Genomic DNA, 72,089 nt, shown 5'->3' on the forward strand with positions numbered 1-72,089 from the left:
TAGGTAGAAGCCACGACGATAGGACTTACAGCTACCGGTTTGTAGGTAGAAGCCATCAAAATTCCGCTGAGGATAAGATGAATGAGTGCCGGTTTAGTGAGCAACTATTCATTTATGCCCCAGGGAAGTACAAGCAACAGCCGACAGGGAGCCAATTCAGGATCAATCCCAAAAAGCAGACTGAAACAAGACTCATCCCAATGAGGAAAGAACTCAATAGGGAAACCCGTCCCGTGAGGGAAGGAACGGAAACAACCGTCATCCACGAGGATCTAACTCGATGGGGAGCGCAGAAAGAAATGGTAGACACTTTCTGCTTAAAGGGTCAACTCTACATGGAGAGATCAGACACCCCCACATCTGCTAAGGAAAAAGATCCAAGCTGGCAAGATGCTACCAATTGGGGAGTAACAATGATGGGGATACCCCCTCACTTGCGGGGTCACTTGTTGGGAAAACACCTCTCTCAACCCTGCTGGGGAACCCAATTCTGAAATCGATCCAAGCGATGCTAAACTCTTTCCAACAACCCATTCTTGGTCAATTCACCACGGCCTCGGGCTAATGGATATGCTTGCAATGCAGATGCATGAGTTTTTTTTTAGCGTAATGCCCCATGATCATGGAAATGCTATGCACTAATGATGCAGTATGTTATGCTTATCTACATGATGAATGCATAAAAACACGTCTCCTCCAGAGACAACATCGGGGAGCTCCAAGAACTGCGCTGAAGATTCCACTACCACGTCAGTTTCCACCCTGCTAGGGAAAGACAAACCTTGCTGGGGATGATCTCCATCGAACCCGGACTGCATGGGATTACTCTGCTAGAGGAGGCAACCAATGCTTGTCTCTACTAGGGATGATTTCACCGGACTCGATCCGCTTGGGGACCTTGCTGGGGGAGAACCATCAACACAAACTCTGCTGGGAAGACAGCTTCAGAATCACAATTCCGCTGGGGATATGGTAACCTTTAGGCTTGCTAAGGAGGCACTGATCTCGAATCTGCTAGGGAGATGACACTCTCAAACCCATTGGGGAACTACGGCCTATCGGACACGGGCCGCCCTTTGATTCGTCGAACACTGGTGTTCACCATCCTACCACAACGTTGACTTTCCACTTTTGAGAACTCCCAGACTCATCTGGACTTTTCTGATCCATCACCTTGTATTCCCGACTCCTCCGTACTCCACGGGGATCGCACTCCTGGGATTATACAAACTTCCCAGTCCTCAGACTTTGAAGAGTTTTCTTGATTAAACCTTCCAGGATCGTCGTCCTTCTTTCGTCGTCCTTTCACCGTTCGTCTATCCCTTGCCCCTGGTTGGACTCTGTGGGGATCTTTTGTCAAAATGCCCCATATCACTACTTGCCAGCGAATGAAGATACCTAACAGCACCTGCACAAGAGATTGTTAGATAAAATCGTGCCCCAGGTGTGCCAACACTTCAACATCTTGGTCACTCAAACTTCCGAATAAGATTTCCAGATTTCAATCTTATAAGCATGCATCGGAAGGGACCTCTATGTTTCAAAAATTGCAAATATTCTTATCAAAATAAACGGATGTTTTCGTAATCAAAGCGGTAATGAAAACAAAAACAAAACTATTTGACTGAACACACACTTTATTGACTGAAACAAAAAATGGCTCAGAATTGAGCAACACACCGGAAGCAAACCCTGGAAAGAGGTGATTGCACACAAAGGAAAAAATCTATCCTATCGGCAATGCGGAACCGTGATCTCATCGGGTTCCAACTCGGTTACACCCCATATGTCCTCAAGACTTCCCGCACCTTCTGTCTTCTGAATAAGACGCTTCCAATCGATCTCTGTCGGAGACTAGCTGTGATGTCTTAACCAAAGCACAAACGATCATGCTGGACGCAGTTGTTCGTTCCAATCCCTCTTTTGGCTGGACCGCCCTTTCGGGTTTCGGTCCACCGGGATACCCCTTTTTGCCCAAGTCGCCCTTGTGGGGTTTTCGACTTGCCGGGTGTACAGTTCTTTTCTTTTATTATCCCTAACTTTTGCCCGAACCTTTTCTGTTTTTTTTCTTGGTTCGCCGGGATGCCCCTTTTTTGCCTGGACTCTTTTATTCTTTTTGTCCAGCGGGTCTCTTTCACGAAGTATTTTCTAACTGCGTCCGCATTCACAGGGGATGGAAAATCATCGTCATCCGTGGTCATCATCAACAAGGCTCAATCAGAGGAAACCTTCTTGACCACGAATGGACCCTCATAATTGTTCATCCATTTGTCCCACGATCGTTGAGGAGGAAGGATCCTTTTCAACACCATATCTCTCATGATACCCACGAGGTCGCACTTCTCGGTTAACAACGCGCTTCATTTACTGGGTACAACTGCCCCATGGCAAGCAACTGTCAGCCCTCTTCCTCAGTCAGTCTCAACGCGTCATACCGAGTCCTAATCCACTCGCCCTTTTCGAGTCTACGTCCAACGGGACTTCATGACGAAACCTGAGTCTCAAATGGTAGTACCACCTTCATCCCATATCTGAGTGAGAAAGGTGCTGCCCCAGTAGATGCACGCACTGCGGTTCGGTACCCAGGATACCAACTTCGTACTCAGCCACCCTCGTTGGTGCGTTCAACTGTTATCAGGGAAGCACTAGCTCATTCATTTTAAACTCTCCCCATCAGACATCAGAATCCGTTCGGATTCAGGGTCAGGCCCCTCCTCCGGGATCGGTCACTCTCAATCTTTCGATTTGAGTACCTCGAGATGTCCTCATCAGGGACTTCAAACTTCCTTGGTTGAGAATCATCGATGGGTTGTTGGGCGAGATAACCATGCAATACCTCCTCTTGATTGCTTTCTGGGAGGTATACCGAATATCGTATTCAGTCGACATCATTTGCCCTCTCGCAACTCGTCCGGTCCATTGCTGACTTCTCAAGCACATACTTGATCATATCCATTTTGGACATCCACCAGGTGGTATGAACCAGCATACTGTCTCAGTCGGCGAGCAGCCTATGCCAAAGTACATCAAGTTTTCTCGAGCAGTGAGTGTATTGTTTCACAGTCGATAAACTTTTTGCTTAGGTAAATTGCATGCTCTTTTCGACAAGACTAGTCATGCTGACCCAATACGCCTCATAGACCCCTTGAGGGCTGTCAAGTACCAGATTAACAATTGTTCCTTCCACGGGAGGCATTAGAATTAGAGGTTCCTGCAACTTATTCTTTTTTCATTTTTCCATGCCCCTTGGCAGTCATCATTCCACCTGACCATTGATTTCTTTCTCTCTTTTTTTTCGGTTCAGGCGTCTCTAGTATTGTTTTTTTTTTCTTTTTTTTTTTGCAGGAAAAACCTCGATTCCTCTTTCATTCACAACATGCCTCGGCAGCTTGCTGGACAGCACTCCATAAGTGCACTGACTTAGACTCAACAGTATGAGTTATCTCCACCGGTCAAACAACTTGATCAAGTCCACCGGGTGCTCCTCTTCTGCTTGGGACTTTGTCATCATGTCATCAACATGGCATTAGCTTTCACGATGAGTCATATCATGAAACAAAGTCACCGTAGCCCTTTGATCCGTGGCACCGACCTTCTTCTTCACTAGAGGATAGTCTTCTCTCGATGGTAGCTCGTGCCCCACAACATGGGTATTCCACCCTGGTGTACCTTGATGCAACCAGGTGAAGATATCAACCTGCTCTTTCAACAGGGCTACCATTCTGTTCTTGACTTGCCTCTGAAGCGGCCTCAACTTTCATTTCCCTTCTGGCCTCGGCGGTACTCGGGATTACCATCTTGATTCGCTCCTCGTGCGGTTGAATCACCTTCTCCTCTTGTTTCAACAACCTAGCTAATTCCAGCAGATCACAATCTTCTTCGCCTTTTTCTTCGCCATGATAGCTTGGATTGTCGAAGTCATATAGAGGGGTAACCAAATTGTTATCGATGAGATCAGGAGGGTAATCACTTTTGTGGTTGGAACAAGACAAGTTCAAAAGAAAAACGAAAAACATTGCCATTTTTATTTTTATTTTTTAAACTGCAAAAAGTGAAAAACAGGGAGCACCGCTTTTGATCACAAAAACATCCATTTATTACTGATGCAAAATGTTGCAAAATGAGACACATGAGATGGCCCTTACAATGGACCATTACGTTTCGGGCAAAACGTATGGCTTTCATGCAAACAAAATTAACACAGGAAAACTACTCTTCCGGACGAGCGACAATGATGCTTTTGGAGGCTTTCCAATTGCCTGGTACGCACGACTTTATCCACAGCTCTAGCTCGCGGTCGCGGTCGATCTCTTCACTCACTGAACAAGCCTGATCAGAATTCAGCATTCCCGCACTGACAAAGATGTACGGTGGACGACGTCCTCTGTTTGGTCTAGACGACTCTTGATCCGGATAACCAATCCCAAACATGTCTGCCTTTACCGGTGTTGAGTGGATCCATCAGTTTGGATTTGTTGTCCCTAGCAGGAAATTTGAACAGACGGGCTGTGCGCACCGGATGACACCTACAAAACAGCAAAAGGGTTAGTATGACTCACACATGCAATGTCTATCCGTACCAGGAATATTCCTTCCCTTGATTCTAGCATCACCGAGACAGATAATTTTTCATTAATAACAATCCGACATCTGGATGTATCTCAACCAGAATCTCTGTTAAAAATAATGGACTCTGAGTACGGATAGACATGGGTTGAATGCAGATGAATGCGATGCAAATGCATGAATGCAAGTTACTGTGCCACCAATTCCTCTGAAGACCCATCACTTCTCTGAACCAGTCCCATCATCGGGACTAAGTCACCATAAATCCGACTTGGGGAGTTCCGAAATAAACGGAACCGGAGATTACATCCCTATCTTCGCAGGAACATCCACTGAACGGATGACAAACGGATCCTCTGAACAAGTACTCTCAACTCAACCCGGGGCTCCGAAATAAACGGAACCCGCTGATAAACCACGGACAGAACTCTGGCGTCCCAGAAACAAATATCCGCAATTCATGGTCGCCATCAGTACCAAGAGTCACCAACAAGTCACCAGCAAATCAGCAACTGTACCTGTAACGATCAAACCCCTCCCCACTCACGGGTGTCATCTAGGCCAGGGTAAGGTCAAGAGAAACGCAGGATAAACAACCCTTTCAAGAATATCATCCTGTGCACACCAGATGTATGCACCGATAATACCCCATCAGAGTCTGAACTGCTCGTGATATCAATGTTCCGCTAAGTGGCGTACACCACCCGCTTCCCATGAATCACTCTATTCCTAGGTTTCCTAGATTTCACTCATAGCCTGGGTATTGGGCCTTTTACCTCGAGTAACTCCCATCCCCAAACAGAGAAACACAGCCAGCACAGCATATGAATAAGAATGAATGCAAACATAAATGCAAACAATAAATGCAAACAGTAAATGAATGAATGCAATAAATAACAGCAGATAGCAACCAAAACCCTAACCTAGAGAGCGCTAGGAGAGACTCGCTCAGGGAAGAAGGACCAGCACAGGTCAACTTCTCTAGAATCCCCAGCAGAGTCGCCAGCTGTCGCATTACGCGAAAAACCGGCGGGAAACAAGGACAACAGAGCCGCCACCGTGCGTTATTTATCCCAAAAGAGGGAAAGGAAACGCTCAGAGTAAACCTGGAAAGAACATGGTCTCGCGACCAAAGAGAATGGGATCGGGAGTCGGTTATGCGAAGGGAAGGTATTAGCACCCCTACGCATCCGTCGTACTCGACGGGATCCACGCACAATAGGAAGGAAAATGGTTGCTAAAAACACTGCTCACACACACACACTGGCTGAAGGAGACACAAGAAAACAGACTGAAACTGACTCGGCAGGATATCGCATCCTGGGCCTACTTAGTCTATCAAGCATAGACATCAGAGTCAAAGTAGTTCGGATCGGGGAAACGACACATGCTCGCTAGGATGTCGCATCCCATGCATACGTATCTTCTTGGACGAAGAAGAATCAGAGCATTCGTAGCTCGGCTAACACGCACACAAACAAACACAGGCAAAGGCAAACGTGGAGCCCGACAACCAAATGATGGAATTATGTCGGCATCCGAACCAAAACACACTCAAAAGGGCAAACATGGAGCCCGACAACCAATTGATGGAATTATGTCGGCATCCGAACCCAAAACACACTCGAAAGGGCAGACATGGAGCCCGACAACCAATTGATGGAATTATGTCGGCATCCGAACCCAAAACACACTCGAAAGGGCAGACATGGAGCCCGACAACCAATTGATGGAATTATGTCGGCATCCGAACCCAAAACACACAACAGCATGTAACAAGACACAGGAAGAAGAAGGGTCTCGATTGCAACTAGGGCAAGAGAAAGGGAAGGTCTCAATCGCAACGAGGGCGAGAGAAAAGAATTAGTGTTAGTGGTTAGTCAAACTCGACAAGACATCGCATCTCGTGCCTACGTATCTCATCTGAACATGAGAATCAGAGTTGCCGTAGTTCGGCTAAACTATTCCTGTTGGTTTGTGTTTTTTAAATGGACAACGTCACTACACAATCTACCTGATGCTCGACCTTTGGAGACTTACTCACCTGTAGTAGAAGGAGTGGACGTATCCTTAAGAGGGGATAATGTTTGTTTGTGTTTTAGGAAAGCTCAAGCAAGAAAGGAAGTCCTATACGAAGGAACCGTGCTACCTTAATTGACATGCAAACGAGACTACGCGGAGTCTAGCAAACCTAGGGGATACAATCACACCACACAAACATATACAGCATGAAATAAACACACCAACAAGGGGCTCAAACATCAAGGCTAGGCTTTAGTCGAGGGGTCATGTCAACCTCAACAAACAAGCCTCTGTATCGGGGTCAGGTTAGCTCTTAACCTTGCCATTGAGGGGCTAAGGTGAAGCTGATGAAAGGTGATGAGGGGTGTGCCTCATTGCTTCTATCTCAAGTCAGAGAGAGCATCAGACAAGGGAGCGTGGGTCCAGAATGGGGGGACCCTTCTACGCTCAGGACATAGACTCGACTGTACAATGTACAAGATCTTGGACTTGGATCTCAATGCTACAACCATGTAATGGGAGAAAGGAGAAGACTCACAGAATAGTGGGGGATAGATTGCTTATCCCTACCTTCCACCAATTGCCTCAGATGAGGACTTTTCCTGCTTGGGACAAATATAAACATACACAAGCATTGCCTCTTAAGGAGGACTTCAGACAATTTGCCCGGCCCGGTAACAGCCGGGTCTCCAGACTACATGAAGAAGAAAGTTCTATACCTCAATGCCAATTGCTTATAAGCAAAGCAATGCAAAGCAAGTTCTTAAGAGAACTGAGCAACTAAGTGTACCTGGAAACAGTCAAACAGAATCAGCATCCCATTCATAATCAAACAACAATATAATGACCAATTAACAATCCCAATCAAACAATGGTGTGCGTAGCACAAGTCCATGTGGACCAACATCCTACAAAACAGCCACATTAGTTTACAAGTATCAAGCAAAACATCCCAAATGTGAAACAATATCCTTAAGCCTTAACTCCTTAACCTGAAAAGCCACAATCACATTCAAATGTAAGTAACATGACCACTAGGACTAGCCTAGGGTCAAAAAGATGGAAAAATCCTAAAACAGCAACCAATTCATGATCAAAGTCAAGCTATTTTAATAACAAAGGGATCCCAATTGGTCCCATATCCAAACTATGTACACATTTTATTCTACACACAATGTAAGGCAAAGTGAACAATGTTAAACCACATATGAGCAATCAGCAAGATCACATCACAAAAAATACCAAAACAGCATGGAAAATTCCACAAAAATTATATCCTAAACAGAGGACATTCAACAAGCTACATGTCAATTTTTAAGCCATTTGGACTAGTGGAACTATGGGAATTAATTCAACATGTCTAAGCATGCAAAAACACAACCAAATGAAGTCACAAAATGTACACTAACTTCAATCAAATGGTAAACAGTGACATTACATGGGAAATTAGTAGGACCGAAGCCAAATGAAAGCTACACATGTCAGGAACTATTCTACCAAATTCCATGGTCATATCATTCATCATGCTCATTCTATGCACAAAATAAGGCAAACTAGTTCAAAGGAAGCACTAAGCATACAAACGGAACTATGGCATCCAAATCCACATCAACACAATCCCAAAAATTCTCAAATAAATTACATCTAAACAGGACCTAATCTAGGTATGGCACACCAAATTTCAGCTTAATTGGGCAAATGGAACCATGTCAATGAAAATCAACAAAAACAGGCACAATTATAGGCTCCAAATCACAACATCAACACATGCTCCCACTTCAAAAATTCATAATTCAATGAAAACAACAAAGAAATGGATGAGACCAAAACAGGGATGTCACATTATGTGTCTATTACAAGCATATCAAATTTCATGATGATACAGTACCATATGAGCATTTCACAATGAATCTACCAACCTATGTCACACAAGCTTGCAAATTCAATCATCAGAAATGAAAAATCATGATCAATTAGAAAACACAATGAACAATTCCACAAAAATTCACAAAGGAACCTAACATGTTAATGAACATCCCTACCAAATTTCAATCAATTCTAACAAGGATAGGTCATGCTAAAAAATCCAACAAGTTGGCATCATGAGGTGTGACACAAATTGTCACACCTAAGTTCAAAATTTGTAACTCAATGACCAGGTATCAAAAACTCAAGAAATTTATGTGGAAATAAGCATCAGCCAGTCAAGATTCATCACAAAAATTTTCAGCCATTTATCATACAATATGAGGATTTCATGATCAAATCATTCAAAGGTGTCAAATTATGCACATGTGGAAGAAACCCTAGGTCAAATGAAAAATATTCCATGCACAACTTTGACCGATAGGTCAAAAATCATCTACACTCCATGACAAAGTCAACAAAATTATTTTCACAATTTTCTGATTTTTTTACATTTTTCTATGATTTTTCTAAGGTGTTTGGTATTTTTTATGATTTTTAAAGAATTAATTGAATTAATTAAATAATTTAAGTCCAGTGGCAAACGGTAATTCTTTGCGCGGGGGCGGTAAACGCCCAAATCAAATATTCAAACGGAAATTTGGATCTGGCACGCGATTTCATCATCTTCATCCGTGAACTTTTCCAGAAAATTCGCAAAAACCTCAAGAACACGCTCCACTCAAATCTTAACTAAAATTAACAAACTTAGATCCGTTGGAATCGCACGAGCACGTAGAACACGAACCTCAACTCCAATCATCCTAACAACTCCTAAATCGAGCGGATCGATCAACATAGGGTTTTAGATCTAAACTTCGAGTTACGATTTCTAAGTCTACAATCAACCATTTGCAATTCTGAAACCAGCACCGTAATCTACGCGACAAGACCTTTCTCACGCACACAATGATTGAATGAAAGCTTGAGATCGAATTTTGAGCTAACCTGTTATGGCAGTATTGAATTCGACGGAATCAAGGCGCGATTTGGCAAAACAGCAACGGTACAAGCTCGTGGCAAGGTGATGTGAAGCTCAGTTTTGCTCGATTGTGCTCCTAGTTCTTGAATCCGCGATTCACCATGGATGGAGCTCCTTTGGACAGTTAGGAATGGCGCGGCTACGGATGTGGAAACTGCAAAACAGATGGAGAGTGTAATGCTACAAGATCAAAGCAACACGAATTTTGCAAATTGATGCAAAATTGAAGAAGTTTGATGAATTTTTGTCTTTGAATGTTCTTGAAGGATCTTGGAGATTTGGATGGTTTTTGATCTGATTTTTTGTGAAATGAATAATTTGTTATGTTTAGGAATAGATTAAGCTTATATACCATGCCCCTAATCCATGATTAACAAGCGATTAACCAAATTGGCATTGTAAGCAAAAATGCATTTTCCTTCAAAATGGCCAAAAATGCCCTTCCTTCAAATCAGTCCAAATTGCAGCCCAATTTTGGTTCCAACAAGTCCAAAATGTCATGTGTAATGTGTAGAAACAAGTTTCATTTCAATTGGATGCCTATTCTTGAATTTCACCATGTGATGGAAAATGTTCAATTTATGCACTTTCATTCTTCAAGCCAAAACTCAAATTATGAGGCCTAGCCATGAAATGAGGATTCAAACACACTCCAAATGCCATTCCTGAGGTGTTGCAAAAGGTCCCATCTCAAAATTCCAAATATTTTGACATTTGGACAATTTTGCCCCTGGTCCAATTCAGCTGTCCAGTTGAAAAGTGACTTTTTGCATTGGCCATTTTTGGAAAAATCCAATGATGCACCCTTGAAGTACATGTCAAATGGAGTTTGTGCATATAAAGAACTTGCAATTTGGACCAAGCATGTGGTAGTTATAGCCTCCTGATTACGGGTCTTTTCTGAAATTCACTGAGCCATATCTTGTCAACCATAAATTGGATTTTTGAGTTCTTGGACTTTTTGGAATGGTGAGAACAAGATCTTCAACTTTCATGTTGGACAAAATCCCATTTGAAGCTTGTATGATGAAGTTATTTTGAGGAGAAAAAGTTTCCATTTTGGGCAGCTGAAATTACAGGTCATCTGCTATTTTTGGAAACTTTCTGTCTGAGCTCAAATCCTTCAACCTTGGTCTTTGGCATGTCAAATGAGACTTATATGGACATGAATGAGGTCTTTCAAACCATTTCCACCTTCCAATCCATAAAATCGGGCACAGTTGACCACAGTTGACTTTCTAGGGTTTCTGGTTGACTGAACAATGACTGGTGACTTCTGAGCATCCAATCTTTGGCCAAACCACTTCAAAATGATCTTTGGACCATATGAGCTTGAAAAATCAACCCTAGGGCTTTGTCTCAATGAAAATGGCACTTGCTTGCTTGATTGACTGATTCTCCTGATAAATTTGACCTGATTCATCAGCTGAGCTTGCACTTGAGCCAATGGACAATGCAATGTTATGCAGTGGACATTATTAATGTTATGACCTAGTATGCAATGAATGTACAAAATGGTATGGTGCAAATTTGAGGTGCTACACACTGTAGCATTGGTCATGACATGCATAAGGTGAATTGCACATTTGCATCAACACTTGGTTTTCACTAATTACTTTGGCATTGCTTAATTGTGATTAACCAACATCATTAGCACACCATATAAAAGCTAAAGCATAACTGTTTTCATGATTAACACATCAGAATTCTCAGATCTAGATCTAATTCACAAATCTCTTCAAACTTTTTCTCTCACTTTTCTCCAATTTTCCTCAAAAGCATTGCATGTTTCTTGATCAAATCATCACCTAGAAGCATTTTTGAGCTGGATTGAAGCAAGATTCCAAGGTTTTCATGCAGAATTGAGGACTGTTGAAGCACACCTTCATCAATGGCAGTTGGATTTTTTGGCTAGATCGTGCAAGCTTAACCTCCAAACCTTCATCCATTCATTCATCCAAGAGTATTGGAGTAACTGTTTGGACTTCTCAAGGCCTGAAAGCTACAATTCCACTTCTGTTTCTCCAATAAGGTCAGAAATCGAGTGCTTTAATTCATGAAATTGATGTATGCATGCTGTAGATCTTTCGTTGGTGATTAATCTGAGATTTGTTCCATGAAATTCCATGAAGAAATGAGATAGTTATGTTGATTTTAAGTTTAGCATGTGGAACTTCTCTTGCTCGATCCATTCATGATATTGATAATTAGGTTAAATTAAGCCTGTCATGTTGATGTGTGTTGAAAGACGAGTCCAATGGTATGATTTTTATGAATTTCTGAGCACATGTGTTCTTGAGCTCAAGAACACGTATGAATGTATGAATATCTTAGGGTTTTGATTTCCAGAATGTGTTTAATCTTCATGAGCGCGTTTTGCATGCATTTTCGTGTTATCCGCCATGCATTGGTCCAACGTGTACCCTGCGTGTCAAAATGATTGGTCCAAATTGCTTCCCGTTGCCACATGTACTTAGTGAAACGGTGCGTTTCACATAAAACGCGCCAAGTTCAAATTCCTCTTCAGTCCGAATCTGGCTGAGGACGGTTTCAATTATTGCTTTGCATATTATTTCATCTTATGCCATGCAATTCATACTAGCCTTGTTCATGTTTTTTTATTTTTCCGTTCACTTAGAAAATTCATAACTCCATGAATAATGATCCAAATGACCTGGAAATTTTTGCATCTTGATCCTCATCATTTCTAGTTTTTTATGAATATTTTTCCAGAAATTGTGCACGCATGAATTTTGTTTTGGCTTAGGGATTGTGTATGTATGTGTTTTCTTGACCTACCTTGCCATTTGATTTGTGAAATGATGAGATTTTACTCAATGCTCTTGAAACTTTGTATGCTTAAACTAGACATCTTTAGGGATCTTTTGGTGTAGAGTTTGCATTTTTCTCATTTCTGGTTGTTGAGTTATGATCTGTTTAATATAGGTGTGACAATGTGTGTCACACCTTTGCTTGCTCAACTTGTGGATTTTCTTTGCCATGCCAAATAAATGCCAATTGATGTGATTTTTTTGCATGATGATTCTTCTAGATGTTAGGATTGATTATGAATTCTTGTAGAATTTTTAGATGCATTTCTAACTTGTTTGGTATTTTCTTTTCTGGTTAGCCATGTGTGGACTTTTGGATAGTCATGAACTTAGATGATTTCTGAAATGCTTGATGTTTATCATATGGACTTGAAATTTTGCATATTGTTTCTAGACACATCGAAGTTTATTGTGGCTTTGGTTGGATGCATTTATCATTTGTCAATTCTGTTTTAGGCTTGTGCTAAGTTGAGGTAGCACATTGTGTCCAATTGAGCTTATTTGTGCATACCTTGACTTAATGAATTTAATTGCCTTTCCTATACTTGTCTAAATGCCTTTATTTTTGGTGTGTTGATCATGTGATGTGTGCTGTCTAGCCATGATTTTTCTTGAGATTTATTAAACCATTTTGGAATTAATGTGGATTTGTTCATTTTGTTGTATCAATGTGGTTCCAACTTGCATGCCTTGCCTTATGTGATTTATGAAATGAATTTGGTGCATAGTATTGGCATGAGACCTTTTGGATGATGTTCCTATTTGGTTTAATTTGATTCATGTCAATTTTCATGTTCTGTTTTGAATTATTTCTTCCCCTTTGACCCTAGGCCTTGTCCTAGTGGTTTGTGCTTATGTTTGAGCTTTGTTTTCAGGACAAGAAGCATATGGCCTTGAGGAATTGATTCATTGGCTTGAGTTGCCTATTTGGTTGATGTTGATTAACATTGAGTTTGTTTTGTAGGTGATTTAGCTCATTTGAGTTGAGCTTGTGCCTTGCACATTGTAGCTTGCACTTGTTGTCTGTTTGACTATGTCTGTTGACTTTTGGATTGTCTGTTTGACTTTGTGAGTTGTGTACTGACTGAGTTAGATTGTTTTCAGGTACATTAGTTGCTAAAGTTCTTTTGAACTTGATTTTGCTGTTGCTTGGTTGTTTAACCATTTGAGGTATAACTCACTGACTTCATGTAGTCTGGAAGACCTGTCCTGTTACTTGGGCAGGCACCTGTCTGAAGCCCTCCTTAAGAGGCAATGCTTGTGTTTGTTTATGTTTGTGCCAAGCAGGAAAAGACCTTTGATAAGGCAATTGGCAGATAAAAGAGATGTGCAATCCATCTCCTGCTATTCATTTGAGTCATCCCTTTGCTCACACACCTTGTGTTGATGCATTGTGGATATTAACCCAAGATCTTTGTTGTGTCAGTCATATGTGGAGAAGAGTTCCAACTTTCTGAACTCCCACTTTCATTTGTCTGAAGCTCTCCCAGGCCAGGGATAAGAGATGTGAGGTCTTACCTTCACTTCCCATTTCATCTGCTTCACCCTAACTCTCAATGTTAGGGTTAAGAGCTAACATCACCCGATTCCAGTTGGCTTGTGTTTCACAGCCTAACCTTGTGTGAGCCCACTTTGTTTGTATATAGTGTGTGCTAATTGTGTGTATGTTTTCTCTGCTTTGCCTGTTTAGGATAGCTTGCTGCCTGTGCAAGTTAGATAGAAAACTCAACCTAGGACCATTGTGGATTGCATGATAACTATTAGGCTCGAGTTAGTCTCCCTTTTAGTTTGTCATTTCCCAGTCTCTGGTTAGGAGAAAGTTTCTCCCCTGTTAAGGGGAACTACGTTGCCCTGATCCTCATACCAGATGAGGTACGTAGGCAGGAGATCGTACGAGATCTCTCCGGGCACCCTTTTTCTTTTTATGTGTGTTTGTTTGACAGTTATTAGGCTCGAGTTCCAGACTCCCTATTAACTTGTCTGTTTGTTATCCTTCTTGTGTGTGTTAGGAGATGGATGTAAGCCCAGTGATCGGCAGTCCGTATCCTATTGTTGTGTGCTTGGAGTCCGATATAAGTCCAGCGATTGGCATTTGGTTTCCAGTGTGGGTTTGTTTTGTTCGGAGTCTGATGTAAGTCCAGCGATTGGCATTCGGATTCCATGTTTGCCTGTTTGTGTGTCTCTTTTAACGCCTCAACGTCTGTGCGTGTGTTTTGTTTCGGCGTGCGTGAGCCGAACTATGGTAGCTCTGATTCTCATTCCAGATGAGATACGTAGGCATAGGATGCGATATCCTAGCGAGGCCGCTCCCCTCTTCTCCCACCTGTGTTGTTTCCAGTGTGTGTGTGTGCATTCTTTTGAGCATCTTCTTTAGCAACCTTTTTCTTTCCTTTCGAGCGTGGATCCCGTCGAGTACGACGGATGTGTAGGGGTGCTAATACCTTCCCTTCGCATAACCGACTCTCGTACCCTGTAATCTCCGGTCGTAAGACCATTTCCTTTCCAGGTTTACTTCGAGCGTTTCCTTTCCCTCTTTGGGATAAATAACGCACGGTGGCGGCTCTGTTTGTTTCTTTTTTCCCGCCGGTTGTTTTTCACGGATGCGACAGGAAGAACCGAGGAACTTGGAACGAGATAATGCGGAATTCCGGTAAGCAAAGGAATGGAAAAACTTCAGCACAGGACGCCTGACACGGCCACCCATGTCACCTGACACGGGCCGTGTCAGGTAGAAGGAGGATGAAAGCTAAAATAGTAGCATGACACGGCCGACCGTGTCAGTTGACATGGCCCGTGTCAGGCCTTTTCCTTAGCCGCGTTGAGCCCCCATGGGCGTGTCAAGTGAGGCAGTGAGCTGACACAGGCCGTGTCAGCCCAGGCCCAAAATTTCCCTTTTTTTGACGGGCTTTGGATCATCGGGCTTGTGAAGATATTTTTGGAGTTGTCCACCTGTTGCTTGGAATTTTCATTATATAAGAGAACCTTCTACCAAAGAAAAGATCATGCTGGAACAAGGCAAACACCAGAATTGTCAAGCAATCAAGTATTACAGAGATCAAGGAATTCAGAGAGCGGAAGCAATTGAATATCCAAGTCATCCAAATACTTGTAATGTGTAATTTTTATCTTGCATTCGTTTTGAACAATATGAGTAGCTAAACCCTCCAATGCTAAGGGGTGTCCCTGATTTAGAATTGTAACGAATTTGAGTTTACATTTGCATTTATAATATTATTCTTACGGTAACCTTTTGATGTGTTTAATGCTTTCTCTTTCAGGCCAATCGAGATTGTTTTGTGGTTATCAATTAGGTTGGACCGCAACTGGTAAGGTTTTCATAAGTTTACTTTGCAGTAGATATCACCTAGGACTAGGGATACCCTGTATGAATCAGAGTATTCTTGATATAATAAAGCTTAACTTCACCCTAATTTCCTATGGACATAGAAATTAGGGTAGAATGATTAAAGGTTTTCTCACCAAGGACTTGGGAGAAAATACCCTTGAGAACTGGTAGTAATTGATATTTGTTGATGCAATAGTGACTCATAGTTGTTACAGGGATAAATCATACACCTTCCCTGGTATTGTTCCTCTTACCTTGCAAACCCTTATTTTTCATTATTATTTGTCTTTGCCTTTATTATAATTTTGAATTAAAAACCCCAATTATAACTTTTGTTTAATTGAATGATAATTTGAACTCGATATTGACGTGCAGTCCTTGAGATCGACATTTGGGGAATTTCCCCTTTATTACTATAACAGACAAAATAGTACACTTGCTATTTTTTTGATCAAGTTTTTGGCGCCGTTGTCGGGGACTTCCTAAATATAGAGTTTAATTTTAAAGTTCAATTAAAATTTTGTTGCTATGCAATAAAATTATTTTTCTATTGTTTATAATTTACTAATTTGTGTATGCGAGGAGAACCCTCAGCTGAATTTCTTTTTGACGCAGAGGTCGAGAGGACCCTTCACCGAAGACGCGGGAACGCAAGAGTGGATTCCAAAGAAGAAAGCACCTTTAATCACTCCGAATTCAAAGAACCAATGGCTGATGTTCCTTCAATTCCACCTCCGGAAAGACTCCTAGGTGACTATGGAGGTGCAAACGCACCGGGTGGTCGACTGACCATTATCAACCAACCGGTAAATGTGACGAATTTTCAACTACATCCTAGCACAATCAATCAATTGGAAAGAAAACCTTTCACTGGAAAGGTTAATGAAGATGCCAACAAACACCTACAAAGATTTCTGACCATGAGCACCACGTTGAAAATTGATGGCCATACTAATGAAGCAAAAAAATTAAGAATGTTCCCATTCCTTTAGCTGAAGATGCGGAAGAATGGTTCTACTTTCTTCCAATCGGCAGTATCACATCATGGGAAGAGATGGAAACTGCATTCTTAAATGAGTACTTTCCAGCATCAGTATTCCTGAGGAAAAGGTATGAAATCCTTAATTTCAAACAGAAGGATGGTGAATCATTAGGAGATGCCTACAAAAGATTCAAAAGGGTCTTAGTGGTGTGTCTAACTCATAATATGGATCAGACTGAACAAATGCAGATGTTCGCTAACAGGCTGAAAATAAAAAAAAATAGTTGATTGATACAGTAGCTGGTGGCTCAACAAATTTCTCAACAACCACCGGTATTAAAAGGATTATTGAAGCAATAACTGCCAATGAGCATCTAGACTTATACGATAGGTGTACTAGTCATCCAGAAGGGGTAATTGATTTAAAATTAGAGACAAATAAAATCCGTCTGGAAGACACAGTTGCTGCCGAAGTAGAAAGGAAATTAAAAGCTATGAATATAGGTACTCAACAAACAACTCAAGTCCAGCCGGCTCAGGCTAGCACTTGTGAAATCTGTAATGGACCTCATCACACGGTTTATTGCTTTGCTACTCCCCAACAAATTGAAGAGATCAAAATCTTGAAGCAGAATAATCCCTACTCCAACACTTACAACCCAGGTTGAAAGAATCATCCGAATTTCTCCTGGAAGGATCAGAGAGGGAATGTTCCGCAACAGGGTACAAGGAAATATCAGAATCAGTATCAACAACAACAGTAACAACAGGCACCTGAAAAGGTTGAACAGGAGATCACCATTGAAAAACTAGCCGCCCACAGCATGCAATTTCAAGAAGAAACTATAACCAATCAGAAAAACACCACTGCTTCCATAAAAAATCTCGAAGTTGAAATGGGTCAAATAGCACAACAATTAGCTTCAAATTCTCAAGCTCCGAGAACCCTACCTAGTGGTACGGTAACAAATCTGCGGGAACATAACAATGTTAACACTGTCATAACCTGAAGTGGGAAGTCAACGGAAGAAAATAGTATGGAGGAAGATGGATTGTTAGAAGTGGATTTAGAAATCAAGGAAACCAAGGACCAAGATGAAGAAGTAGTACGGCCACCTGTCAAGGAGAAGGAAAAAGTTCTGAAACCAGTCATCAAACTCCCTTATCGTCCAAGACTGAAGAAGAAAGATCAACATGAAACAAATTTTGAGAGGTTCCTGGAAATGTTCAAAAAGCTTGAAATAAACATCCCTTTCTCTGAGGCATTAGAGCAAATGCCAATATATGTCAAGTTCATGAAAGACATCATCTCCAAAAAGCGTTCCACTGACATAGACCCGATCATCCTGACTGAAACATGTAGTGCCATTCTTCAAGGTATGAAAATCCCAGTGAAAAAGAAAGATAGGGGATCGATTACTATTCCATGCACTATTGGTGATAGAAAATTCAAGAAGGCTCTAATTGACTTAGGAGCAAGGGTAGGCTTGATGCCACTATCCATCTACAAGAAATTAGGCATTGGCACCGTTCAAGATACTCGGATGACACTTCAGTTTATTGACCACTCTGTTAGGCGACCCTATGGGATTGTGGAAGACATTCTTGTAAAAATTGACAAGTTTGCTTTCCCAATTGACTTCGTCATTCTGGAAATGCCCGAAGATGAGGAGATTCCTCTCATATTGGGCAGACCATTCTTGGAGACAAGACGATGTATGATAGACATAGAGGGAGGAACAATGACCCTCAAAGTCTATGATGAAAAGTTAAAGATAGATGTGCGGAACACGATGCAATACAAAGATGATATTTACACAAGCCATATTGTAGAGATAATAGATCAGGTAATTGCTCAAGAAATTGAAAAGCAAATGCCCTAGTCATCATTAGAACGTGTTTTGAGTCTATCGATTTTTGAAAGTGATGAAGATGAGGGTGACTCTGAGGTGCTCGCTATGATGGGAAAATAACCTGAATGGATTAGATCTAAACCACATCGGTGGGAAGATTTAAGACCACCGCCACCATCAGATATCACTAAAGAACTCAAAACAGGGGTAAATCTAAAGCAGCTACCAGCAAATCTGAAGTATGTATTTCTAGATACTAAGAAAAAAATGCCCAGCTAGTATCAATGTCAGTCTACAAAGTGTCCAAGAAGCAGAACTCATTCAAGTGCTAAAAAAATACAAGGGCGCAACCGGATGGGCAATCGAGGATTTGAAAGGTATAAGCCCAACAGTTTGCATGCACAAGATCTTAATGGAAGATGATCATAAGCCGGTGGTGCAACCACAACGAAGACTTAACCCATCAATGAAAGAAGTGGTACGTAAAGAGGTTATAAAATTGTTGGATGCATGATTAATTTGTCCTATTTCCGACAGTTTATGGGTAAGTCCAGTCCACGTGGTACCAAAAAAAGAGGGCACTACGGTGATTAAAACTGAGAAGAATGAGTTAATTCCAACCAGAACTGTTACAGGTTTGAGAGTGTGCATCGACTACAGGAGACTGAACATGGCAACACGAAAGGACCACTTTCCGTTACCATTCATTGATCAAATGTTGGAAAGGTTAGTCGGTCATGACTATTATTATTTCCTCGATGGGTACTCGGGATACAATCATATTGCGGTTTCCCCTGAAGATCAAGAGAAGATTGCCTTCACATGCCCCTATGGTGTTTTCGCTTACAGAAGAATGTCATTTGGGTTGTGCAACGCACCTGGCACTTTTCAAAGGTGTATGACATCAATCTTTGCTGACATGCTCGAAAAGCATATGGAAGTATTTATGGATGACTCTTTAGTATTCGATTCTTCATTTGATAAATGTTTAACTAACTTGTCACTTGTGTTAGAAAGATGCCAGCAAACAAATTTGATCCTGAATTGGGAAAAGTGTCATTTCATGGTACGTGAAGGGATAGTATTGGGACACAAGATTTGCAACCGAGGCATCAAAGTGGACATAGAAAAAGTGGAGGTAATAGTTAATTTACCACCATCGATGAATGAAAAAGGCATCTGAAGCTTCTTGGGACATGCGGGGTTCTACCGCAGGTTCATAAGAGATTTCTCTAAGATCGCAAAACCACTAACTAGCCTACTGGTGAAAGACACACATTTTCTTTTTGACAAAGAGTGCAGGGAAGCCTTCGAGACCCTGGAGAAGGAACTTGTGTTTGCCCCCATAGTTATTTCCCCTGATTGGTCTCTCCCTTTTGAGATCATGTGCAATGCAAGTGATAATGCAGTAGGGGCAGTATTAGGGCGACGAAAGGCGAAGCTTCTGCATGTGATCTACTATGCAAGTCACTATTGAACCCCGCTCAAATGAATTATGCAACCATATTCAAATTTTCTTTATCCTTTAACACAACATCCATGGCTGCAACTCCCTTCAACGCTTTTAAACAACCCTGTTGAACCAGTAGGGCTTTCATGTTCAAACGCTAGAGATCGTAATCGTTCACTTCAGTGAACTTTTCAATCTCATACTTTGTTGACGATATCTCATCCATGCTCACCGCACAAATTTGTTGTGAAAATGATTCCAGAATTACAAAGTATAATTAGTTTCTTGATTAGTAAGAAACCCACATGGGTAGAAAAGAAGAAAACAATAAGAACACAATGAAATTGGTTATAAACTGTTATTCATTACTTTCTCTATGAAACAAGATTACAAGTGTTACAGAATAGCAAATAACCTCTCTCACCCTAATTAGGATTTGCATTATGCAATAATGAGAGATTAGTATGATATTTATAAGAAAACTAACATACTAAACTAATGGGCTTTTACACACATACTCATTACACAAACTAACTTAGAGAATAACCTAACTTAAACAATTAGGCATAACAAACAGGCTTAATTCGACATGCTAACAATCCTAGCATACTTCGACTACAACATGTGAACAGACTTCGACGACATGCTAAGGTCTTGTCAAATTGTCGAACCAAGAAGCTATCATTCGACCATACTAGAGTTCGATCCAATATCTCACAGTTACTAAATGAGATTTAAGTTTATATAGGCATGAAATGTTGCAGATTGCAGTATCTGTTTTACTCAGATTGAGGAGGGATAAAAGAGGGTGTTATTAAACTTTATTTTCTATTTTAAATTAGAAAATTTATTTGTTGATTTTTTTTTACTTTGTTTTCACTATTATATGGCCAATCTTTACCTGATCATTTTTCCCTTCCCTGCTATACTTCAGCTTTTTTTAAAAAAGAATAATAAAAAAATATTTGTTTTAACCATTAGAAAAGAAAATGTATATGTTAAAAAGTATGTTGTCAAAAATTATTCTTTCAAAATTTGATATGAGGAATGACCTATAGGCAATAGTTTTAGTTGCTGATGTGTTGTAACTTATGATCATTATGCTAATCCATGGTTGTGCTAATTGTACTCAAGTTCAATGTATTGCATATACCAATTTTATTTAGGTTAAGAGGTTTATTAAGAATGAAAAAATGCCAAAATTTATGACTAATGACTATTAAAAATATGAAATTATCATTTCATATACTTGAATATTCATATTTAATCATCTAAAACTCTAATAAGTCAACAACCTAATATAAAATGTTAAATAGTTCACAAATGGACAAATTATGAGAAATTTGAGGATAGATTTTTGAAACTAAAGTGATTATTTTCAACCAACATTCCAAAAATTTAGAAAATAAATTGTGACTTATAAATAAATGTTTAAAAATAGTTTTTCTTTAACTTTATTTTAACCTAACAATACAACTCGCAATGGCCTATCATAATTCAATTTATTTAATAGTTTAGGCGGGACGAGCCAATTAGTAATGAAGGGTTTAAAATCACAACTCACCTTGAAAATAACAACGAGATAAATAGGTCAACATAATGGGTCCAACCCATTTTTCCATCCCTAATTATTATAATGAGGATGTAGGGTACACATGCTTCTTTTTGTAATGATATGCCTCAATTGAAGTTTGTATAAACAACATAATTAAGTGCTTATAATATATATACAACTCGTGTTAGTATAAAGCGGGTGATGGTAGAGCTTTAAAATTTATGTTTATGAACCTTTCATTAGGTCTTAAATAAGAGAAATCGTGAATAATTAAGGTAAAAATAGCAGATAAAAATACAAAAATTTCCTTGTGAAGGATCATTGCAAATGGTCATCAGTTAATGATCGATTGATTACATCTTGTAATGCAGAATCTTTGATCGTCAAAACGGATTGATCATTCATACCACACAAATGGCATTTCCTTTACTTAGTCCACACGAACATAATTTGCAACGAAGAAGTCTTCCATTTATGGTGATAACTCTGAATGATCTGAAGCCTTAAAGAGAATACAAACTCAAAATTCTAGTGTGATTAGGATTTTGAGAATACGTGAATGAGTGAATATCACACTAACATACTAGTGTATTGCAATTCTCTAGTTAAAGCCAGTACATCTTAAGAATGTCATTGACAATAATATTAGATTACTTATTTAATATTATAAATAAAAAGCAACGTCTAACAACACATCAATGTTATCCAAATGTCACTATTATATAGTCAACTATTATACTTCTTGATACCCGAATATACTTAGTAATAATAAATAAGTCAAATATCTCATACTGACTTATTTCAGCATGACAATGTATTTTAGAGGCATACTCGATCAAAGGGACTATAAATATTACACACATATGTAGGAGGGGAAAATTTCAACTAGGCCACTCTGTTGGATCAGTTCATTATGGAATGTATTTTTACCCATATAGAAATCAAAAACATAATCTTAAATTAATCCCAATGAGTCTATATCCTATGAACTCATATCCTATAAACCCCTACCGAATTCAAGATGAGAAAGAAAGTGGAAGCGTACCTGAGTTTTCCATTGGAATCGTTGGAGGTTTGCGAGTATATGATCTTCCTATTTGTAGAGTGCCTTAGGGTTTATTGATTATCTTTCGATGGGGATTGGCATACCCTAAATTTCCCCCCACATGATCATCTGCATTTCATCCATTGATGTGCATTTGTATACAGTCATTTCATTAATCTATATCCCATTATTTGATTTAATTTCTTATGACTACTTCATTTGGCCGTATAGGTTTAAATTAGGTTTAAAAGTGTGGAACTTTTGGTCACTCCGCTTGATTCAATTGCCCTGACTAGCCATTACATTTTCTTTATCCATTGCATGCCCATAATCAGCATTGACTTTGAATTTCACTTAATTGTTTTGGACTGGTGACTTAAGGTCTTAATGCTAATCTTTCATTAATTGACTTTAAGCAATCAAGGCCATATTACTGCATTCATTCATTAGCACTAGGTTAACCTGCATTTCAGTCCCTTCACAACCACCTAATTCATCTGAATTTAGGCATCTGCATCATTCATTAGCATTTCATTTGCATTATTTAAAGTTGCATCCAGTCTTTGATTAATCTTTAATGTATAAAGTCAAAAACTTGTACTTTTCATTTGATTATTTGAATAGTCAGACCATGGCATTCCTTATCCAAGCATGTATTGGCATTCATTTTGAATTTCATTAGGTTATCATTAAGAATGGGTGTTTCCTTTTGAGGATAGTTGGAATTTTAATCAAGCTTAAGCCTACATGAAACTCATTCCATTCATACACCATATTTATTAAAGTTTTCTTTTTATTTAAGACTTACGTGCATTCATTCATTCTCTTGATGGAACAAGTTTTAATTCAGAGATATAGGTGTTTCATTCATCATTTCTTTTTTAAGCGTTCATTTGTCTATTTTGTTATTTGTAAATCAAATATTATTTTGTAAAAAAACATAACTCAAAAAATAAGTCACAAATTTCATTGTTTATCATTACATTACCAAAGAATTTCACAAGGTTATAAGAAAGATTGATATATCACAAGTACATGTTAATGTATGGTTACATAGAATAAGTTTGAAAAAGAAAAATTCTAAGTAGGCCCTAAAAAAAACTAATCTTCAAATGTCCAATTGCTCCATAATTGCTATGCCTCCAAGTTTTCATCCATGAGATCTTAATTTCCATGCCATGACTCTAAGCTTTCATCCATGAGATCTTAATTTCCAAACTCGATCCATTACCATACCTATAACAATATAAACAAACAAAGAAACATTTCACATTAAAAAAAAAGAGAAAGCGAAAACAAATTTGTTTAAGTTATTATATAAAGTTTGTTTAGTTGCCAAGAAAACCATAACCAAATCACATGAAAATTCAAATTCAAAAAGAAATAACAACAAGGAAATTTCAGCATTACAACATAATTTATCACCAAAATGACCTTTGTTTTTTCTGCGGCAAAAAACAATGTTGTTCTTTCCCCTGTTTTGTTAACACGGTAGAGCTTGCACCAATTCAACATTTTTTCTGCATCAAAGATAAAGTCACTCTGACAGCCTTCCATAAACATAAAATAAACCCAAATTTCCCTCAATATATAACAGTAACATAAAGGATGAAAATGGAGAGGGGGTTCGACTTTCATAACACCAACAGAGGGGCAACTTTTTTTCGATTTTCATAACACCAACAGAGGGGGAGTGTCATACCCCAATTTTGTCCCTACCCCGATACAATTTTCATCTGATCCATGACCCTACTGCACATACATACATTCATTATTTCAAACAAAAAAAATTGGGTAATTGGTTACCCTAATCAGGGTAACCGATTACCCAGACCAAAAACTGATTTTTTGGCCATTTTGGGACTGTTTAACCGATTACCCTAATCAAGGTAACCGATTACACCTGCGCAGACAACAGAAATAGCTCTATTTTTTACCCTAAGGACCCTTTGCTTCACCCACTTCAACCCCTTTGCTTCCCCTATAAATAGAGCACTATCCCCACTCATTTTTCAAGCTTGAAAGCCACAAAACCTCTGTCCAAATCAAATTCAAGCTCCCTCTTTTCAACCTAAATCCTAACTCACCCAGACCCTCTTTTCTTCTTTGAACAACCCAACCACCATGTAAAAATCCACAATCTCCACACAACGAAAACAGTAGCAAACTTGTGACCTTCACTCACATAATCATTCACCACCACCATATAAACATACAACTTCCTTCCCTTCTATTTTTCTACCATAATAACCATAACCATCCTTTTCTAAGTTTTTTGCTTCATTCTCAAACCCAAACACATCAATAACCTAGTTTTGACACCACAATCTTGGTAGTATTTTGGACTCAAACTCCTTGACATTTTTGGTTTTGTTTTATGTTTAAAAATGGCTTTTTACTCTTGGGTTGTGTTTTGAGAGAGATTTGAGTCAACTTTGAGACAAGTGGTTTTTTTTGAGTTTACACCCTTTTGGGGATTTTTGCTCTTACTACTTTTTATCCACCATTTTCAATCAAACTTTGTTTCTTGTTATCATTTAATATTTATTGTTTACTTGTTGTTACATTTATTTGGTTGATGAGTTCTATTAGATCATGACATGGTTGTTTAGAGTTGATTAAATCTTCAATGTTTCAAACCTATTAATGGCTGATCAATAGATCATTCATGATACTTTGAGGCATTGATAAATTGCCTCTATTTCACCCATATTTGAGTCATTTGATGCATAGATGAAACCATATTCTCTATATTATCTTGTTAATCCATTTGCTTATTGTTATTCTACTAACTACTAACTACTAACATTTATATTATTGCACTTTAATTCCTTGCAATTTATTTTATTGTTACTAATCATTAACTACTAACTTCTAATATTTATATTATTGCACTCTACTTCCTTGCAATTTATTTTATTGTTCATTTACATTCACTAACCATTATTATTGTGATATTACCATTCTTTATCTTGTGATTTACTTTTATGTCATTACCTTGTAATTTGCATTCAAGTACTCATTATCATCATCATTGTACAAACTCATCATGCATGTTTATTTACTTGTTATTTATTTTATTGTCATCATACATTAAAAATAACAAAAACATGATAAAATGATAAAGACCAAAAATATTCACTCCACTCTTAATCAACTTGGACTTAGAAGATTTCGTCTTAGGACCTTTGCTTGGAAGTCTTCCTTTACTCTTTATGATACTTTGTAAACACTTGGATTTTTATCCGCAACTTACATGCATGTTGTAAGAATGGCATCATGGCACCACCTTAGAGGGACATGTTTGTAAGACCATTATCCTTTGTTTAGCATAGGTCACTTTTGCATACAAAAGGCTTTCTCTTGGGTTACCTTACAATGAGACTCTTTATTTTCTTGTTGGTTACTTTGCATTCACGTTGCATAAGCTAAAATTCATAAGCAATCCCATTTTGAGGCCATTTTCATAATTCAATTCATATGCACATGTAAATACAAACCTCGGTCAATATCGAGTGCGCCTTTTCCAAATCAATTCAAAACGCCCTTGTAAGTCGATCGCTTTTAAAGCATCGCCATCAACCTCACATAACTTACTCTTGGGATTTCTTATAATGAGACATATTCGATTTTTATCGAGTAGAAGAGCAATACACTAAATAAATTCACTTCATCCAAAACACAAATCTAAAACCTCGATCCAACGTCGAGTATTTTCTCTCAAACTCAATTGAAATGCCCCGTTTAAATCAAAACATTTTTTACAATAAGTTGAATGAAAAGGGAGATGACTTTGAGCCTTCAACTTCTCTCCTCATCTATTTGAATACGAGTTCTCTTACTCGGTTACTCGAACAATTGTCAGTTTTCCATAAATTAATAAATCAATCAAAACTAAACGAAAAAGGAGATGGTCTTGAGTTTTCAATTCCTCTTTTCAAATGCTTGGATATGAGTTGTCTTACTTAGTCATTCAAGTACTTGTCGTTCATTCTGAAAATACATCAATCATACGCAAACTTATTTTCATAATCACTCAGATGAAAAAGAAAGCGGTCTAGAGTCTTCTATTCCCTTTCCCGATTATTAGGATACGAGTTATCTTACTCGATTATCCGAGTATTCGTCGTCCATTCAAAACACTTTAATTATTATCAAATCCTTTCAATAATTAAGGATGAAAAAGAAAGTGGTATAGAGTCTTCTACTCCCTTTCCCGACTACTGGGATACGAGCTGTCTTACTCGACTATCCGAGTAATCGTCATCCAACCAAAAACATCTCAACCAAAAATATCTCAACACATCAAACCTATCTTTTCTCGCCCTCGTGCAATCATAACCAATCAAACAAAACACCCAACATATTGAGTCAACTTGTCACCCCCGTGTGACTAAAACTCTTTTCAGAAAGAACAATGTTTAATCCTTTCTAATGCGCACAACAAACCAATGCTTAAGCCTCCGCCGAGAGTAGACAAGCCAGCGTTTAGCCTGTAGAACGCGATCTAAACAGTTGTTCGATAAAAGACACCAACCAACCGTAGTTCCCCGAACTACAAATGCTCTGATTTCCTTATTGCACCATAAGGATACATAGGCAGGAGATTGTTGTATCTTCACGAGCACACTAATAAAAAAACCCTCCCCTTTCCCTTTCTGAGGTTCTCATCCATTTCTATTTTCAATATATTTTATAACCCAAAGATAACAAACAAACATAAATTAACACTCGAAACACAAATTAGAACTAAAAGGTTCCCGTTGAGTACAACGGACGTAAGGGGTGCTAATACCTTCCCCTTACGTAATCCACTCCCAAACCCGAATATGGTTGCGACGACCATTATTCCATTTCCTAAAGGTTTTATCGATATTTTCCTATTCCTTCATTGGGATAAATAAAGTTCGGTGGCGACTCTGTTCGAACATAATTTTTTCTACGACCTTCGCGAGGAATCGTATTTTTCGAGATGCGACAGGGAGTTTTTTCGATTTTTATAACACCAACACATATAGAGTTTTTCGAGTTCATATCAGAATATATATATATATATATATATATATATATATATATATATATATATATATATATATATATATATATATATATATATATAGAGAGAGAGAGAGAGAGAGAGAGAGAGAGAGAGAGAGGGGTTTTCAATTTCATACCAGAAAAAAAGGATAACCATAAACACAAAATTGTTTCAAGAACTACCTATCAAAATTCGGAAAAAAACACATACAAAAAAAAGAAGTGAGTGTAACAGGAAAAGGCTACAGAGTCGAGAAAGGAGGAACCTGAATTTGTCGCTTTGGTTTATCTAAGGTGATATCTTTGTTTATGAGTTGAAAGTTTGTGTCGCTTTTTGCTCTATATTGCGATTGATTTGTTGTTCCAAAATGTTCATGAGATTTTGTTATAACTGAGTTTGGGATGTTTTTACCATAATTTTTTTATTGGTTTTGTGTGGAAGAAACAAATAATAAATATGTAGATTTAGGTAGTAAGAAATTTGGAAGAAATTTTCAATCAAGAGAGTTTTTTTTTGTCCTTGTTTTGTTGGTTTCTGAAGAAATAATCGTGTTCTCTGCTTGGAAGATAAGGGGAACGGTTGGTTTAAGAGGAAAATTAGGGTTCAAGTGGGTGAAATTAAGTTGGCCCCTTCTTATTTGGTTATGCGTGTTTTTTTATGTCATATATTATTAAGTGTTTTAAGTTAACAACTTAAAGGTCACGGTACCGTGACCTGGGTTCGAGACCAAGTGCCCTTCATTTCCTTTGTTTTCGTGATTTATTTTTCTTTTCCCATTTTATGAAGTATTTTTCTTATATATATTTATAAATGTACTTCCCTATCAGCAATAGGACCTTGGGGAAGTGGTTGAAGCTTCATGTCTCCTGTCCCTAAGTCTTGGGTTTGAACCCTTGCTGTCACTTTTCCAAAAAAAAATCTTCTTTTTCTTCATTTTTAACCTTTGTTTTTTAATTTCTTTTGCATTTTTTCTAACTATCCAAAAAAAATTCTTTCTAATTTTTTACACATATTTTTATTTGTGATATTATATTGCCATTTTATTTTTGTTTTTATTTTTTCCATTGATTTTATTCCGATTACGACCATTATGAATACATCATTTTTAACGTTAAAAAACAATGTGATACTTATGGACTTTGCATTATATGACTTTGATTCGCATCCTCACATCACGATTTTAATCTGTGCACACCTTGATTTTGCTTCTTTCGATTTAATTACTATGAAAGTGTGTTTGTACATATGATGTCATATTGCTATCTCTGATTCCGTGGTTTACTCTTGGGCCTCCTTACAATGATCTCTTGATTAACATAAAGTAAATTTTCAAAAACCTAACCTTTCTCATATAATTTATTTGAATCAAACTTTAATCAAAATATCGAGTGATTTTTTCTTAAAATTAAACACAATCTTAAAACTTTTCTTAAACAAATACGAAGGAAGAGGACCGTTGGAATCTAGAGTTCCGGTGGGAACCCTTGAATGAATAGTCCCGAGATATGCATTTTGGGTTAACCATTCATTCTTTTCTTTCGTTCTTAAAACATTCAAAATCCAAAACCCACACAAAATAAGGGTCATTGGGATCAAGCATTCTGGCGTGACTCTTTGAACAGTTGATTATTATCAAACGTTCATTGTACACCAAATATTTTATTAAATAATCTTGAATGAAAAATGACCATTGGAATCTAGAATTCCGATGGAACCCCGATTGATTGATCTCGAGACTTAGGTCTCGTTCTCATTGAGCATTCGTCATTCATTTAAAATACATTCAACCAATCAAACTATTTTCTCTCTGTCGTGCGATTAATCTTCAAAACCTTTTCATAAATGAAAGATATCTTGTCTTAAGATGATGCAAAGAAATGCTTCATCCACAATTGTTGAGTCGAGATAAGTGACGTTTTTCTGAATGTTGATTTGTAAATTCATTCGATATGATGTATACATCCGCTCCTCATTTGTTTTGGGTAAAATAATGTTTCTCGCCGATTAATACAAGATAGTTTTCGCTAAAATCGACAAACAAATAAACATTTTCTACTAAGAACTGCGTAAGCCTTGAGTTCTCTATTGCACATAGAGATTCGTAGGAGTAAGATTGCAAAATCTTGTCAGGCCTATTAATAAAAAAAACAGGTTTAGTTCTTTTCTTCCCCCTAATAATAAAAACCTTTTTAGGTCCTTTCTCATTAACATTCAATTCAAAAACATTTCTCTTCTCTCTTTTTATATCTCAAATAATTAGAAGATCATAAACTAACATAAGCTAACATTTAAATTGAAACTAACTAAACGGTTCTCATTGAGTATAACGAACGTGAGGGGTGCTAATACCTTCTCCTTACGTAACTGACTCCTGAACCCTGATATTGGTTGCGATGACCCTATCTTATCTTTTATTTTAGGGGTTTTATCGATATTTTCCCTTTTCATATTTGGGAATAAATTGCATAACCGACTCCCGAACTCTGATATTGGTTGCGATGACCATAATTTATCCTTTCTTTTATGAGTTTTATCAATATTTTCCCTTTTCCTATTTGGGAATAAATAAAGTTCGGTGGAGACTCTATTCAGTCCATCCCGTGAGCATAGGATTACGCTTTGTGAGCGTCGTGTTCTCATTTTTTCGAGGTACGACAGACGACGACTCTGTTGGGGACATGAATATCTCATAAGCGAGTTAAACCTAGTTTAGTTAGGTTTTCGTATGTGTGTTAGTTTTGTTTGTTTCTTTTTTCTTCTTTGTTATATGTTTTCCTTATCTCTGCTTTATCGCATTTTTTGATATTATGAATAAAGCTCTATATTCAAGCTTTGGAAAATAAGAGAGAACGCATAAGTTAGAATTGGAAGTTGTGTAGTGTTAGTCCCCAAGGGCCACTCCTTGCGTGTCTAGCATGAAGACTCCCATAGAGTATACCTGTTTGTAGATCTCGTTATAAGACAATTAGCTTGTCACATGAAGTTTATTCATGAAGGGTCCATGACTCTAGGAGCCCATCTTAGAACCCGTTTTTGCTTTGGTAGTTACATAATGTTGAACTCCAAGGGCCTCTCTTTGTTGCACTCGACATGAAAACTCTCCTCAGAATAGACCTTTCGTCACTCTTGTCATAAACCGGCTAGCATGTTGCATGACATTGATACGATAATGGTCTGTGACTTTGGGAACCTTATCCAAAAACATATAAATTATCTTGTGAGTGGGTTTATGGGTAACCAACTTAGAACTATCTGTTAAGAGGCCTACCAAATAGTTTGTTTTGAGTTACCTTATGATATCCAAAACCAAATACCATGCATTCATGATCATCTGTATAACATCATGACACTCATACAAAATTTTGTTTTCAAGGAATCTTTAAATATGCAGTTGTTAGCTCAAAATGTTTGTATTGGGTTCAGAAAGAAGGAAAACATTACCATTCAAAGCCAAAATGCCAGACAATGCTAACATATCAATACTTTTGAGTGAACTTACCACATGCTTCAGGGTTACTTTGCAAAGAAAGTTTGGCCAGATTTTGGACCTTCTCTTAGTAAATGTTCAAGCACCAATCATAACCGCTTTGGCTCAGTTCTATGATCCTCCACTTTGAAGTTTCTTATTCCAAGACTTTCAGTTGACTCCAACCTTGGAGGAATTTGGCAAACTTTTGGGATTTTCTATGAAAGGAAAGACACCATACAATAGGATTAGTCAGATGCCTGAGATAGAGAAGTTATCCCTTACACTCCACATCCACATCTCTAATGCATTGGCTAATTATAAGAAAAGGGAGAATCTCTTTGGTTTTTGGAGGGCTTACCTAAAAGAAGAAGCAGAAAGGTTGTTTTTGGTACGTCATTGGGATGCATTGGTAAACATATTAGCTCTCCTCATATATGGGCTAGTGTTGTTTCCAACCCATGCAGGTTTCATAGATTCAGCTGCCATAAGCATTTTTTGGGCTGTTTGGAAAGATAAACAAAGTTTGGTACATTTTAGCTCAACTTTCACTTGTTTTGCTCTGATTCTTCGACTAAATATATACACTAACGGGACGTCATCAACAACATAGAACAAAGTTTGATGATAGAAGCCAAACTATGGTAATGGTTGAATATCATTCAACAGGTACCTACGAGTTGTTATCATCAATTGAGAACAAGGTTGTGATCAACATAGATGTGGAGTTTGATGAAAGAAAAGGTTGGAATTGGATGAAAATTCCAGAAATTCCAGTGCAAGAAGGTTAAATTTCAAGCCACATAAAAACTACTAGGCCTAATGAGGAATATGTTGCACCAACTGAGCCTGCACAAACTCAAGGAGTAAGAAGATCAAGCATAACTAGAGCTCCACCAGTCAGGATGAATGGCTATGATATATTTTCTAATCAAGCAATAAGAGAAAATGGTGAACTAATTAAAGAATTTATTATGGTTAAGGCATACCTAATCAATTATGTGCAAGCTCTACATGATGAAAATTAGAAAGATGCAATAGTTGAGGAACTCAAGGCCATTGGAAAAAACCAGGCATGTGATTTGGTTGAGAACTCAAGCAAGAAAGAAATTGATGTAAGATGGGTTTAGAAGTCGAAATTGAAACCAAATGGTAAGATTGCCAAGTACAAAGTAAGATTTTTTCCAAAAGGCTTTCTCCAAAGACCATGAGTAGATATCAATGAAGTATATGCACATGTGGCCATGCTCGAAAGCATAAGGTTGGTTGTGGCCAAAGAAACATATAAAGGTTGGAAGATGAACCAACTTGATGTGAAGTATGCATTCTTGAATGTACCTCTAAAAGAAGAGTTCTATGTGAAGCAACCACCAGGTTTTGAGGTAAGAGGTCAAGAAGACTTAATGTGAAGATTGAAAAAGTATTTGTATGGATTTAAGCAAGCACATAGAGCTTGAAAGAAGGGGATTTATAGCTTCTTAATTAAGCTAGGTTTCAACAAATGCACATCAGAACATGGAGTTTATGTCAAAGGCTCAAATGAATAAGACCAAGTCATTTTATGTATTTATGTAGATGACTTACTGGTTACAGGTTCAAATGAATAAAAATTTGACAAAGTTCAAAGCAAACATGGAAAGTGAGTTTGAAATGTCTGACATAGGAAAGTTGGCATATTTTCTATGAATGGAAATCATGGAAGCCAAACAAAGAACTTTCTTGCATCAGAAGAAATATCCAGAGGCCATCTTAAATAGATTTAAGATGAGTGGTTGCAACCCTATTATCATAAAAATGGAAACCAACATCAATCTGAAGAAATAATTTGAAGAAGAACTGGTTAATAACATGTTGTATAAGCAGATCATTGGATCTTTGAGATATCTTTGCAACACAAGACCTAAATTTTTTATAATGTTGGATTCTTGAGTAGATTCATGGAGAAACCAAGGATATGTCATCTACTTGCAACAAAAAGAATCATAAGATACATCAAAGGCACATCAGTTTATGGAGTGCTAATGCCTCATTAAACAACCAGAATTGGAGCAAGGATATATGGTTACTTAGACTCGGATTGGAGTAGTGATTAAGATGATAGGAAAAACATAGTTGGCTACCTGTTCATGCTTGGATCAACATCAGTTTCTCGGAGTTCAAAGAAGCAAAGGATTGTTAATTTGTCCTCATGTGAAATAGTATGTTATTTCCTCTTATGCAGCATGTCAAGCACTTTGGTTAGACATATTGCTTGAACAATTGAATATTGGTGACTATGGTAAAGTCAAGCTGCTTGTAGACATTCAATCAACCATAGATCTAGAAAATCATCAAACAAGTCATGGTATAAGTAAGCATATATAAATAAGGTGTCACTTTCTTAAAGATCAAGTTAGAAAATCAAGGTTAACTATTGATCATTGCAAGACCGAGTTACAACTAACATATATCTTAACAAAACCCCTTAAGCAAGCAAGGTTTGAAAGTTTGAAGAAGTTAATGAGAATGAGAAGCATGTCAAATATGAATTAGAAAGGGTATTGTGGTTAACTCAGTTTGCTTTAAGAATGTACCCGAGGGATATATCATATAATCGGCCAGGTGTATCAGTTTTAGTTAGACATATTATTTTAAGGATATACTCGGGTTGATATATCATTTAACTAGGTGGATATATTAGATTGTTTTTAGATAGTTTGTTTTAAATTGATTTGGATAGCTAGTGTGTCTATAAATACCATATCTCATTATAATTGAAATATACACAATAATCAATAAACTCTTTTTCCTCAATCACTCCCTAATATTTTCTCAATTTATCATCATTTGTCAAGTAACTTCTGATACAAGTTACCCAACATGAATGATCGTCATTACCAACCTTTTTTTCATCATCGGAATGATGTGATGCCATCGATAAAATATCTATTTGTTCTTCATTATCTAAATCCAAAGTTGAACTTACTTTATTATCTACCCAAGGAATGGAAGTATTCTTTGCTTTATATCCTTCTCTCCCTTAAATTTGTTCTTTTTTTTAGAGATGGACAATCCATCTTTATGTGCCCTTGTTTGTCACATTCAAAACATGTGAAGTTTTAATTTGATGATGATGTTTCTTTTATTGACCAAATTTTATCGTCTTGTCTAACAAGGTGAACTATTTGTACTAGAGTCTTCTTCTAAAAATGATTTAGTGGAACCCATATTTCCCAGATCTAGGAGTAATTTACTCAATCATTGCTCTGACGTCAATTGTAACTTTTAGATGCAACCTGAGAGTGAGAGAGAGAGAAGGGGGGGGGGGGGGGGGGGGGGTGGAATTAAGTTTGTTGGATTTTTCTCATTTTTGCGCTAAGTTTCTTAACTTGTTAAAATGTTGGAGGCGATAATGATTTATGTTACGCATGAAGAAGATAAGATGCAAAATTTAAAGTACGAAAAATAAATAACACACAAGAATTATACTAGTTCCCCTTACCAACTTAATGGTATGTCTAGTCCTCCAACTCCGTTAAAGAATTTTCCATTATTGTTTATATTCTTGTACAAGTCTCACCATAAGACCTCTTTAGAACCTTCTAACACAATCACAAAGAAAGAACACTACTTTCTTAACCTTATACTTTTCACCACAACCTTGACGAATAAGTACAACACACACTTTGTAAACACTTTTGAAGAAGTTTTTGTTGTTGGCTTAAAATTCCAAATTAACACTTCTAATATTGAACTTCTCTTTCTTGTATTACAATTCAAACTTAATATACCTTGAGTGCTCATAAATTTTATTGAAATTTTTAAGATATGTGAAAGTATGCAATGTTTCAAAAACTTAAAAAACGAATGAACACTTTAAAAGAATGTTTGAATTGTATAGAAATTGAATTGAAAGAGGTAATTTTGTTTTCCGATGTATAATGCCTTATATGCATCCTTAGAAACCTATATGAGAGGATGCATAAGTTTGAAAAGGTTTTATGAAGTTTTGTCATTCAAAACAACCATGTTGTTTGATGAAAAATTGCATTGCTTCAAGTGACAAACGATTACCATATCAGTGTAATCGATTACCATAATCCCAATGCTTGAAAAATTCAAAATTTTAAATTGTTAATCATTCCAATTCTTTTCTTTGATTTCCAATGATCATTCTTCATGCTTTCTTCATCTTTGATTTTTTTAATCTTCAAAACTCTTTATCTTTTTTCTTTGATATATACACGTCTTCATCATTAAAACCAAGCTAAGTAGAAGAGACATTCTTCGCAACATATAATTTCATACGTTAAAAATTAAATTTAAAATTCTAATAAGCAATAAATTTTTAAATACTTATATTATCTTTTAAATAATATAAAAAATATTTTATTTAAATAACTATAACTCAATACATCATAATATTCACTTTTGCATAAAACTCGTAAAATTAGTATATTTTTCAATAAAAGTTATAATTATATCTTAATCAAATTTATAACTAAAAATATAAATATTTAAATCACACTTTTTCTTTTCCTTATTATAAATATAAATTATATTTTTTCAATTCATTGAATATATATATAAATTAAAGAGTTGAAAAATACATATTATTCAATGTATAATAGATGAGATATGTTACTTATTTGATGGATCTAGTAATAAGGACAGAGGAGTAATTATGAATTTTTGAAGATGTCATATAATAAAACTAATATTATTATTACTATTAACCATTTTTGTCAGCACACAGTTCCTCAAAACCTCACTCCAATTTGCTTCCTACTTCATTACCAATAAACCTCACTCCATTTTTCTTCCTCTTTCTCACTTCACCTTCACCCATTCATCATCACCTTCATCTCTTCCAACCTTCATCAATCAACCATTCCCACAAGGTAACACAATAACCTTTGTTTTCTTCTTTTAAATGTAAACTCTCTGTGTTGTTTTATGATTCCATGTACTTGTATTGATCTATCAAGCTTGATTAGAACTTAATAAATTCTTGGGTTTATCTATTTTATGTAAAAATCATTGCTTGATCTCATTTTCATTTTGGGTTTTTGTAAAAATTCATTTTTTTTTTAAATTCCTGAGAGTATATTCGAGATTGCATGACCCTTTTGTCTTTTTCTGCTGAAAATGTCATAACTTTTTATTTTAGGTTTTGAAATGAAGTGGGAAAAGAGGAATTGAAGGTTTTGATAGCTCTTGTTTAAGGTGAAAAAGAGTGGAGTTTGTAATAGGCAGGGACTGATTTTGTGTGAATTTTATAGTTTATAATGGAAGAAGGGTTAGGTCGAAACTCGGTTCCTCCTCCAGGTTCCATTGACAAGTCTAAGATTCTAGATATTAAGCCTATAAGATGTTTGATACCTGTTTTTTCAAAGAGTCCTCAAGCTCCGTCTTCGGGACAGTATCCGTCAGGGTTTTCTCCGTTTTTCCCATTTGGTGGACCTCAGGAGAGTTCAACCACTGGGGTGAAACCAAGAGGTAAAGCTATGCCTGCTCCGATTCGATCGTTTAGGAGTTCTCGAGGAGAGGATGAGAATCTCAATGGCAATGATGGTTATAGTCAGAAAAGAAATGCAGTGTCACATTCGAGCCGGGTCAAGTTACAGAAGATCAAACTATGTCATGATTTCCGTGTTGATTTGAGTGGTTTAGTTGGTATAGGCCCGACACAAAAAAATGATGGTAACCGAGAAGTTGTTAATATTGTGCTCATGTCATTTGATGCACTAAGAAGAAGGCTATGTCAACTTGTTAATGCCAAGGAATTGAACATGGGTAAGATCACGCGTGCCGATTTGAAAGCTGGGAATATTTGTTTGTCCAAAGGAATTCGAACAAATGCGACGAAGAGAATTGGATCGGTACCTGGAGTTGAGATTGGGGACATATTCTTTTTCCGAATGGAAATGTGTGTTGTTGGTTTGCATAATCAATCGATGGGGGGAATTGATGCCATCAAGAGTCACCATGAGGATGAGGCTTTGGCTATTAGCATTGTTTCGTCGGGTGAATACGACGATGAAGCTGAGGATGGTGATGTTATAATTTACACCGGTCAGGGTGGGAATTTCAACAAGAAAGAGAAGCATGTGTCTGATCAGAAGCTTCATAGGGGTAATCTTGCTCTGGATAGAAGTTCAAGACAACACAATGAAGTAAGAGTCATCCGGGGAATCAAAGATACTACGGCTTTGAACTCAAAAATCTACGTCTATGATGGTCTGTATAAAATTCAAGATTCGTGGACTGAAATATCAAAAGAAGGCGACGGCAGCTTGTTTAAGTATAAGTTGATAAGAGTGCCTGGACAGCCTAGTGCCTTTTCCGTTTGGAAATCGATTCAGAAGTGGAAATCTGGATTTCCTGCGAGGACTGGACTTATTCTCCCGGACCTATCCTCAGGAGCTGAGAGTATTCCTGTTTCACTTGTCAATGAAGTCGATAACGTGAAGTCACCTGCCTTTTTCACGTATTTCCACTCTCTTAGACATCCAAAATCATTCAGTTTAACGCAGCCTTCACATGGTTGCAGCTGTAGTGCTAAAAAAACATGTGTCCCAGGTGATTTGGAATGCTCTTGCACTCAGAGAAACGAAGGTGATTTTCCGTATATTATCCAGGGTGTTCTGGTGAGCCGGAAGCCGTTGATTCATGAATGTGGCCCTACATGTAAATGTTTTCCTAACTGCAGAAACCGAGTATCTCAAACCGGTCTAAAGCACCAAATGGAAGTGTTCAAAACAAAGGATAAAGGGTGGGGTCTTCGATCATTGGATCCTATTCGTGCTGGCGCTTTTATTTGCGAGTATGCAGGAGAAGTTATTGATAAAGCTAGGTTAAGTCAGCTTATAAGAGAAGGAGATACTGCTGAGTATGTTTTCGATACAACCCGTGTTTATGAATCTTTCAAGTGGAATTATGAGCCTAAGTTACTGGATGAAGTGAGAGCAAATGAGTCTAGTGAGGATTATGCTATGCCGCATCCTCTTATTATAAATGCTAAGAATGTTGGAAATGTCGCTCGATTCATGAATCATAGTTGCTCACCAAATGTTTTCTGGCAGCCTGTCTTATACGAAGAGAACAACCAGTCCTTTCTCCATGTTGCATTTTTTGCATTGAGACACATTCCTCCAATGCAAGAGTTAACATACGACTACGGAGCTGATCGATCTGATAACGCTGAGGGTAGCAGTGCACACAAAGGTAGAAAGAAATGCTTATGCGGATCATTGAAATGTCGTGGTTCTTTTACTTGACATTTTGTCGCAGTTTTCAGACTTACATGATGCCTGGCAATGCAATCTTGGCTAAAAAGGTTTCGAGTTCTCACCCCTCTTTTTGATTTTTTAAACTGTTGCCGTTGAATGATATATTATAAAGAATGTTTCGCCGCTCAAACTCAAAATCACATATTAGACCCTCTTTAACAACGAGGTCACGGAAAAATCACTTCTTCTACTTTTTGATTTAACAGATGGATGATAGCATTCTGTAGAAGATTCGGATCAAGTTTAGAACTTTCTTGTGATGCAAGCTTCCAAAGATCCTTGTCAATGGTTGGTTGGTGAGTTCGTTTGAACCATAAATAAATCATGTGTGACCTGGCCCTTTTATTCGAGTCCAACTTTATCATAAATATTCGGTGAAGCTGTATAATTTATGTAAATTACGAGCTGGTAATGGCCATGATACACTCACTAGAAAGTACATAACTAGTGATATGATATTTATCTTTGACTTTGTTCTCTCGGCATGGATTTGTACTTTGTAGAAGCCAATTTGTGAACATTGGCATAAATCTTCGGCTAAACTTGTTTTCGATTGTCGTCGTCTTGCTTTGGTTTCAGCAGCAATCATGGCTCGCACGCGATTGAGCTGCGTGAACTCTGTTGTAGTTTATGTTGTTTATTAGTGAGAACTTGTTGTAGTATGTGTAGTGATTTATCAAGTCAATTGTACTTGGAATCTCCTTGTACATTTGTTACAGATAATGTCAAGATGCACTTTCAAATATTATTGGAAATATCCAAGTTGTTATGAAGTTTGAATGAAGTTTATAGTGCGACAATTTTGAGTTATCTGAAACTTAAACTTAAAATTGTGGTATTATTTGGATAAAGAATTTAATTTAGTGCTTATAACATAAATATTTATTAGATATTTTTACAATAACATAAAATAAAGTCAAACTATTTTTATATTAAGTTTTTTTTTTATACTCTGGGGAGTGTTTTAATTGAAATTTTTACAAAAATAACCTACTTTTTTAAGGAAATTTTCAAAATATCCCTGGTTTCAAAAAAATTCACAAACTACCCTACTTTTAGGAGGAGTCGCCAATTGAATTGGCGACTCCTCTTAAAAATTGAATGGAGGCGCCAATTGGATTGGCTAGGGCAGATGCCCTATCCAATTGAATTGGCGCCCTTGTGTAGGGCTTAAGAGGAGGCGCCAATTCAATTGAAGACTCCTCCTAAAATGCAAAATTTGTGTTATAAATAGATGTCTTGTGTAAGTAATTGTTCCACATCTCATACAATCATTTGGCAATCATGTTTAGTGTTCGTCGCCGATACGGTAAGGTGATTTATGCGAGAGACAAATCTCAGATGCTGATGCTGTTCTGGAACATCACTACGTTCGATCAACTGAAGAGGGAGGTGGTTCGTTGGTTAGATGGGAAAATACCAGAAGAGGAAAAATTAGAAGTATTGAGAGACTTGACAGTATCTTTGGTTAGGTGCGAATGAAGACTGATAAGGATGCTAGGGAAATGATGTTCGGTCGAGACGACATCAATTTGATTGTTGTAATCAGCTAGAAATATTTTTGTTTTCAGATAGCTTATTTTGTATTGATGTTTGTTGTGAACCTCATTGTAACAAAAACTTAATGATATATAATGATTGAAGGTTACAGAAATACAATGTTACAAAAAGCTTAAAACCTAGATGATGCTCCTCGATTGGGACAGTTGTTCTTGTTGTGTCCTGGTTGACGACAGATACTACATAATCTTATCATTTTATCTGTGGAATCCATCTCTGTTCTGATACGTGTGTTGTTTGGCATTCCTTTTTTCTTTCTACGCATCTCGTCATTGTGCCAAACAATATCACCTTCAGATGGAGGCCAGTAATCCTCAATTGGTAGTACCGAGAAGCTTTGATTATATACATTCATGACGGTGTCGGCCTTGTACACATCAGATAAATGGTTGTAAGCATCTTGACGAGTATAAATGCATGCTGCAATGACATGGGAGCAAGGTATGCGGAAGGCCTGAAATTTTTCACAATCACACCAACTTCTGTTTAGTCTAACAGCGTAGGTTAAATTTGGTCTCCCCTCGTTGTGGCCCATTGTTTTTTGGACGCTGAAATTTTGCCTATGACGGTCAAAGACTGTTACAGCGTGTGTGCTAGCTTTGATGCTCTCCTCTTTCATGACCTTCATGCAACACTCACTGAATACTTGCCTGGACATTAACACCGCACTCTATCTTTCACCTCTGATTACGAACATAGAAGCCAACCTATAATAGGTTGATCTTACCAAGGCGGTTATCGGCAGCTTTCGAATTCCTTTGAATACCCCGTTCATGCATTCCACAAGGTTTGTTGTCATGTGGCCCCATCGACAACCTCTGTCAAATGCCCTTGTCCACTGCTCTACTGATATGTTATTTAGCCATCTCCCTGCGTCTTCATTAGACAGTCTAATTTCATCACGATAATATTGAAATGACGGCTGAGTTAGAGCATACCCAGCATTCACCACCTTCTTGAAAGGATTCTTATCTTTTATAGCACGCATGAAGTTTTGTGCAATGTGTCTGCTGCAATAGACATGGGTAGAAGGAGGATCATGTCATCCGTTGTCATGGTTGTTGTAGGCACTCTCAATGGCAGCATGTCTATCAGAAATCAAACAGAGATTGGCTTGTGGAGTCACATGCGTTCTGAGATGTCGAAGAAAGAAACCCCATCCACCAGCTGTTTCACCTTCAACAAGAGCAAAGGCAATGGGAAAGACATTGTTGTTGCCGTCTTGTGCAACCGCCATGAGCAAAGTACCCTTGTATTTTCCGTATAACCAAGTGTCATCAATTTGAATAATAGGTTTGCAGAATGTGAAACCTTTGATGCACATGTCAAATGCCCAAAAGAGACGGTGAAAGATTCTATTACTTGTAGCACAGGTTTCGTCTGGCATCATCGCTGGCAATGTCTCCATAATTGCCACAGTTCTTGGGACATATGTTTTTAGTGCCCATAAAAACCGTGGCAATTCCTTGTATGAATCCTCCCAGTTGTCGAAAACTTGTTCAACAGTCTTTGTCCTCGCAATCCAAGCTTTCTCGTAAGATGGAGTATAATTATATGTTATTCTGATATGGGATATAATTATACTCACCTTCACTGATGGGTCTTTATTAACCAACGGCAGAATGTCTTGACATATCAACGTTGCGCTTAGTTTACAGTGATCTTGTTCAACGTTAGTTGCAATGCAACTAGGGGTGTGCAAAAAAACCGGTTATCCATAACCAAATTGGTATCCAAATTGATCCACTTTAAAAAAACTAAACCAAATGCCAAAATAAAAATTTGGATATCCATTTTGTTATCCAAATATAAACCGTTAACCATTATAAAAATTTGGTTTTGTTATTGGTTACCAAATTTTACTATGAGTTAAATATTTGTATGTTTTCATGTTTTATCACATTATAAATCAATTTTATATTTTAAATTTTTTTAAATTTTATAAAAGATTTATTTTAAAAATCAAAATCAATTTTTTTTTTCTTTTCACCAAAAATATTATATTTGGATTTTTTTTCGAAAAAACTATATTTGATATATTTTTTCAAATAAAATTATTATTTTTTTCTAAATAAAAAAGAATTTTTTATCAAAAATATTTTGTCTTTTTTTCAGTAAAAAATATAGATTTTTTTTTATTTTTGTTATTTTCAGATTTTATTATTTTCAATTTTTTTTATATATTTTTATTTTCTTTTTTCTGAATAGTTGTTTTTTTTTAAATTGTTTTTTTTTTATGTTTTTTAAATTTTAAAAGAAAAAATATTTCAAAACCTCATAAAATTTGTTTATGAACAACTATGAGAGATTTTAGAAATTTGAAAAATGTTTTTTGATGAATTATTTATTTTATGAATAATTATGATTTATAGAGATATGATTAATAATTATTTTATTTTACGACCGTTTTTATGTAACACATCATACTTTGGGATTGTTTTTAATCGAGATATTATTTGTGGTGATTATAAAAGTCAAATTTAAAGTAATTTTTTAAAATAAATATTTTTCTTATATAAAATAGTTTTATAATTAGTGAAAATAAAAAAGTTAGTTAAAAGAAAAAATAAAATTATTTTTGATATAAAATTGATTTTTTAAAAATATAGTTTTAAAAACTATTTTTTTTATATAAAATTGGTTCTGAAATTGATTTTTTTTAAGAAAATAAAAAATTGATTTTAAAGAAATTGATTTAAAACTTTTTTTTAAACTTCTTTTTTTTTTGAAAAACCGGTTTAAAACCGAACCGATCCACTTATAAACCGATTTCTAAAAAATAAATTGGTTTTATGAAAATGGTTTTAAGAACCAAACCGAACCAAATATATGGTTCAATTTGGTTTGGTTCATGATTCATGCACACCCCTAAATGCAACTGTGAGGTGGGTCTATTGAAGCGATCTCCCAAGAGTCGTTTTTCTTCTTGTATGACGTAGCCAAACGAAACTTACAAAGCATGTTACGACATTCGATAACATACCTTCTAGAATTAGTGCGTTTCATTGTAAAATCAACAGAGTTGTTCATGTGAAATTTTTTGATAGCTAGAACACATTCTTCTTTGGTACGAAACATGTCTCCCACCTTTAATTCGCCTTCTGATCTCGGATACGAATTATAGAAAACATTGTTGGATGTTTCATCGTCGTGTAGATCCATATTTGTCATATGTTGAGGCGGGTTGTAGACATGACTAGGGGGTATTGGTGGTGGTTGATCATCATCTTCATCGTTGTTGTTCAGCATGTGATCAACCTGTATCTCGGTCTCCTCTTCTTCTTCATCGACGACGTCCACTTCTGCTTATGCTTCTGGGTTGACGTCATCTGACCATTGTGGATCAAATTCACCAGATTCATCCTGACTGGTTAGTTGAGACCGTTGAGATGGTATACATGGTTGAAGAGTAATGTACAACTCAATACAGTTGCAGCCTGAATGTTCATGACTAACAAACGTGTATTCAACATCTTCATTGTCTCGTACCTTAAGGAGGAAATACTTGCATTGAGTATTCTCAAAAAATATTGGATTTTGATATGTGATCTTTGACACAATACCCGATCCTATACAGGATTGAATTCTTTTTTTCAAATGCAAGAAGGTTGCATTTCTCTTGATCGTGAGTCTAATGGTATCGGTGTTTCAAAAATAAAAACCATATAGCTCAGACTCGTATGTTTCACCGTTGCAGTGAATGTTGACACTGTATAATGATGAAGATGACATTATGCAGATGAAAACTATTTTCTTACTGCAGATGAATATGAGTGAAGTGTCTTGGATGTTGATAGTAAGACACTTAAATAAAGGAGTGAAGTGTCTCACATGCTAGCTACTCCGAAGTGACGTGTCGCACATGCAAGCTACTCCGAAATGATTTGTCAACCATGCACGCTACTCCGAAGTGACGTGTCGCACATGCAAGCTACTCCGAAGTGACGTGTCACACATGCAAGCTACTCCGAAATGATGTGTCAACCATGCAAGCTACTAAGAAGTGACATGTTCAACATGCAAGAGAGAGGATAGCCACGTGTCAGACATGCAGACACACACTCCAACTGAATTGGCACCCCCACTCATTCCTTGCACATGGGCGCCAATTCAAGTGGAGACATCTTGTCAAAGCATGCACTCAGACCTCGAAACAAAGCAATCAGACCTAGGTCTTGCATGCATGTTCCTATGGAGGCGCCAATTTGAATGGCGACCCCTCTTAAAGGTTGTACATGGTCGCCAATTCAAGTGGAGACACCATGCAATCACAACTTTTCATGCTCCCATCCATTTGCCTATAAATACATCCACTCCATCAACACTTCTTCCACACCATCACTCTCACTACTTCTTCTACAATACTTCTTCTACAATTTCATCTACAACAACTTCTTGTAGTTTCATCTACACCAATCCCTCGACAAAATGTCTATCCTCACAATGGGCGAATCACATAGAGGAACGGTTGCAAACATCGTAACATATGTAAGTTTTTTCTTTTGTTAACTTTTTATCTTTCATCTTCACCAACCCCTTTCATTTTAACATACCAACTTAGTCAAGTTTTTTGTTCTTTCTTTTATAGGATGTATCAAGATTCCGAACTCAGGTCCACGAATATGTCCATATGGACCTGATGATTCAACCTTATGTTGAACTCGCCGGTTTTGGTCATATAAGCAAGATTTTGTCTTGGTCCATAGATAACAAATTCATTCTAGCTTTATGCGAAAGATGGAGACCAGAGACGCACACATTTGGTTCCCAACCGGTGAGTGTACAGTGACGTTAGAAGACGTTTACATGCTTTTGGGACTACCCATTGAAGGTAAGGTTGTTAATGGTAAAACCAACTATGCGAATTCAATTTGCATGGATCTCTTAGATACTGATTTGTTAGATGATAACGCAAGAGGTCAAGGTATACTACTTTCACGCCTTAAGTCGTACTATAATAGTTTATACTTAGATGAGCATTCTACCGAAGATGCTCGAATAATAAAAACTAGGTGTTACATTATGCTATTAATTGGATCATTTTTATTTCCCGGAGGTAGTGGTTCTAGCATGCATATTATGTATTTACCTCTACTTAGACATGTAGATAGAATAGGAAGTTACAGTTGGGGATCTGCTTGTCTAGCCTATCTCTATAGCTTCTTGTGCAAAAACTCACACAAAGACACATCTACATTTTTTGGATGTGTTGTTTTGCTACAAGCATGGGGTTGGTCAAGACTACCGTCTCTAGCACCCGTCAATAACAACCCTTTCACATTTCCGTATGCACAAAAGTAAGTTGTTTAAATTGGTATATCTTTACTTACTTCTTTAAAGATTATTACCTCTAACTAATATTTTTTGACTTTTTGGTGTAGATGGTCTGCACGTGGTATGAGTTACAATAGATGTCCAAGACACTGTATTACTCAGTATCGCAACCTGTTGGATCACCTTCGACCGACAGACGTAAGGAAAATAACTTAATTATTTCGTTATATTTTGTTAACTTCTTCTACCTTGACTATAATCCAATCTTCTTTTACATTTCAGTTTATTTGGCATCCATACCTTAATTTGGATCATGACCATCAAGTCAATGCTGAAGACGCGGCCGTATGGACTGCATGCACACCGATAATACGGTTCACAACTGTGGAGATGCACAACAGTGATCGTGTGAAGTTGAAGTTTGGTATGCCCCAAAGTATCCCAGATCCCCCAGCTAGCCTAGGAGAATGGCATATGCGCAAAGTTAACGACCAATGGAACTTCAATCCATGGCAAAGCTTCGCAAGATCGGAGTGTCACAAATGGAAGCACCGTCATGACCATGTGTTAACTGACGCGGTCATGCCAACTGAAGAAAAACCAAGTCGTACTTATATGGCTTGGTACAGATCGGTTGGTTTCCAGTTCATCGTCGAGGATATGTACTTGTACGTGTTGGTGTAAGCCCTAGAGGCCAATACATTTTGGTACTTGTATCGAATAATAAAAGGCATTCTCTTTATTATGGTTGATTAATAAAGTCCCTGGAATAGATAGTCCGTTTAATGTATTAAGTGTGACTTAATCGTGAGAACACATTAAACATAAGGACACTATTCCTAAAGTATCCGTAGTCGAGCTTTAGTGTGAAGTGGGATAACATTAAAGCATTAAGACTATTATGTTTGTAGACTGATGATCACATCTCATGGATCATGGATAAAGAGTTATCAAGTCTTAAACATAGGTATGAATATTAGGAGTAATATTTATACCGGATTGACCCGCTATGAGAATACTATATAGAAAGTTATGCAAGGTGTCATAAGTTATTCTCATGGTGATAATAGTGTATTCCACTCTTCGACCTGAAACCACTATGGATCCTAGATGTAGAGTCGAGTGCTTTATTGCTGATCCAACGTTATCCGTAACTGGATAACCATAAAGGCAGTTGATGGGTACTCCACAAAGCATGCTGAGGGACATGAGTGACCTAGATGGAATTTGCCCATCCTGCATAACAGGATAAATGTCTATGGGCCCAATATTGAACTGGACAAGGATGACACGGTCTATGCCTTGTGTTCAATATAGACATAAGGGCAAAAGGGTAATTATACACATAAGTATTATCACAGAAGGTTTTGTCAGATCACATGACATTTTCGTGTCTTGGGTAGCAGTGATGTGTTGCTAGATACCTCTCACTGTTTATTATGTTAAATACGTGATTTAATATAATTGCCAACGTCACGAAAACCTACAGGGTCACACACAAAGGACGGATTGATGAGAGATAGAGTAACTAAGGAATACCGTAAGGTACGGTGCCCTTAAGTGAGTTATGGAACATCGTAAGGTACGGTGTACTTGAGTAGAATACGAAATATGGTAAGATACCATGGGCTTAAGTGATTTTGGGCATATTATAAGATATGGGCCAAAATACACTTAAGTGGGCTTTTAGCTTGAAGTCCACACAAGTGGTTCTATAAATAGAACCCTTGTGCAGAAGCAAAATTTGCGGTTGCATTCTTTTCGTCTTCTCTCTCTCTCTCTCTTACTCAAAGCCTTCATTCGTATCAGCTAGCACTGAGATTGAAGGAACCCGTTCGTGTGGACTGAGTAGAGACGTTGTCATCGTTCAACGTTCGTGATCGCTTCGTGGATTTGCATCAAAGGTTTTGATCATCACAAGAGATCTGCACCAAAGGTTTCAACCGTCACAAGAGGTAAATATTCTATCACTGATCATGACCATTCGTAAGGATCTCTAAAGGAGAAATTTTAATTTCCGCTGCGCTTTGGGTCGCAATTCTCCTTCAGTACGACCCACTCCAGATGACTTAGACACCTGACACCTCAATATTAAACCCTCAACAACAGTGTCAGACCGGATACACACAACCCCATATCCGTCAAATGTTCCGTTCAACCAACACACAAACATACAACCAAAACATTTCATACACCCAACCTCAATACCAAAAGCATACCCCATACCACCACCAACAAATTGACCATCAACCTGAGACTCAACATCGCTTCTCACCCACCCCATCACCCTACCAAAGTCGCCTAAGCCAGAACACCTAACGATCATTCAACACCAACCACCCATCCTCCTACCGTAGCCAAGAAGCCCAAACCTCACAAAACCAAAACATCCAACAACCCTATCACTACCAAACACCCCAACAACCTTTTCAACCTTTCCTTGACGCATCGTTCACACCCATGTCTCCCTTCAACCGTCCCGATCGCCCATCAATGAGTTAACCACATCCCAACCTCTCTGGCATGGGTCATGAGCTCAGCTACGACGGTACACCATCGATGCATACTGAAGACTATGCCGACTTGTCTGACTACCTCAACAGACCTTCTCCTGTAGTTGGTAGTGACGCTCCTGGCCCTCAGATGCTCAAACACCGGTACCAAATCATCAACGTGGGTTAGGGTCACGGGTTAGGGTAGTTAGAGGATGTGGGACCAGAGGTCGGTTAGGTGATCCCGGTCATCACCATTAGGTTTCTTTGTGTAAACGGAAAATTTTATTAATATCAATTGGTCCTATATCAAATTTATCTATCACGTATACCATTTACCAAAAAAATAGCATTTTACACTGAGACTCCAATTAAATTGGCACCTCCTCTTAAGCCATACACATGGGCGCCAATCCAATTGGCGCCTCCATTCAATTTTTAAGAGGAGTCTCCAATTCAATTGGCGACTCCTCCTAAAAGTGGGGTAGTTTGGGATTTTTTTTGAAACCAGGGGTATTTTGGGAATTTCCTTGAAAAAGTGGGTTATATTCGTAAAAAAATCGTTTTAATTAAATTGAAAACTATTTATGAACATGAGGATAAGGTTCTTTTTATATTCTCTTCCGAATTGTCAACATGTATCAAAACCTATCTTGGATTTGTAATTTTTTAAAGGTCTTATTATACAAATTTATTTTAGATCTCTAAATATATTGCACTGATTTTGATAATATAATGTCTTAATTTTTGTTGGAAAATTATATCACCATCCATTTGTTTTATGAATCCCTAGAGAATTTCTTAATGCATCATAGATATTTCTTAGCTACCATCAGAAATTATTTAAATACTTCAAGTTTCTGGAGTTAAATAAACGTTGAAATATTTTGGAGATGTATCTCCAGAATAATTTCAAACATTCAATACAACCAACTCAAAGACCATTTATATTTGAATTATATTGGAGATGCATATCTGTGGATATTCCGGAGATACGTCTCCGGAATTATCAGAACAAGTATTTAATGTTATAAGTTGTTTATCTGTGTTCAAATGAAGTATAACGTACGATCGGAAAAAAAAATTGACGTACATAATAATAAGATAATACTACTGTGTGTGTCAAAAATAAAATAACAATACATGTCGAAAATGCGTACAATCGATATCCAAAATGTAGTAAAACTGTCAAAATAAAGTACTGACTATAGTAAGTACTACAACAAAATAATAAGAGACTACTATTGTGTGTCTGACAACCTCTCTTCTACCTCCTCTGCCTGCTCTACCTCCTCGGCCATCAATCCCCCATGTTCTCTGATGACGTCTCTGGTAAAACAATACCCCATGTGCCTCCGCCATGATGGCATCTAGGACTCGCATGTCACCAGACCCATCAACGAACATACCCTCGTCAATGCCTGCCCTCGCAATATCCACAATGTGACGACACCTAGGCAAGACATCATCAATATGATCTAACTGAGCATGTTCCTCCTCTAATATCTCTTGATGAGTTGATCTCGGTGGATCTCCTAGAGGAACATGCACCATGTATAAATGTGACACCCTGAAGAACCATCTGATGTACCCTTTGACGTAGCTTCAGTCGCTCTCAACTATGGTAGCACGTGCCTCCTACGGTACCAAATGACTCTCATAATCATCAAACACCTCATTTATTTGTCTATGTGTTAAGGAATGAGGAGCAGAGACATCGAGGTGTTTGGGAATGGTCTGAGTGTAGTCGAGCTGTCATATAACGCACTTGGGAAGATGAGGAGCAGTGAGATGAGATCTGCATGCCAATCATCTAGAGTATAGCATTATCTCGTCAAATAGCCACATCTGACGGTGATCAACGTAGTCGTTGAAGTGCTTATCCTCAGCAATCAAACAATCAAGATAAACTCTGAAATGCTCGACCGCCTGGTTCCCTCTGAGCAGGATAAAAGCAGTAGCACACGACATAATCTCAGTGTACTCAGGCACACTCACCCAGCCATTGAAGCAAGACGCCCCCAATTGTACTCATGGATCCGCTGGAGATCCGCGAAGCACTATAGGTAGATGACGTCAGTATAAGTGGCACTCATGTCCATAAAAATCGAAGTTCCAACCAAAAACAGCATGTATGCTCTCAATTCATACGATATATGGACCACCATCTGCTCAACAATCACCATCAGCCTGCTCTGCTCTCTGGATCTCAGTCGCATAGATGTTCCTCAGGAACTCAAATCTAGCATGAGCACCCATGGTCTTATCCACCTCCTTCATCGCCTTCTCTGGATCATCCCTAGATACTTTACGATCATCTCAAGTGCCTTACCTTTGCTAACCTTTCCATGATCGAGGAATCTCCCCCTGATCGAAAGATGTAACAAAAACGACACATCGTCTAGTGTGATAGACATCTCAGCATGCAGGAGATAAAACAATGAGGTCTTAGAGTGCCATCTCTCCACGGATGCATTAAGCATCCCGTGGTTGACCAGAGTGTAACCGGTCATGCATAGGTCCTTCATGCCAGATAAAGTCAGAATCGACAAAAACCAGTCCTCATTCGGCGGAGGCAGTGCAACAATCTTCCTCTTGTGGTTAACAAACTTTTGGGGATCACGCTTCTGAAATTTATTCGAAATAATCAATGTCAGGAATAATCAATGTCTGAAATTGTCAATGTCAGCAATTAAAATTTAGGTAAAAAAACAAATAAAGAATCTAGCTAATGCTACCTCGTTGTCCCATATATGTCTGGAAGTATGGTCTAGATATAGAGGAAGTAAGGATAGATCAAATGGACCTCCTCCAAAAGCCCATGGTTCAGCATCCGCAACAGCCTCACCCTCCGTAGATCGCACTGGATCAACATCATCGGTGAGAGGTGGGACTAAAACAATAACATCATCCGTAAGAGGTGGCACTGGTGAACGCTGACGCCTATGGGAAGATGAGGAAGTAATGCGTCAGATGGTGAATCTTATCTCCTACGGTAAGAAGAAGGTGGAATGACCTGAGGAGAAGCACAGACTCATAAGTAGACAGCTCTACCTAACAAGAGGTACCTGGAGCATCCGGAACCTGCTGGCTCCGCTCCCGCCGAATGGATGCGTGCTGAGCATCCATGTCATACCTCAGTCTTTCATGTCTATAGCCATTATGCTTATAAGTTAAATTAGTGCATATCATTAGTGCACGCAAGTAACACACACAAGCAAAAATATATATATATATATATATATATATATATATATATATATATATATATATATATATATATATATATATATATATATACTGCAGAAAATTCCGGAGATGCGTCTCCGGAAGCACCAGGTAACTAAAACGTTGAAACATTCTGGAGATGCATCTCTGGAACCACCAGAGAGTTAATACATTTAAATATTCGAGAGATGCATCTCCAAAATATTCTGCAACTCAGAAGTTGTGTCAATGGCGAATGTACCACATGCAAGTTGAAAAAAATATGATGATCACTATTTTCAGCCAACAAACAACTTATACACTATGTCTAAACTATGTTACATGTGATTTCTACACATTTCTAATCTTAATCATTGATTTCTACTCATTTACACTAAAACTCAAACATTTATCGAAAACTCGAAAAACTTATTTGAAATTGATGGATTTGATGAAGTTGAATGATGTTACAGATAAAATTTGATGTTCTCTTGAGTTCCCTTTAGCCTTGTTTCATGAAATTTGATTTGGTGTATAGTAGTGTATTGAGAGAGTTTGAAGTTGTGGTTGAAGAAATATGAAACGAGAAAGGAGAAGAGTCATACGCAACTCTTATGCTCCAAAATATTCTGGAGATGCATCTCCAGAATATTTTAACGTTACCTTACATTTGGATGCGCCCGGAGATATATCTCCAAAAACATGGGACATTTGTGAAAGTTTACATGGTGCAGTAGAAATAGTTAGGGTGTCATAAGAAACTCTCTTCCAATATTGCTTTATTTTGAAAAAACTTTTTTATTGTTGATGTTTTTCTTTAAAAAAGTCATTCTCTTACATATGCATATTTTAATCAACACTCACAAATTTTTATAAACAAAAAAGTAATTCTCAAAGATGTATGATGAAAATTTCTTTGTTTAAAATGCTAAAACCTAAATGTTCATCGTTATGAACAAATATAGAGAATAACTCACCTAAATAACAAAAGTCATTCGTTGTTAAAAGGGGTAGACTTGCTATGGTAATCATTAAGGAGGAATATTAACTTGAAGTGAAAGCGGGTAGGCGCTACTTTCATGATAAATACTATGGTCGAAAGGTACAATTCCCCTAACCGAGGTTAACTTTTGAAACAAACTATCAACTTTATAAAAATCAATAGGAATATGAGACATCATTTCTCTCAAACAAATTTTTCAATTATATTAGAAGTTAATTATATATTCGCTTTTGCTCTCTTTTATTTTCATCTTCAACCTTATATACCAACAAATTCCAACTATTTTTAAAATTCAATTTTTTAAAATCAGTTTGTATTTTTAACACCCCTAGTGTTTATTATGAAAATGATAACATATTTATTAACTTTTATTAAATAACGTAGTTAAAATACAATAATTTTAACTTATGTATCCATTAATTTTTTTTATTTAAAATCCATGCATATATCGAATTAGTAATTAATGTGTAAATCTTTTCATTAAAACTTTTATCAAGAATTGTAGTGTACTCCTACAGTTTAACACTATTTTTGTACAGTTTAATGTAAGACAATATAAAATGTTCATTATTTTTCTATCAAACAATGTAGTCAAAATTTAATGGTTATTTAAAAAACCAAAATTATATACATATATGCGAATTGTTGTGTATAGTATTATTATTGCATATTATTTTGATTAAAGTATTCAAAAGTAATGGAGCAATTACCGAGATTAACCTTCAGTTTCTTAAATTTATCAGAAAAATTTATCAAAGCCTGGTTTCGATCCAGGGACCTGTGGGTTATGGGCCCACCACGCTTCCGCTGCGCCACTCTGATTTGATTTTTTTCATTTGTAAAGTTTGTATTTATTTAATGTTTAAATCTACAAATGATAGTAATTAATAAATTCTAACAAATATTGTTATAAACAAGTTAATGAAGATAACGTTCCGACAAGTTACTGTTTTGACAATTTCTGCCACTTGGGTTTAGTTTTTTATGATGGAAACCTAACAAAAGTTACCTAATCTTAAGATTAAAAAAAATAATAATAAAATACATACATAAAAATAGTTTTTTCTGTTAAATATATTTATCATGCTTTTAATTTAAGAAAAAAATTTGTGTTACTATAAATGCAAAAAGTTCAAATTGTATCACTAACTAGTGGTATAGTATAGGGATAGTTAGAATTATAAATGATAACTTGACAACAAAATTCCACTATTTTATGGTAAGTACATAGTGTTGAATTTTTTAAGAGGTCAGATTCTCATATTGGTTGCATAATTGCATTTGCATTTTTTATTTAAAGATCGATGTGTATAATATTTAATAAAATTAAATGATAATGTATAAAAATAACTAGAGTTAAGAGTAATTTTTTTTAGGGGTGTTCATGGATGCGGGTCGACCCACGAACTCAGTGATCCAATCCATAAATTATTCAAACTCATTTATTTATGGGTAAATCCAACTCAACCCATAATAACTCGTATAGTTTTGATTCGAGTATCGGGTTTGAGTTTTACAACCCGCGGACCCGTTGATCCAACTCATTGATGTGGTTTTAGTAATTTTTTATTATTTTTATTATTATTTTAAATAAAAATATGAAATTAATTTTTCATTAATAACTATAATTTTTCCTAATTTTTTTATCTCCACCAATAATACTACTAAACTGATGAGTTTACGTAATTTTAAGATTAAATGTTATTTTTTATTTTCTTTTGTATCATTTTCAACTTATATATTTTACGGAAATAACGTGTCATGTTGAATTTTATACTATTATAAAGTGTTATGTCGTGTTGATGAATTTTATTAGATATTATATGATGTGTTTCATTGAATTTGAGTGTTATAAATAAGTATAATTGTATTGAGGTGTGTTACATCAACTATGAAACTAAGCACAAAACATCCTGAGATACTACCTAATACACCCTTCATTAAAGATATAAATTACACTTACAAAAGATATTAATGTAACTCACTAATACATTGGTTGTTGCCCAATTACAATGTACCATCCTGCCACGCGGCGCTATGCAACATCTGGACATTCAATTTTTCAAACTTTTGAGTCCAACCTATTACCCGGTACATCTTTCCCTCTTCCATGAAATTGCCCGATACATCTTTCCCTCTTCCATGAATTCACCTCTTCTTTCACTTTACCCTTTTGCTTGCCTTCAGTACGAGAAATAAGATTTGCAGTTTCGACTTTTCCTTTGACATTACAGTTACTTCCGTCATTTATCACAACTTCAACTCACCTCCATAAGTGCATCTCATTCATCCATCTTCAACAACGTAGGAAACACTTGAAGGTTGGTTTTTTTCCCGACTGTTAAAAGGTTATAACAATGTTATTTTCGTATATGATACAGATCTTTTGAAAGTTGCCTGTTTTTCATTTTCGAATAACTCATTCTATATTTCCCAGATGGTCCATTCTGTTTCCTGAACTCATTTGTCAATAGTTCAGTTGGTTCATTATGTTTTATTCATGTCGTAGATGGTTCATTATGTTTTATTCATGTCGTAGATGGTTCAGTATATTTTATTCATGTCGTAGTTCATTATGTTTTATTCATTCGTAGATCTTTCACCGTTTTATGGTATGCCATGTTTTACCATGATTTTCATAATATTTTTAATCATTCTTCTGACAAGCTTATGTTTGTGATTTTATATCAGTCGAAAATCATGTCCAGACCACCGATTCTTATTAGTGCATTAACGTCTGACCAGAAAGTACGGAAAATTGCTATATGTGTTATCGATCTATGGTTGTGAAGGAGCATAATGGACTGCAGCATGTCGAAGCTATTATACATGATGCAGAGGTATTGTTTATTTTATTTCTTAATATTTATTTGCTGAATCCAAGTTTAACATACTAATGTAAATTATTTTCAATGACAAGGGACACGAAATCCACATTGTGACCAGGAACCGTGAACTTGAGTTATGGATGCAAACATTAAAAGAGCATCACACATACATGGTTTATAAGGGAGAGCCTCAAATTTATGACCTTCCGTTGAAATTATGTGACAACAAGTTCAAATTATTTTTTAATTGGACAACTGCAGTCACAATCATTGACATGCCATACATTCCACTTCAGAAATTCAATTTCAAACCTTTTGGAGATTTTATGAATGGAGACTTTGTAGTTGATCGCTTATACGTTACTTTCTTACAACAATTGTCTTAAAAAATATGATGGTATTTCTTTGCAACAGCTTCTAAAATGTGATTAATGGCATAACCAGATGTCTTTGGTGTTCTTCATCAAGTTATAAGGTCTCAGACAGGCGGGAGTGGCAAAAAGGCTTGCATCAATGTTACACTCTCTGATGATTGGTATGTTACATCACATTTATACACATATATAATCTACACCACACTTACTCACCTCAGTTTTGTTGGTTTTATTGTGATTTAGTGGAGCTGAACTAGACGTCACACTTTGGGAGTCATACGCAAACCAACATACATCATACATAAAAGACAATGCTCCCCTAGTTGTTATACTCACCCATGATTGGAGTCTCAAAAGTTTATGTAAATCCCCTTACTAAAAATTTCTATTTTCCATGTCTTACTGTGTACTGTTTTCTTTTGAATGGTCTTTTACAAGATTGCAGCAACTAGGAAGCTCAACGTTTCAAATGCATGGAATGGATCAAAATTTCTCCTCAACTATGACCATCCCCAAGTCACTGCATTCAAATCCAAGTATATTTATACTACACATATCCTCTATTACTTTACTTGGAAAGTTATTATACATTTCCTAAACATGACTGTGTATACATATGTATATCTTTGAATGTGTTACGGTTTTGTATTTCTTTAAACCTTCAGCTTTGAAGATGGGAAGCCATATTCGATTTCTTCGCAAACAATGTCTGTCAATTTTACATCACAAACAGCTTTCGAAGAAAGATCGATCTCCTTTGTTAAAGATATGAAAACTATTGGCAAGATCATGTCTCTTAAGGATGTATGTTATTAGTCTCACTGAACATTGAATATTACAATGATTTTTTGAAATCAGACTTCATAATATCATTATGACATTGTTATTGTTGGTTCTAAGTGTTGGCAACAATTTTGGTAAAACAAAGAGTGTTCACAAGATGTTATGTGTGATGCCTTAACATAAGATATCATGTGTACCTGCTGGAGTTCAAGAACATGAACATGCAGGATTGTTTCAGAATGTCATAATGCCATGGCATCTGATGATGTTTTGTACCTGCTGGAAATTATAAAAGGAATTATGGAATTATGCAGGATTGTTCCAGGATGCCAGACCCGATGTCACGACATCCTGCACACAGAACATTAAGTGTGAATGTCTGGTGTTATGTGATTGCGCAATTAATGGCAATCTATGTATGATTGAAGATATGATCTGTAGGCGCATTCAATCATTGATTACAACCTGATTTACTTATTTTCCAAGGAGATCTAACCAGCTGTTATGAAAATATTTAATTGGAAAATAGTTTTAGGGTTTTCAAGATGTCCAAGCTTAGCTGAAAGCTTCTATAAAAAGGGACTTGGAAAACCTGTTTTAACAACACAACCAATACTGAGCGAAATATAGAAAGAGGGCTAGGGTTTGTGTCTTGTTTAGTCGTGAGACTTGTAAGCCATTCAAGTCATCTTTAGATGATTGAATTGGTCTGACTTGTGGTTGTAATTTGTCACTCTAAAGCTGTTAAGCAAGAGTGTGTGTCTACTTGATCAAAGTTGTGAAGCAAGATCAAGTGTGTGTCTACCTGATCAAAGTTGTTAAGCAAGACCAAGTGTGTGTCTTCTTGATTGAAACTGTGAAGTAAAATCAAGAGTGTGTTATTGAAAAGTGTTTTCTTTTCTCAAGGGATTGTTGTTTAAGATCACTGGTGTGATTGTAGGGAAGTGAGTGGGTTCTCATATCTAAGAGTGCTTAGGTAGAAATTGCACGGGTAGAGATTAGGTGAGAAAGACTGTAACTTGTTGAAGTGTACGGAGAGTCTTTGAACTAATTCTATTTAGTGGATTTCCTTCCTGGCTTGGCAGCCCCCAGACCTAGGTGAGTTGCACCGAACTGGGTTAACAATTGCTTGTGTCTCTTGCTTTATCATTCTATATCTTTCTTTTGTTTGTGTTACTCAGATATTAGTGTCGTGACATTACCTTCGACATCTCATATCTGATACCAGAATTTCAATTGGTATCAGAGCAGGCATCTTGCTCTGGTTCTGGGTGAGATCTAGGGACAACACTTTCTGGTACAATGGAGAGAGATGGATGATCTATTCACAGGACACCAATTTTGTATGGATCTAACTATGACTACTGGAAACCTAGAATGGTAGCCTTCCTAAAAACTCTTGATAATAAGGCTTGGAAGACTGTGTTAACAGGCTGGGAACATCCATTAATTACTAAGGAAGGAAAAGCCACTACTGATAAGAAGCCTGAAGAACAATGGTCCAAGGAGGAGGATGACCTAGCCCTTGGAAATTCTAAAGCATTGAATGCCATCTTCAATGGAGTAGACAAGAATATCTTCAGATTAGTAAACAATTGTGAAGTGGCTAAAGATGCTTGGGACATTCTCAAAACCACTCATGAAGGCGCCTCTAGAGTGAAAATGTCTAGACTACAGGTGCTCACCACCAAGTTTGAAAACTTAAGGATGAAAGAAGATGAAAATATTCATGAATTTCACATGAGTATCCTTGAAATTGCCAATGCCTCTGGAGCTTTGGGAGAGAAGATGTCAGATGAAAAGTTAGTAAGGAAAATACTCAGATCACTCCCTAAGAGATTTGCTATGAAAGTAACAGCCGTAGAAGTATCTCAAGACATTTCAAATATGAGAGTTGATGAGCTAATTGGATCCCTCCAAACATTTGAGATGGGAATATGTGATGGATCTGAAAAGAAATCCAAGAGCATAGCCTTCATGTCAAACACTGAAGAGGAAGATGAGGAAGGTGGTCAAGATATTGATGAAGATCTGGCAAAAGAGGTAACAATGCTGGGAAGACAATTCAACAGACTTATGAAAAAGATTGATGTGATATCTAATGTCAAGAACATCGCATCTGACATCAGTAAATCCAACAGTTTTGGTAGAAGAACAAGGTCTGAAGAAAAGCCCAAAGAAGTTCAGTGCTATGAGTGTAATGGGTATGGTCATATTAAAACTGAATGTGGGACCTACCTCAAGAAACAAAAGAGGAGTCTTGCTGCTTCTTGGTCTGATGGAACTGAAACAAAAGAAGCTATAAATCATGTAACTGCATTGACAGGAAGATGGGGTTCTGATGAAGAGTCAAATGATGATGGAGTAACCTTTGAAGAGCTGACCACTACCTACAAAGAATAGTGCCACAAAAGTGCAGGAGTGTGCAGACAAGTTGAAAGCCAAAAGAAGGTGATAGCTCAGCTGGAAAATGAAAAGGAAGAATATGTGGAAACCATCTCCAAGTTGAAGACTGAAGCAGTACTCTTAAATTCCAAACTAGATGAGATGACCAAGTATGTAAGAATGTTTAACAATGGATCTGACATCTTAGACAAGATTCTCCAGACTGGTAAAATAACAGGGGACAAATCTGGCATTGGATTCAATGAATCTAAGGCTGAGTGCAGTTACACTGGTTGCAAATCAAAATCCAAACCTAAGTGCAGCCATGTTAAAAACAAACCTGAGATGTCACATCATATGTCACAACATCAGAAGGGAAGACAACTGAAAGGGAAGCATCAAAGATGGAGATGCCATTACTGTGGAAATTTTGGCCACCTGAAACCCTTCTGCTATAAGCTATATGGTTATCCTAGCCCTAATCAGACTCAATATCAATCAAGACCCAAACCTCACAGGCCTGTCAACAAAAAGCAATGGGTTTCTAAGACAAATGTTACTAGTCTAATAGCTCACACTTCCTTCAGAGTTTCAGCCAAAGAAGATTGGTATTTTGACAGTGGTTGTTCCAGACACATGACTGGAAACAAAAACCTGCTAATTGACCTTTATCCTCATGCCATGAGTTATGTTACCTTTGGTGATGGAGCAAAGGGTGAAATCAAGGGAATGGGTAAGCTGGATTGCCCTGGAGTTCCTGACCTTGACAATGTCCTACTTGTTAAGGGATTAACTGCTAATCTAATAAGCACCAGTCAACTGTGTGATCAAGGTCTGAATGTAAACTTCACTAGAACTGAATGTCTGATTACTAACAGGGAAAATGAAGTGATCATGAAAGGAGTTAGGTCCAAAGACAACTTCTACATGTGGAGTTCTCAAGAAACTGGTTACTCTTCAATGTGTACCTTAGCCAAAGAGGAAGAAGTGAAGATATGGCATCAAAGATTGGGCCACCTGCATCTTAAAGTCATGAAGAGGATCATATCTGTTGAAGCTATTAGAGGAGTTCCCAACTTAAAGATTGATGAAGGAAAAATCTGTGGAGAATGTCAGATTGGAAAATAGACAAGGATGTCACATCATAAGCTCAGACATGACACCACTACCAAAGTTTTGGAACTCCTTCATATGGACTTGATGGGACCCATGCAAGTAGAAAGCCTTGGTGGAAAGAAGTATGCATATGTTGTGGTGGATGATTTCTCCAAATATACCTGGATCAATTTCATAAGAGAAAAATCTGATGTGTTTGAAGTTTTCAAGGAGCTTTGTCTAAAACTACAAAGAGAAAAGGAAAGCCATGTCATCAAAATTAGAAGTGATCATGGGAAGGAATTTGAGAACAACAAATTTGCTGAATTCTTCTCTTCAGAAGAAATTCATCATGAGTTCTCATCTCCCATTACTCCCCAGCAAAATGGTGTGGTGGAAAGAAAGAATAGAACTCTTCAAGAATCAGCCAGAGCTATGATTCATGCTAAGAAATTACCCTACCATTTTTGGGCTGAAGCCATGAACACAACCTGCTATGTTCACAACAGAGTGACATTGAAGAAAGGGACTCCCACAACCCTATATGAAGTCTAGAAAGGAAGAAGACCTACAGTCAAATACTTCCATGTATTTGGTAGTAAATGCTATGTCTTGGCTGATCGTGAGCAAAGAAGGAAGATGGATCCTAAAAGTGAGGAGGGAATATTTCTGGGCTATTCTACAAATAGTAGAGCTTACAGGGTCTTTAACTCCAGAACTAATGTATTGATGGAATCCATTAATATTGTGGTTGATGACCAATAGAATGATGTCACAGACGATGTCGAGACATCTCTGAATGATTCCCCAGCTGACTTCTCAGACAAAAATAAGGAAAGTGAACCTCCTCAAGCTGAACCTGAAGATGACAAAATCAACAAGGGACCCTCTATCAGAATTCAGAAGGATCATCCCAAAGATCTTATTATAGGAGATCCAAATAAAGGGGTCACTACTAGATCAAGGGAAGTGATCTCACATGGCTGCTTTGTGTCAAAGATTAAACCTAGGAATGTCAAGGAAGCCTTGTCAAAGATCAAACTATTCCAAAATGGATGTAAAAAATGCCTTTTTGAATGGCTACTTAAATGAAGAAGTGTATGTTGAACAGCCTAAAGGATTCACAGATCCAAATCTTCCACAACATGTGTATAGATTAAAGAAAGCCCTCTATGGGTTGAAGCAAGCTCCCAGGGCATGGTATGAGAGACTCACAGTGTTCCTCACTGACAATGGATACAGGAAAGGAGGTATTGACAAAACTCTATTTGTGAAGAATGAAGGAGGGAAGCTCATGGTGGCACAAATATATGTAGATGACATTGTATTTGGTGGGATGTCATATCAGATGGTTGAATATTTTGTTAGACAGATGCAATCTGAGTTTGAGATGAGTCTTGTTGGAGAACTGACCTACTTTCTTTGGCTACAAGTCAAATAGATGGAAGACTCTATTTTTCTATCTCAAAGCAAGTACACCAAGAACATTGTGAAGAAGTTTGGCATGGAGAATGCAAGCCATAAAAGAACACCTGCTCCTACACATGTGAAAATCTCCAAAGATGAAAATGGTGTCAGTGTAGATCAGGGTTTATACAGAAGCATGATAGGTAGTCTGCTATATCTCACAGCAAGCAGACTTGAAATTCTAGTTATCAGACTTTGGATGTCACACTGGTTGTTATGACATCCAATTCTGCACAGACAGGGATTATGCAGAACTTAACAGTAAGTGCAGTAAATAACACAAGTAATTGTTCACCCAGTTCAGTCCAACATGACCTACATCTGGGGGCTACCAAGCCAGGGAGGAAATCCACTATTAGTAGTATCAATTCAAAGCTAAACTCACCCGTTTACAACTTATCACTTAATCCCTACCCAATGTAATTTCAATATTAACCTAAGATCAGAGTTCCTACTCACTCCCCCTCAATCACCTCAGTGATATTAAAGACACTTTGAAGTCACACTTCAAAAACAACTCTTGATTATGCTTCACAGCTTAAATCAAGATACACAGCACTCACGCTTAAAAGCTTTGAGTGACACAACACTTACAACTCAATGAACACCCTATGCCAAAGCAATCATCTACTTGATAATGGCTTGGCTTACAAGATACGTCTAATACAAGACTCACAAAATACAGCAGTGAAGTATGATGGACACACTAAATCTTCACGCCTCAAAATCCCCGAAACTGAATGAAGGAATGCCTTCCTTTTTATATTGCAGCACCTGGGCTTTTGCACCTGTATTTTCCTGAATTTTAGGTCACACAAGTTCCCTCAAATTCAACATTTAGGTTGCTAACAAATAGGCTATTTGTTAGGTTCATTGAATGTAGCTTGGTTGTTGATTTCCTGGATTTTCTCTCAGCTGTTGAATCCCTAAAGAATAGCCTGAGAAAAAGCTGAAACAGAAAACTGAACAACCTACAATTTAGCATATGCTGTTAGGCACGAATGTCACGACATTCAGCTTGACATCAAGGTCCATATGCTGAGTCTGTTTTTCCAGAAAACAGACTGTACAATTTTGCTGACCTGTACATGATCAAAATGACCGTACTACAGTAACAGCTTACATTAATAAATGTCAAAGTGTCCAACTTAACATTTATACATTTGGCCTTAAGTTAGTTCTGTTATTCTCTTGAAGAACAAACTAAGTTTTATGCTGAAGTATAGCAGAACACCACTCTGCCTAATCTTCAGTAGCTGCTGTCAATGATGAATGTCACAACATCCAGTTTGACATTCAGTCAGTAGGCCTTATGCCAGGTCTGGTTCTTCCTTGATAACCAGACTGCAAATGAATACTAAGTTCTAACAGAACTTCTGTTCCTTAGTATCTGTTGACAGGTATGAATGTCACAGCATTCAATAATCCTGTGTTAGCTAGTCCTGCAGTAACTACAATGTAGTCACATATACATGTCATGACATCAGTCAAGACATTAGTGTTTTACCATACAATGCAGCCAATTAAACACCTACAAGACTTGACATTGCATTTGCTGTAGGTATTTGTGCTAGGTATCAAGTTGAACCAAAAGTCATTCACATAAATCAAGTGAAAAGAATACTGAAATATGTCAATGGCACCAGTGACTATGGGATGTTGTATACTCATGGATCTGGATCTATGCTGACTGGTTACTGTGATGCTGACTGGGCTGGAAGTGTTGATGATAGGAAGAGCACATCAGGAGGATGTTTCTTCTTGGGGAACAATCTGATCTCATGGTTTAGCAAGAAACAGAACTGTGTATCTCTATCCACTGCTGAAGCTGAATACATAGCAGCTGGGAGTAGTTATTCTCAATTGGTCTGGATGAAACAAATGTTGTCTGAATAGAATGTCACAGAAGAAGTCATGACATTATACTGTGACAACCTAAGTGCTATAAATATTTCCAAAAATCCTATTCAGCATAGCAAGACAAAGCACATTGATATTCATCATCACTTCATTAGAGAACTTGTAGAAGAGAAGGTCATGGCTCTCGAGCATGTTACTACTGAAAAGCAATTAGCTGACATTTTCACTAAAGCTTTGGATGCCAATCAATTTGAATGTTTAAGAGGGAAGTTGGGGATCTGTATTCATGAGAACCTATAGCAATCAAAGGAGTTTGTGGTTAATATCCTAGAGGATATGTCTGACAAAAATAGCAAGGAGTTTTGCAAGGTGGCTGTAAGAAGAAGATACTTCTTCCTCTGATTAGATGATTATTGGTTGAAGACTGTGTGAGGAGTGTTGTGCTTGAAGACTGCTCTGGTGTTGTTGTTATGGAAGCTGTTTCCCCTCTGCTGTTTGGACGCTGAAGAATTTATTGTTTTTTTTAAGTATGTGTAATTTGTGGCAGTCCTTATTGACGCCTTTGTGTAATATTTTGGGCTCTTAATGAGTTCCATGGATTTGTTCATTATCTCAGCTATCACAACTGTGTATAATGTTGGTATGTATCTACTAAACAATTATGTTTTAACATGTTATATGTTATGATATCTGTGGTGACATTCTCTGCTAGGCTAATTGATATTCATTTTGTCTAATTGGTCACCTTTGGTCAAAATTTTGACTAAAAAGGGGGAGAAGTGATGTTGGAGATGTGGAGTTATGAGGAGATGAATATGCCGGTATAGCTGAACAGATGGACATCTATTATTAAAGGAGATGTGCGTGTTGTATAACAGAATGTTGTTCTGTTTACAGATGTCAAAGGGGATATCTGATGTGGTGGTGCACAGGTGATGTTGAAGCAGATGTCAGAATGACATTCTGGTTGTTACAGGTGTTGTGGTTCCAGGTGTTGTTATTATCATGGGAGATGTATGTGGTGCACTGATTTAGGGGGAGAAGAAGTACCCTTGTGCATTTATGTGTCTTACTAGTTGCCTTTATAACTAGTAATTCTGTTTGTGTTGCACAGATTTAGGGGGAGAAGAAGTACCCTTGTGCATGTGTGTATTACTAGTAGCTATAGCTAGTAATTGTGTTTGCTTCTGCTGCTGTTTAAACTGTTGTTTAACTGCTGATAGTTTTCTTGTGAACAAAAAGGACAGATATATGTTTTAGCCAAAATTTGCCAAAGGGGGAGTTTGTTGGTTCTAAGTGTTGACAATAATTTTGGTAAAACAAAGAGTATTCACAAGATGTTATGTGTGATGTCTTAACATAAGATATCTTGTGTACCTGTTGGAGTTCAAGAACATGATCATGCATGATTGTTTCAAAATGTCATAATGTCATGGCATCTGATGATGTTTTGTACCTGCTGGAAATTAAAAAAGGAATTATGGAATTATGCAGGATTGTTCCAGGATGTCTGACCCGATGTCATGACATCCTGTACACAGAACATTCAGTGTGAATGTCTGGTGTTATGTGATTGCGCAATTAATGGCAATCTATGTATGATTGAAGATCTGATCTGCAGGCGCATTCAATCATTGATTACAACCTGATTTACTTATTTTTCAAGGAGATCTAACGAGCTGTTATGAAAAGATTTAATTGGAAAATAGTTTTAGGGTTTTCAAGATGTCCAAGCTTAGCTGAAAGCTTCTATAAAAAGGGACTTGGAAAACCTGTTTTAACAACACAACCAATACTGAGCAAAATATAAAGAGAGAGAGCTAGGGTTTGTGTCTTGTTTAGTCGTGAGACTTGTAAGCCATTCAAGTCATCTTTAGATGATTGAATTGGTCTGATTTGTGGTTGTAATTTGTCACTCTAAAGCTGTTAAGCAAGAGTGTGTGTCTACTTGATCAAAGCTGTGAAGCAAGATCAAGTGTGTGTCTACCTAATCAAAGTTGTTAAGCAAGATCAAGTGTGTGTCTTCTTGATTGAAACTGTGAAGTAAAATCAAGAGTGTGTTATTGAAAAGTGTTTTCTTTTCTTAAGGGATTGTTGTTTAAAATCACAGGTGTGATTGTAGGGAAGTAAGTGGGTTCTCATATCTAAGAGTGCTTAGGTAGAAATTGCACGGGTAGAGATTAGGTGAGAAAGACTGTAACTTGTTGAAGTGTACGGAGAGTCTTTGAACTGATTCTATTTAGTGGATTTCCTTCCTAGCTTGGTAGCCCACAAACATAGGTGAGTTGCACCGAACTGGGTTAACAATTGCTTGTGTCTCTTTCTTTATCATTCTATATCTTTCTTCTGTTTGTGTTACTCAGATATTAGTGTCGTGACATTACCTTCGACATCTCATATCTGGTACCAGAATTTCAGTTATTGTTTATACTAGGATACTTTTTGCAACACGATAGGTATGACTAAAAGGTTCAAGTCTAATCGTTTTTTCTAGTATTATGAAGTTTCTCCAACCTGTAACAAGACCAACAAATCACTCGGTGATACCTTTCAATGTGACTGTGCGGATAACAAGTCCCCCCTATCACCAAGTAAACTTTTATATTTATATTTCCTTGATGTTATGCACTCACCTACAGGTTGGATATCTATAACAATTTACATTTATCTTATATTAGGTTCAAAATAGAAATTGAGGTTGAACATGATAACAATATTGGCAATTTCGTATTCTGGGATAAAGAATGTATCCCATTGGTTGGCATGTCAGCTCATGATTTACGACAGATAATGAAACAGGTTTTTCGTTCGACTCTAACTGCCAAAATATTCAAAATTTTGAAAGCTTATTATCTATAACCATGTCTAATCTATGTAGGTTTCAACTTATTTTCCTATTATCGTGTTCATCAATCGTATGTCATAATAACACATGTAATGAGGTTTTGCAACTTATTAAATAACCATGACATGTTCATATATGCTACTCCATATCAACAGTCATATATGCTACTCCATATCAGACATGTTCATCATAGGAACAATTATCATCTATTTAGCTTCTTTCAAATCTACTTCAGTACCAATTTCATATTATTCAGTGAAATCAATTCAACTTATTTTCCTTAACTAACATATGAAGTAGTGAATTGTTGTAGTCTTCAGTGGTTCAGCTTTTCAAATTTGAAGTAGCACTAACTTTATTGCCAAGAAACTCTTAAAAACATCTTTTATATATATATATATATATATATATATATATATATATATATATATATATATATATATATATATATATATATATATATATATATATATATATATATATATATATATATATATATATATATATATATATATATATATATATATATATATATATATATATATATATATATTAATGAATTCTTAAATATACTATATACAACAACTGCGTGTCCTTCATTAACCCCCTTTGCTTTTGAACCCATGTTATGTTGTTAATTTCCCCCCCTAAAATGCAGTTCCCATACAACTAAATTTTAATTGATATGACTACATAGGATCTACATTATTCTGAACATTATGTTTACTACATTCTTATTGGACATTAATTATATATTATTCTTCGGTATATATAACAGACCAATGAGAATCATTCGTTGATGTATCCGACTCACCTTGATAATCTTCTTGACAAGCATTTTGCTTTTCGTGTCAAGTACCAACCATACTACAAACAGGCGTCTGTTGTAAGGCATACCCAAGATCCATAAGTTCGACAAATGGTTGTTGATGCAATTCCTCCAACTCATGTATGCTTTTATTCAATATTATGTATGTCACTAATGAATTCATTTCAATGTGCATGACCTCAATACTAATGTTTACACCTTGTGTATTCCTTTAGGACACTACAAACATGGCCATCCACTCTCCAGATACAAAAGGGAAGGAAATTGTTACAACAGAAAGTCCAGTCATCCCAAAGGCCCTGTCTCAGTCTTCTAATCCAATATGTAATTTTGCACCCATGTTGATACAATGCTTCACATCCTTTAAAATGATCGCTTATGTTTGGTTTTATGAGTAGACTCCCTCCTATATCCATGTTTTCCAATGTTGAATTATTCTAAACCTTTGTTTTACAATGTCCACATATTATGCAGTTATCATGCCTACCTTATAACATTGACTAATGTTTTCCATACAACCGCTTCTACTTCTGATGCACAAAACTGGAGCCAAGATGCTAGCAATAACAATACTTCTTCTAAGAGGTTTTCAGTAGATGGTGTGGATGGAGAGTCATTCCCTTCAGAAGTCTTTTCACCCAAACTCTCTGCTACAAAATGTGTCAGGGCCAAAAGTGCAAGACATCCCAAAGGCAAATGATTTAAATTATCGTGATCAGTAAACAACTAAGTCTTCTTTTGAACGTTTGTTTAGAGGCATATGACCAGTTTTTGTGTAAGACAATATTTGAATGACTCTGCAACACTATTTTTCTACAAGCTTAGAAACCTACTCCACAAGACTTATGTTTATTTTGTAATGCATTTTTCATTTCAATGACAAACATGGTATTTCTATGGTCAATGTAACACCCTTCTAAAATACCCCAATTAATTAATAACAACAACAAATATATATATCAGAGTAATCATGCACCAAGGGTGTCACACAACATTTCACACCATAAAAACTGTCATGCTCTTTATTTAATCAAAATAAACATTTTTGTTTGCATAATTCGCAGCGGATAGAAATTAACTCAACCATTCCAACATACAACATATTACAGATAAAAAGGTTCGACAATCAATAATAAAACAATTAAAACATCCCGTCCCGATGTTACATCTATCAGAGCATGACCCACTTAGGAGACTACACTAGACTCCAAGCATTAGCTTCTACTCAACTCATGGCTCGTTACCTGAAAAATAGTTGTAAGGGTGAGTTCCTCAATCGATATAACAAACATTATAATTTATCATGTTATGTTAAGTATTTTAACTCATTAATCGCCCTAATCATATCATGCATTCAGTAACGGCACACCAACTCAAATATCATACTCAATAACAACGTAAAATGCAACTCAATAACGACATAAAATGCAACTCAATAACGACATAAAATGCAACTCAATGAGACTCGACTCGTCATGCATGTGGTACCATTCGGAGTAAAACTCCCAACTTAAAATCATTGCCATTTTAGTGGGCATCAAGGCATAAGCCTTCAACTTTCAACTTAAAATTTGCCAATCCAGGCCAACGTGGTGTGAGCAAGGCTCCGACTTAATGCATATGAATGTATATGTCATACACGACTTAAAACTTCGACAACATGATAATAACAGCAACACAACAAGGTTTTCAACATAATCAACTTATAATCAACTTTGGCTCATCAAGCCTACAACTCAGTATTTTCAACAACTTAATACAACTTATCAACATATTTGTATCAACACTTCATAACATAAACTCAACAAAATTACTCATCAAAATTAACGATAATAGACCAATCGCCAATTATGTTCACAACATTAAAATATCAATTTTTCCAATTTTCAACAGTGTTAACCGGTTAACGCCCTGGGTTAACCGGTTAACGCAGGCAAAACACACTTTCTGGCAAAACGCAACAGTGTTAACCGGTTAACGCCCTGGGTTAACCGGTTAACGCAGGCAAAACAGCACATTTTCACAAAATATAACAGTGTTAACCGGTTAACGCCCTGGGTTAACCGGTTAACGCAGGCAAAACAGCAGTTCCTGCGCTAACACAAGGCAAAATGCAGAGTTCTCCGCATTTTCCGCCGTTGGAGGACTTCCGGACCTCCGATTCAATTTCCGTAAAAAGCTACATTATCGGAAAATCACGACACATACAATTATCGATTCAATTTCAGTTTTCCTACAACTTATTCATCACAATTCTCTCAGCATTCTAAATCCCAATTAGGGTCGATTCTACGGTTTATCACTACCCATTACATGTTAATCTATAATACCCATTAAACGACGATAAACCCCCCTTACCTGAGATAATCCAGCAATCTCTAAGCTTCAAGCTTTTCTCTTCTCCAACCGTCTTCCTCTTGCTCTGCCTCTTTGCCCCTTTTCCTCTTTCACGATCGCTTCTCTGCTTTTCACGTGAAAAACCTTTTTTCCTTATTCCAACTTATATATTTTCCACTAATTATTATTCTAAATAATAATAATAATAATCCAATAATTCAATTTATTTAATTAAATTAATAAATATATTATTAACTTAATTTAAATAATTCTCTTATTTTATTCGGGGTGTTACAACTCTCCCCCACTAAAAGAGTTTTCGTCCTCGAAAACATACCTCAGGCAAATAACTCTGGATAAGACTCTTTCATCTGACTCTCCAGTTCCCAAGTCACATTGCCACCTGCTGGTCCTCCCCAAGCTACCTTCACTAAGGCAATCTCTTTACCCCGCAACTGCTTCAACTCTCGATCCTCAATCCTCATAGGCGATATTTCAACAGTCAGGTTATCTCTCACCTGTACATCATCTACTTGGATCACATGCGACGGATCATGAATGTACCTCCTCAACTGAGACACATGAAAAACCTCATGCAAATTCGCAAGTGACGGCGGCAAAGCGATACGATAGGCTACCTCTCCTATCCTCTCCAAAATCTGATAAGGACCAATAAATCGAGGTGTCAACTTCTTTGACTTCAAAGCTCGACCAACCCCAGTTATCGGAGTAACGCGAAGAAACACATGATCTCCCTCTTGGAACTCAAGTGACTTCCTCCTCTTGTCATGATAACTCTTCTGACGACTCTGAGCAATTCTCATCTTATCCTGAATCATCTTAATCTTTTCCGTAGTTTGTTGAACAATCTCCGGTCCAACCACAACACTCTCACCGGACTCATACCAACATAACGGTGTCCGACATCTCCTACCATACAAAGCTTCAAACGGCGCCATACCAATGCTCGAATGAAAACTATTGTTGTAGGTAAACTCAATCAAAGGTAAATAACAATCCCAAGCACCTCCCTTTTCCAAAACACAAGCTCTCAAAAGATCCTCTAATGACTGAATCGTCCTCTCAGTCTGACCATCAGTCTGCGGATGATATGCAGAACTCAATCTTAGCTTAGTTCCCAAAGCCCTCTGCAAACCTTCCCAGAACTTCGATGTAAATCTAGGATCTCTGTCCGAAACAATACTCGACGGAATACCATGCAAACTTACAATCTTCTCAATATACAACTCGGCTAATCTCTCTAACGGATAATCCATTCTGATCGGAATGAAATGAGCCGATTTCGTCAATCTGTCAACAATCACCCAAATAGCTTCAAAATTCTTAATTGTCCTCGGTAAACCAGAAACAAAATCCATACTGATACTATCCCACTTCCACTCTGGAATAGCTAACGGTTGCATTAGCCCAGACGGCTTCTGATGCTCAACCTTTGACTTCTGACAAGTCAAACAAGAATAAACAAAACTCGCAATTTCTCTTTTCATTCCCGGCCACCAAAATAACTTTTTCAAATCATGATACATCTTCGTAGCTCCAGGATGAATACTCAACCCACTACGATGTCCTTCTTCAAGAATACTCTTCTTAAGTTCGGTAACATCCGGAATGCACACCCGACTACCAAATCTCAAAACACCATTCTCATCAACTCTGAATTCGCCACCTTGACCTTGATTCACTAGAGTCAACTTATCAACCAAAAGCACATCGGACTTCTGACCCTCTCTGATCTCATCCAGAATACCACTTGTTAACTTCAACATTCCCAATTTAACACTATTGTGAGTACTCTCACACACCAAACTCAAGTCTCTAAACTGCTCAATTAAATCCAATTCCTTAACCATTAGCATAGACATATGTAATGATTTCCGACTCAATGCATCAGCCACTACGTTTGCTTTACCCGGATGGTAATTCAACCCAAAGTCATAATCCTTCAGAAACTCTAACCATCTTCTCTGTCTCATATTCAACTCTTTCTGATCAAACAAATACTTTAAACTTTTATGGTCACTGAAAACCTCAAATCTTGACCCGTACAAGTAATGCCTCCATAGCTTCAGAACAAACACCACAGCCGCCAACTCTAAATCGTGCGTCGGATAGTTCCTCTCATGAACCCTCAGCTGTCTTGAAGCATAAGCTATAACCTGCTTATTCTGCATCAACACGCCACCCAAACCCAACAATGAAGCATCACAGTAAACCTCAAATGATTCCGACGGACTCGGTAATATCAGAATAGGAGCAGTAGTTAACCTTCTCTTTAACTCTTGGAAACCTTCTTCACATTTTGAGTCCCAAACAAACGCTTGCCCCTTCCTAGTCAACATCGTCAATGGTAACGCCAACTTAGAAAATCCCTCAATGAACTTCCTATAATAACCAGCCAAACCAAGGAAACTTCGAATCTCAGCAACAGACTTCGGAGCTTCCCACTTAGATACCGCTTCTATCTTAGAAGGATCTACAGCAACACCACCTCTTGAAATCACATGACCAAGAAAACTGACCTCTTCTAACCAAAATTCACACTTGGACAATTTAGCAAATAACTTCTTTTCTCGTAGAACTCCCAAAACCACTCTCAAATGTTCAACATGCTCTTCTTCAGATTTCGAATACACCAAAATATCATCAATAAACACCACAACAAACTTGTCTAGGTACGGATGGAAAATCCTATTCATATACTCCATAAATACTCCAGGTGCATTAGTCACACCAAAAGGCATTACAGAATACTCATAATGTCCATACCTTGTTCTGAAAGCAGTCTTCTGAATATCCTCGATTTTCACACGAATCTGATGATACCCAGATCTCAAATCTATCTTGCTGAACACACTTGCACCAACCAATTGATCCATCAAATCATCAATCCTCGGCAAAGGATACCGATTCTTGATCGTCACTTTATTCAGTTGCCTGTAGTCCACACACAACCTCATAGTACCTTCTTTCTTCTTAACCAATAGCACTGGTGCACCCCACGGTGACACACTCGGACGAATAAATTTCTTATCCAACAGATCTTCCAACTGACTCTTCAATTCCGTTAACTCAACAGCAGACATACGGTACGGAGCCATCGATATCGGTCTAGTACCAGGTACCAAATCAATCGAAAACTCAACTTCACGCTCTGGCGGCAATTCATTCACCTCTTCCGGAAACACATCAGGAAAATCACACACCACGGCTAGATCGCCAATCACCAGTTTATCTTTAGCCTCCAAAGTCGCTAACAGCATAAACAACTCTGCCCCATCAGCTACTTCTTCATTCACTTGCCTTGCTGATAGAAACAAACTCTTTCCCTCCTCAATCTCAGGAAAGACCACCGTCTTA

General features: G+C 37.2%; 2 protein-coding genes across 2 annotated transcripts; both read left to right on the top strand.

Moving 5' to 3' along the window:
• The first annotated feature begins 17,731 nt into the window (after positions 1-17,731).
• LOC127081732 (uncharacterized) lies at positions 17,732-20,815 on the top strand. The gene is made up of 3 exons (XM_051021956.1): positions 17,732-17,907; positions 18,058-18,541; positions 20,762-20,815. Exons 1-3 carry the CDS (start codon positions 17,732-17,734, stop codon positions 20,813-20,815), a joined length of 714 nt encoding a protein of 237 aa, XP_050877913.1.
• Positions 20,816-35,807: 14,992 nt separating this feature from the next.
• Positions 35,808-39,172, top strand: LOC127085952 (histone-lysine N-methyltransferase, H3 lysine-9 specific SUVH1). Its single transcript, XM_051026537.1, has 3 exons — positions 35,808-35,981; positions 36,251-38,419; positions 38,579-39,172. Exon 2 carries the CDS (start codon positions 36,369-36,371, stop codon positions 38,358-38,360), a length of 1,992 nt encoding a protein of 663 aa, XP_050882494.1. The 5' UTR covers positions 35,808-35,981; positions 36,251-36,368; the 3' UTR covers positions 38,361-38,419; positions 38,579-39,172.
• The last annotated feature ends 32,917 nt before the right edge of the window (positions 39,173-72,089 follow it).

Source organism: Lathyrus oleraceus, chromosome 5, assembly GCF_024323335.1.
Source record: "Lathyrus oleraceus cultivar Zhongwan6 chromosome 5, CAAS_Psat_ZW6_1.0, whole genome shotgun sequence".
NCBI lineage: Eukaryota > Viridiplantae > Streptophyta > Magnoliopsida > Fabales > Fabaceae > Lathyrus > Lathyrus oleraceus.

What these genes read in the sequence shown, in the direction of transcription:
- LOC127085952 (XM_051026537.1), top strand. Translation starts at nt 36,369, where the DNA reads ATGGAAGAAGGGTTAGGTCGAAACTCGGTTCCTCCTCCAGGTTCCATT.
- LOC127081732 (XM_051021956.1), top strand. Translation starts at nt 17,732, where the DNA reads ATGGAGGAAGATGGATTGTTAGAAGTGGATTTAGAAATCAAGGAAACC. An exon ending in CATGAAACAAATTTTGAGAG is followed by an intron (nt 17,908 to 18,057) that starts GTTCCTGGAAAT and finishes TGAAACATGTAG; the next exon opens with TGCCATTCTTCAAGGTATGA. An exon ending in TTGTAGAGATAATAGATCAG is followed by an intron (nt 18,542 to 20,761) that starts GTAATTGCTCAA and finishes GAAATGTTGCAG; the next exon opens with ATTGCAGTATCTGTTTTACT.